The sequence below is a fragment of the Pithys albifrons genome, chromosome 3 (assembly GCF_047495875.1).
Source record: "Pithys albifrons albifrons isolate INPA30051 chromosome 3, PitAlb_v1, whole genome shotgun sequence".
NCBI classification, from domain to species: domain Eukaryota; kingdom Metazoa; phylum Chordata; class Aves; order Passeriformes; family Thamnophilidae; genus Pithys; species Pithys albifrons.
Window position 1 is genome coordinate 91,139,137 of NC_092460.1, and position 72,089 is coordinate 91,211,225.

Sequence of the window (72,089 nt, forward strand, 5' to 3'; positions counted from 1 at the left end):
ATAATTGATTTTACAAACTTTATTCAAGAAAAGAAAATCTTCTGTCAGAATTCTCCTCTGGTACATATAGGATTATTTGGGGTTTTTTTTGGGGGGGTAGGAAGGGGGTGGGGTGGGTAAGATTTAAACAGATGAACACTCTAATCCAAGGCAAAACTGTTTAGCTTTCATAGTGAAGATTATATTCAAAATGTAGTTTATAATACCATCATTAGACATAATGTATTATTCAAATGAACACTATAACATTATCCAAATCACGATGAAAATTAAAAATTAATAACTTTGAAACAATTGATTTTCTGTATTCTGCATAGATGTGAGAAAAGTGAACTAGTCTACTCAAAAAAAAAAAAAAGTAGCAGACCGTTATCACTACACACTTTAAGGACACTGAACATGTAAACAAACAATAAAATGAAAAACATTACCAGGGCAACTCCTACGAATTTATATAAAAGCAAAACAAATGCCAAAACAAACAAAGGGGCACTGAAATAACCAGCCCTGTGCTGGGTTTACTTGTTCCTGTTTGGAAGATGAAGGAAGTAACATTAGAAACCACTATTTCCTGTAATAAGGCTCGTATCTGTTTTGCTCTGAATAATTATTAAATCAGCAAAGTACAACCAGTTTTGCCACTGCATTAGAAAATATCCTGCACATTTATCCAGGTCTTTGTGATGACATGTTCTGCTTTTTTTTAGGTCATTTAGGGAGAATTAAATGAGAAAATTACTCATTCCACAGAAACACAAATTTTGAATGGAAATAAACTTAGATGTTACTAATTCAAGGTCTAAACTATGATTGTATCTTTCTTTCCAAATCATTTAGGATCAGGCTTCAGACAAAAAAAGTACAACAACTTTCTTCATTTACCCAGTAAAAACCATGGTTTTGCAACACAGTAAGTGTCAGCATAATCTGTTTAACTACAAAACAGTTTTGAAAGATGCTGAGCAGCTTGGCTGTAGATCAGGAATGCACTTAAACACATGTAACTTGAAGCACTTGAGTAGTTCTAAGAGAGAAATTCTGACTGTACTTATGTATAATAATTCTAGAGTAATAATAATAGTCACATTTCCATTGACTCCAGTGGATGCAGGATTTGAACCACGAACTTCATTGCTTTTTTTTTGTAATAAAATGCTTAAAACTATGGTTTGTTGGTTTTAGATTAACTAGTGTAGCTAAGGAAAGAAAGGCAAGCTTTAGGGCACACATGCCCTTCTTCAGAAGCTGCAGAATTCAAAGCTAATTTACAAGCTGAGTAAAAGCAAGGATAGATATAAGTGTAACTCTGGATTGAAACTGGAACCTGGTATGACTGAGAATGAACAAGAACATTTTGAAGATCCTGCAAACATGTAAACATAAAACCACAGCAAAGGCCTTCTTTCAGACCTACTCCATGTTGCTGCTCTGTAGCAATCACTAAAAGGAGGCAGGCAGTTTTATATGACTTTGTTTCTTCTCTATCTTTTGTAATCAGGAGAATCTTTTATAGTACTAGAATTCTAAGGTCTAGCATTAGAGTCTATGCCATCATGCTTAAGCAAGAGAAGGAAAACACACTTTGATAAATATTTCATGGGAATGGCCCTGTGCAGGGCCAGGTGTTGGACTCGATGATCCCTATCCTTGTGGGTCCCTTTAAACTTGGCATATTCTGTGATTCAGTTATTTTAGTTGGTATCTATTGATCAGTAATCAGTTGTTGAGCATTCTAAAATGGAAAGACTACTGCCATGACCCATTTGAAAGAAAACAAATAATGTTTATTGGGTAACATGGTCATAATCTACTCCATTCAATCAAGTGCCTTCACCTGCAATTTATTTTAAAACTCCAATTATTGAAAAAGTCTCTGAATCTCTGTAAGTAATCAATCCTATTCTTTGGTTTGTTCATATGCTTTATCAGCAAAATTATTACTGGGAAATAATTTCAATTTACCCCATATGTACAAAGAAACAAAACATAATGTAACTGCTTGGACCACATCGCAAAGAGACATGCATTTCATAATATTACAGGTTTGCCTGATTTTTTTTGTGCTTTATTTTATGTACAATCCATTTCTGCTATGGGTATACTAAAGACATTATGTCCTAGAGTTCTACAGAATTTTTTGCTGGCCTCTTAGCAGTATGGAAACAAATGTGTATCTGTGTGGTCTCTCTTTCTCTTATAAATTAATATAATCTTTATTAATGAAGTGCTTAATTTTTCAATGAGTTTTTATTTTGTTTATTTATCCTATGAAGTCTGTATCATAACTAGGTCATTTGCATCTCAAGGTTAGAATAAACAGTAGATTATGTAGTTTCCTCTTCCATGACTATTCAGAATTAAATCTAAAAAGGTAGTATTTCAAAAACATGCAAATTGTTCTAAAAGGAATCTGCTCTGCCGAACATTTGCTCCTGGCTCTATTGTATTCTAGGAGATGACTTATCTACAGTGTTTTGAATACTGAAATCATCAACTTAGATACTCACACAACTCATTGGAAACCTGGTCTTTTGGAAAGGTTAACATAACATGAATGAAATGTCAAATTCTCTTCTGCCCCATTGTTGAGCCTCCTTCTCGCAAAATACATTCAGTCCACCTCCAAAGACCTCTGGATTACACTGTGTGCATACACAAAGCTGATTTTCCACCCACATTAGTGTAATTAGCACTGCCTTCATTAAAATTAACAGAATTCTCATTGTGGATTTCAGGGCAACAGTGAGTAGTAGGATGTGCAAAGCACTCACTGGCATAGGTGGCACACATCTCCCCTCGCAACAGCACCATCCTCACACAACATACACCTTGGAATCCCCCAAGGTGCTGACATTACTTGCATCCATATTAGCAAGCACTATTGGTGTTAGTATGCTACCAAGCTACAGCTTCATCAACTCAGCATTGCTCAGCTACAGTGCTGGGAAATTTTAAAGCTGAACTTGGTTGTGGTTCCAAGAAAAATTTGGTTTTAAATTAACCATACAAAATCTCTTAGTCAGAAAGGCCTTTCACAGAGGTGTTGCATGAGTTCTACCCTGTCATTAGTGACATTGCTGAAAACATTACCATAGATAATTAGCATCTAAAGTATCCACTATTCATTAATTAATCACAGTAATGTGAGAGGAGAATCAGCTTTGTGTATGCACACAGTGTAATCCAGAGGTTCTTGGAGGGGGAGTGTAAGTATTTTGCAATGGAGCAGAGGGGCACTTGCCATTTAATTCATATGGTGGGTCTGTTTCTGCTTTGAGGTCTGTTTTACCATTTTTTCATGTTTAAATTTCAAACATTAAATACATCTTCTTACTGTTGGTAATACTCAGAAAGTATTTTACCTTGCTCTATTGACTTTTCATCTATTCACTTTTGCAAACAGAGAAATCCAAGTTCTTGCCTATGTTCCTCTATTCCTTTAATAACAATTTTACTCAATTCCTCACATATGATATTATGTACTGTGCGTTGTTAAAGATGACAGCAAATAAGCTGATTAAATCAGACAATTTAAATTAAAATCTGAAAACCAGCAAAGTAGAAGGCTGATAGCTGATCATTATCCCCATAAAACACTATGTTTCATACCAAACATAAGAAATTTATCTATGAAGCCCTTACAGTAGCAGCTAGAGATAATCTTACAGAAAAATGAGCACAAGAGCTGGTGATGGGGACTCAAAAGGAGGTCATATCGAACAACAGCTATTTGTTGTTAAACCAAGCAAAACAACAAAATCTCTTGAAGTAATCCCCTCTCAGGAATGAGGCCACGAAACACACATAGATCTCCTAAGCAATCTCCCAACTTGTCAGATGAAAGCAAAAGCTGTACAGTTCTAACTGCAGGGATGGAATCACTTTCTTGTATAACCCTATGACTGTGAAGCAACTCTAGTCAATGAGTTAGAGCACATTCCCGGCAATTAAAAAAAAACCCAGATAGATGGTGTACCACCCAAATATATTTAACTATTTAACTTTAATTTCTTTCACTATCCAGTAGAATATTTTAGACTGTATGAAAATACTTTAAGTCATCATGCACAGATCTGTAATAGCTCTAGATGTAGATTCAGGTCTACACTGCTCTATGATGTCACGTAAGACATTATTGTACAGCACTGCACTGACAAACTTTGTTCTGAGTATTGGCTGTTCCCTGGCCACAAGAGAGTCAGAAAAATTATGCTTTGGCCTTCTTGGGCACTGTAAAAGGAGTTTCCATTATTCCATGATCCTGAGAGCTGCTATGTATGTGAAGTAACTCTAGAATGAAATAATTTATTCCCTAAGTGGAACTAAACAACGGACATAGGTGAACACCAATGAAAAGTACTATCATTTGAAAGGAGACTGCGCAAGGAAATAATATTGGTGAATTCCAAGTAACCTGTACCACGTAGTTCTTCTGCTCCTGGAAAATTAAAAATCAATACAAATTGGCCACGAATATCAACAGAATGCAAGTCAGAGAAAACAAAGGCAAGGAGATCTTTAGGAATAGCCCCAGTTTTTGTAATGTTGTCCAGGTACAAAAAGGTACACTTTATCCACGGGATTGTAATAGGAAAATGGTAGTAGAAAAGTCCTTATTTCTGAAATAAAGTGGGTTTAGGTTGAAAAGAATTAAAAAGAGATTTGGTTCTTCTTGTATTTAAGACTAGTTATACGTGTAAAGAGCAGATATCATACAATTCTGTTTTCCTGCTACAAGGTGATAAAAAGGAAAGGAACTTGGGTCTATTTCACCCTTATTGAGTGTAGTGACAGTGTAAAAAGGGAAAGAGCACAGAGACAGAACCCTAGCAAACACAGAGAGTGAACATTATTAAAATGTGTCCTCTATGCACATGATTAAATGAAACAAAATCCATGCAAAGTTGGGGTGTCCTACTTGCAGTATCTCCATCTTTGTAACATCTGCTGCTTTCACTGTCACGTTATTTCCACCTACTATAATCTCTGTTTACTACTTTCTTATCCCTTAATCTGTACTTTCACTTGCCAATATCCTAACCATGTGTTGTTTATCTCAGAAATCATTCTTTATCCTTTATTTCCAAATCACACAACTATTCCTAATCTTATTCATCTCCCTTAACTCTGTTCTTTCCTGAGCAGCCGTTGTCATTGCTATCTCTACTGCAGAAGATGCCAGCAACCCTAAAAAAAGACTAGCTTCCCATGTGCGAGCTGAACTGCTTTGTGAAACCTTTTATCCCACATGGGACCAGTGTGTAAGTCTGCACAAGAGAACACAAAATGGACTATGTAGCTGAACAGCTCAGGAGGGCAGAGAAGCAAGACACACTTCTCAGGTGCTCTGCCATTCTTTGTAGCAGTAACACAGTGAAGATGGCCAAATAAAATGTCTCAGAGGTCTTATCCAGTCCTAAGAATTATTGTTGTTCAGGATTTCTTTAAGAAAGGACTCTATACTATCCATCGCTAGGACTACCTACAAAACAGAAAATTTTAAAAATATTTGTTATAGTTTGAGCATTATCTACTTCATTTTTATACCATTACTTATGTTTATTCAGTGTCAGCATCCAAAGACCTTTGCAAAAAAGAAAATTCAATAAAAATGAATACACTTTTCCTCTAAGTATTACAGGAAAAAAACCTCTTTAATTAGCAAAGTATAGTGATAGGTAAATCTGACTTAAAATCTTTGTAGTCTAATGCTGTAAGGTGATGGCACTGATAAGGCCTGATGGGTTGAGGGAAATGCCTCAGCCCCCCTGGAGAGATGCTCCAAGCAGAGGACAAAGGGCTTTCAAACTGATAAGATTAACAAAAGATGGAGTGTTAAGACATAGGAGGGTCTTCTTTTGCGATATCTTCAAGGGCCCACCTGACCTCGGGGCATTACCATCACCCTCCCAATAGACTGACTTAGCCACACAAACCACATGGAAGAAAAAAAATGTATAAAAAGTGTTTGGAGTTTAAACTCCAGCTGAGGAGAGGGAAATATGCCAATGTCTCTGTGAGGCAAATGCTGCAGCTCCTCTTCGAACAATGTAGGGGTGAGGAGACCATGTGCTTTCTATTTTTTCTAACTTTACTTTCTTAACTTTATTTTCTTCCTTTCTCACTTTGATTCTTACTTTATAAGCATTTCTTTTATTAAAAGTGTTTTGCTACCTTAATGCTAATAACAGTAACTTGCTTCACACTTTGCTACTTTATATTGGTTATTGCTTTTTGCTATTCTTACTTTATAAGACCAGCTCTGTTTTCCTCTATAGTAATTTGCTTCACTTTCAAGGTATAGTTTCTTTCTTTTTTTTCAACATGTATGTTGATAAGAAGCAGCTCTGCTCTTCCCTTTTGTTTTGTGTTACAGAGAGTGGTGTGCAAGATATTTTATTGTCTTATGTTATTGAGAGAGTGTCTGGATAAATGTTAGGTGGCTGTGTTTTTAGTTAGTAGTTCTTTCTTGCTAGTTTCTGTCTGTTGTGAAAAGGGGATACATTGCTGTATTGTAACTTGAGTTTAGTGTGTTTGTCTCTGTAGAATGTGTTTTGTGCTGGTTTCTTTTGGGGTCTTTTATTATCAATTGAATACAATCTTGAAGCTGAACGTTATCACCGGCAAAGCAGAACTCACAATAACTGTATTAATAAATTAATATTTGTATTAACAAACGTTATTTCGGGAGCTGTTGTGAGAAAAGTTCTTTTTTGGCTTAAGTGTGGCTTCACATTAGAAGTCAGAATCCCTTCCAACCTGTGTGCTGTCAGTTAAAAGGCAGTGTTGGGGAACATAAGGCTCTGATTGTCTAAAAGCGCTTATTGCTAATAATTTTCTCCCTGGCTGAAGTGAAGCTTCACATCAGAGATCAGAACCCCTTCCATCCTGTGTGCTGTCAGTTAAAAGACAGACAGTGTTGGGTACATAAGGATCTGATTGTCTGGAAGCACTTACAGCTAATAACTTTTAATTAATACAGTTAAGACTAGAAATCTTTGCATTTCTGTCTCACTCCTCCCTTTCACGTGACAAATGCTAAAACACCTTCTGTGTTGTAAAATGCTGCTCTTTTTGAGCTTATTCTGGGGGCAGAAATTCTTGAGATCCTGTAGAAACAAAAAGTCCTAAGGACTCACTGGGACAACAAACCTTAATTTAACAAATTAGCCTTGTAGAATTTTGTGTCTTTTGACTGAAGATTTTCCTAAGATTCACACAAAGTCTTATCTCATGTGCACGCTGCTTTATCTGAGAAACTCAGTAAAATCACTGTTGGGCCCTGCTGGCACTCACCAGCTGGGGTGGTGGGTCCCACTCACACACCAGCTCTGCTGACCCTGGGCAGGATCATCCCCCGAGGTCCCTTCAGCCAAATTTGTTCTGTGATCCTATTACTGGCTAACAGGATCTCTCCTTTGTAATACAAACAGTGCAACACGTGCATGGTGGGGAAAGGCTTGTCAACATTTGATAGTGTTTTTAGGGGTTTTGTATCAAAGAGCAAAACAAGTCACAAAACAACCTGTCAGGTCGTGGATATGCAGAGCCCCATGCCTGGGCTCTGAGATGGGACACAGAATCACTAAACTTGTCAGGTTGGAAAGGACCACGGTGGGTCATTTGGTCCAGCCTCTCTGCTCAGGCAGGGTCATCCTTGAGCATATGGAACAGGAATTGCAACCAGATGGTTCATGAGTATCTCCAGTGCGGGACATTCCACAACGTCTCTGGGCAGTCCGATCCAGCGTGGGGGTCACTGCACAGTAAAGTTCTACATGTTTGGCTGGAACTTCCCGAACATCAGGTTCTGCCCAGTGCCCCTTGCCATATTGTTTGGCACCACTGAGCAGATCCTGCCTGCATCCTGTTGGCACCCGCCGTTAGGTACTTATACACATTGATGAAGAAAGATTCCCAGGAAAAGTGAGTGGGCTGCGCACCCCTGAGCCCTGGGGCGGGATGATCCCCTCGCCTTTCTGTTTGGGCCGTAAAATACGTCTGACTGACGAGACCAGAGAGCCCTGCTGTTGCCTCTCCTCAAGGCTCCCCGCCAGCACCCAGCGCCGGTGGGGCTGGACCCTGAGGCTCCTCCAATGGCTCTCGGCAAGCGGGAAACAGCTGGAGGAGGCAGCGGGAAGCAGCGAGACTCGCGCAGAAGGCGGTCGCGGCCGAGGACTTCACTCCCTGCGGGCGGTGGTACAGCCCTGCCCGGCGCTCCCCCCGCCCCGCCGAGCAGTGGAACCTCCCGCGCGCGGCGCCGTTTGAATGGGAGCCCCCAACGGCTCCCGGCAGGTGATCGGGGCGCGCGCACGGTGACGTCACGCTCGGGTCCCGTTGCGTCCCCGTTCCCAGCATCGCTCCCAGTCCGGTCCCCTTGTGCCTCCGCTCCGACACCCTTCACGCTCCGCTCCCATCGCGTCCCCGTTTCCAGCCCCATGCAGGCTCCGATCCCGTCGCGTCTCTGTTCCCAGCCGCATTCACGCTCCAATCCCGTTGCGTTCCCGTTCCCAGGCCCATTCACCCTTTCGTCCTGTTGCGTCCCCATTTCCAGTCCCGTTCCCATTCCCATCCCGTTCCGCTGCCCCCGCCCCGCTGAACGCCTCGCGCCGCCGCCCCGCGCACGCGCAGCCGCGTCCCCCGCCCTTTCCCGCCGTGCACGCGCTTCCCCCCTCCCTTCCGCCCCCCCGCTGCCGGCGTGGGCGGTGCGCGCGCTCTGCGCGCCCCCGGCGGGGCGGGGGCGGTGCCGGTGCCGCGCGCGCAGCAGCCTCAGGGCCGGCGGCGGCAGCGGTGGCCCCGGTGCGAGGCCTCGGTGTGCCCGTCCCCGCTTCTGCTGTCCCCGCTCCACACTCCGCCGGCCGAGCCTCCCCGCGCCCCTCCCGTTCGCTGCCTTCCCGCTCGCCTGCGAGGGGAGTCCGGCGCGCGGTGCCCTCGCCGCCGCCGCGCCCCAGGTGAGAGAGAGAGCGGGGTAAGGAGACCGAGCGGGGAGCAGCCGCTCCCCCTCCTTCCTCAGCGCCGCCCCGCCGAGCCTCGCCGCGTCCCTGCTTCCCTTCGGTCGCCTGAGCCGAGCAGCCCCTTCTCAAGATGGGGTGCACGTTGAGCGCCGAGGACAAGGCGGCGGTGGAGAGGAGCAAGATGATCGACAGGAACCTGCGGGAGGATGGCGAGAAGGCGGCCAGGGAGGTGAAGCTGCTGCTCTTAGGTAAGGGCTGTCGTGAGGGGAGGGTCCCCCTGAGGCCGTTCCCGGCCGCCCCGAGGAGGGGCAGGTGCCGCCGGGCCGGGCGGGGGTCGGTGGAGCCTCCGGACCGCGGAGTTCGTGCTCGGAGCCTCTCAAGAGTTTTGGGGGTGGCGGGAGGCACAACGGCCCCTTGGAGCGAGCGGGCGCCTCGACTGCCCGGGGAGCCGCACGGCTGGTCTGTCCCGGGCCCTGCCTGGCAAGGAGGGGATAACGCCCGAAACTTGTGGCCTGGGTTCTCTGTTCCTCTGCTGAGAGGAAGGAAATGCTACGTTGGACGATATTTACTCTAAAATGTTTCTTGTAGACTCGAACATCTCCTAAACTGTTACTATGAGAATAAAGTGCAGAAAGCGTCAAAAGAACGAGAGGCAAAAACACCATTTAACTTTTTGCATTGCTTTTTTTTTCTTTTCTTTTTTTTTTTTTTCATTTTTGTGGAACTTGCTTGTGTTACTGAGGTCTTACCACCTCGATGGGGGTTCTACATGTATCATGTTAACGTGCCATCGCGTGTTCTTGAGTTTGCTCATGAAGACTTGAAGCTCGTCTGTTTGTGTATTTTAAGTGATACGCTTGTGTGTAAAGATAAGTAAGATAAGATAATACTACTTTTAAAATTACAAGAAAAAAGGAAGTGAGGTTTTACCTATAATACATTTGTGCAGAACTATAAAACAACTGGATGGGTTGGGGACAACTGAATGCTGCAAGATTTCCACTGAATCAATGTTGTAGGGAATTTTACAGTATATTCCTTATAGCTAAACCAGACAGGATCCTTCTAATCGGGAGTTAAAGTAGCTGTTGTGTTGCTGCTTCCCTGAAGTTTCAGGCAAACTTTTTAAATGACTGCGCAATTTCTCACTCCCCTCGACACTGCTTTTGCTAGATTGCTCGCCTACAGTTCACTACAAACATTGCAGTAGACCTCTTAAATAACTTCTTATTGCCAAATTCTAAAATGGCTCTAGAAAGGTACAAGAAACTGATCAATATTTATGTGTTGATGCAAAGATGAAACAAATGTAGTATGGGAAAAACAAACTCCCTAATATGTGTTTATAGATTTAAAATTTTACTGGTAAGAGAAACAATCAAAGCTTTTCTTTCTAGTTTGTTTTCCAGGAAGTGTTAGGTACAGTGCCTATTCTTGAACACCTTTCGGATACTCAGGTTGTTGCATGGAAAGGTTCTCCTCTGTCATCAATAGCAATACTGCAGAAGAGAGTTTTTTGGGGTTCTTTTTTGTTTGTTTGTTTCTTTTAAAAAAGGTGACAAAGTAATGCTTTATGTGTCTTCTGGCAAGCCATTTAAAATGATTTTTCAGTGTTCTGCTTTCTGTATGGAACCTGCAGTACTAGTAGCTGGGTACTCAGTATTTTTCATCATATTCCTTGGATATGGATAAAGTCCATTTAAAGATGCTTTAAACTTAAGAATGGATTTTGTTGCTATTTTCAGTTGTTTAATGCTCTTATGTACAAAGTCCTATGTTATGAGCTTAAATTTTACAAATTCTCTGTTTCTATATTGAAAAGCTTATCTGCTGAAGTCTGATGAAATCTTAGGATATGGAACAAATGGTAAAATATATGTGGGTTCTTGTAGTCTTCTGAGTAGCAGCCTGGTTGGTTTAGTATTTCCCTGTACCTTGTTAAAAGGAGGTATGAAGGCTGGCAGGCTGGCTTCTCTTGAGCCCAGTGTTTGGATGATTATTTAAACGAAGATTGCCTAAATGATTAGTGATCTCTGAATATGGTTTTGTGCATACACTCATGGATGTGTTTGTGTATCTCACATGTTTTGGAATGGAAGTTTTTCTGTTACTGTTCCTTGCAACTCTGTCAGATGTCTTAAATGAGATGTGAATGCTTCATCTGATGGCAAAACTATTTAAAGTTACTTCCACTAGAGTTGCTTTCTTCTCACCACTCACTTTCCCAATTGCTTGTTCAGCCCACATGTCATAGTTTATCATCTACTCGGTTGTACTCCTACATCTATTTATGGGCTCGTTCTGCTGAAAAGATAGTGAAATAAAAAGAAAAATACAAATTGTGGTCTACTGCAAGGAAAATGCAATGTGAGTGGCATCTATAACACCTTGTTTGTGTAGAAAAAGGTCATGTAGCTGTATACCTAAGAACCCAATAAATCAGATTTATTCCAGCATCTATAAAAGCTGTATTTTTAGGTGGTGATTATAGAATCCTACTGAAGCTTGAGCTAAAATGCTCAATTGAAGGAAGAGGTGGTCATAAAATCAGTCTGTTTCTAGGCTTGAAATTTAATTTATTCCATTATAAACTTTTCCAGAGTTGGTTTTTTTTTTTTCTAAAACAAGAAATTATGGATTTAATTAGGAGAGAGATGTGACATTGCTGTACCTGAACCATGACTTTATGGATAGTATCACTGATTCATGTTAGATTTATATTTTGTTGTCCTGTCTCTAGGAAGAAGAGATATATCTAATCTGTGCAAAATACTGTTGAACTGGATTATTTATGTTCTTTTGTCATATCTGCAAATTGGTTCATCACTTTATACAATATTGACCGCATACTAGAATAAAAATACTGGATTGTAAACATTCTCTTTGTATAACTATTTTAACTTTGTAATTCTATGCACTTCAGTGTGCTATCCCAACAGCAGGAGAGCCTTTCCTAGAAGTTTCTGAGAGCCATCTTCAGTCTTAGAAGTAAACTGAATTTGAGCGTATCATTTGTAAGCCATGTGGAAAATACTTGTCTCTACATGGGATCTGATGATTTTGTCTTGCAAAATCATTAAATAAACTAGTTTATTTAATTAATATTAGTTTTAGTCAATGCGTGACAAAAAAATACTGAAGTTTCGTGAAAACTCAACAGAAAATGTAAGCATAATGTATTATATTGGCCAACACTGAAAATTTAACATACAGAAGTCTGTACTTTTCTTTAAGCACTTTAATATTTTTGTCAAGTTGGCAGTTCCTAAACTTCTATGTCCTAATTGAAGTAATATTTTGCTTTATTTTATTTTCTGTTACTGTTTTTTATAGATAAGCTCATACTTAGTGTGAGATTTTTTAAAAGCAGTTTATATTTTGGCTGGCTTCCAAGTAGAGAAAGCAGGAGGCCCAAGCTGGTTTTCTCTTCCGTTGTCCTTCATCTCAACTTTTAGTATTCCACAAATAAAAATTCCAATGATGTTTGCAGAATGAAGGTAATTCTACTCATGTTGGGAGGTGGGGATTCTGTGTGACCAATCTGTGTGCTGCGTGAATACACATGTGATCCAGATCAGGTTTGGATTTGCAAGTACATTTCTATTGAATTAGCTAGAGCACATAGCACTGAATTTATGCCAACTGCAGGAGAACAGGAGGCACCTCATTTAGCAGAATGCCTTCTGGTATGAAGTTAGCTCATCAGGTTTTATGAAGACATTCAAATTGGCAGCATGAGTTTATAGGATTAGCACTTTGTCTTGTGAGTTATCACATTCTTCACCTAATATAGCAAATTTGGTCTTAAAGTTCTTTGTCTCTTGAATGAAAAAGGCAATAAATATGTCTTTACATTCTTTAGAAGTGGATCTTGGATCCAGGAGGTCACAAACCATGTATTTGACAGCTGTAATTATATGTCTTTTTTCTGGATAATCAAAGTTGTAGATTTAAGTTCAATGGATACCTTTTATATTCATGACCAACAGAGTCACTTTTCCATTCCTGAATAGACCCTTGTGATTCATGTTGGAACGTTGGCATGTCATGTTCTTAAAGATAAGTGGCTTTTAACTTAAGACAGAGTTCTGCTTTTAATCTTTTCCATTGCAGTTCTTCCTGTTCCTTAAGACAGTAACTAGAACAATTCTATGTAGTTGTTCTTTTAGACTTTCACATCTCTGGTGTCCTTTTCTGTCTGCTGTTCTTTTGTTACAGACCTGCATCTTTCTGTCTGCTCAGTCAAACTGAGTCCTGCTGCATACTCATCTTTTCAACAGCATGATCCTTGCAGAGCCTGATTGCACATTGGACTGAAAAAATACATTTATGCTATTCATGCCATTACTGCTCTTGCCTTTCCTCCAGAGTATTTTCTTTCTCCATGCTTGCAGACAGGAAAGACTTGAGAAGTCTGAACTTATAGGAGTTCTCAAAAAAAGTCTTGTTCTCACAAAGAAGTATTGCACATTTCAGAGATCCTGACCTCATCTTTGTAAATTATGCCAGCCTTGTCTAAAACGTTTTTAACCAAACATTTCCTGTCATGACTTCAGAGACAGCTATCTGCAGATATTTACAAAGTTTACCTTTTATTTAAAAGCTGGTTTTTGATACCTAAAAAAAGTGTTTGATGTTTGGATTCGATTTTTTTGCTTGTTAGTCTTGTCTGTGTTATCCCCCCGCCCCCATTTCTGCCTGTCTGCTTAGATTTAGCAGGAGTTCTGAACTGGGTGCTGTCTCGCATTTTAATATAGTACAGTTAGACTCTGCCAGTCAGAATTTTGTTTATTTGTAGTTTTATATCTGAGTTTGTAGTTAAGTCAGTGAAATCCTCCAGCCTTTGTACTAAATGTAACAATAATTGCAAAGAACAAAAGTCAAAATTACTGGATTCTCATAGTGTAATAATCCCCCTTGCTTTTGTGAAAGGAGTCTCATGGATGTGCGGAAAGCACAGCCATTCTGTTATGCTTGTATTTGTGTAATTGCAGTTTGGGTTCTTTTATGCTTGTTTCTTTTTATTTGAATGTTGCTGTAGAAGACCATAATATTGGTCTTTAGTGTGTGTATAGACTTCACTACACTACAAATTATCTTTAATGATTTGAGGTCTTCTGTTTTATTATTTTGTTTCTCCTTTTTGGAAGTAATTTTATTGAATCACTGTTTATGATTGTATCAGGATTTTACTTCTTTAAGATAAATTTACTTCAGTACATGTTGCTTTAAAGAGAGTTAAAGAGAAACTGTACATTTTGTGCTATGACCTGATACCAGTAATGGTGGCTTTTTTTTTTCAATCTTGATTGAAAAGTATGCTAATGGATACCTCAAGACCACACATAAATTCTATAATACATTATGATATAATTGCTATCTTCCTACTTTTTTGGTGGCATGATTTATTGTGTCATCACTGTGCTGATATGACAGTTTATTCTGTCCTATAGATTGTATTACTGATGCCTAAGGATTTTAATGTGTATTCTGTAGATTTTGGTAGCATAATATAAGTTAAATGAGTTTTTCTAAGTTTCTCATATTTTAAGTGGTATTTAGAAGTTAATTAACACTTTCTCACACATTCCTGAAATTCTGTTAGACACACATTACCAAGGACACACTGTTTTGAAGAACCACCTGCAGGAACTCCAGCTGAGATTGGTTATAGATATCAAAAATATTAATTACTGAAAGTTATATAAACTGTAACATTTGGATGGCGCATGTGCACATACTTTTAGTGTGCACATGGAAGCTTCTAATATAGGGAGTACTCTATCTATCTATCTATCTATCTATCTATCTATCTATCTATCTATCTATCTAATCTATCTAATCTATCTATCTAATCTATCTATTTCACTAATACTGTTTGGAAACTCCTTTGCAGAATTAGGCATCATTACCAAAATTCAGCTAACCTCCTTTTGTGGAGTTATTTTTAACTCCCATCAGAGCTACAGCTTAGAGTACAGCTCCCTGCATGGTTGTGTTAGCACAACTTGAACTGAGGGTTCTGTGCTATGGTTAGTAGTGATTTATATAATCATACTGTCAAAGTGGATTGTTCTTTTGTTGCCACATTTTACCCTTTAGTTGTTTCTCTGAGAAGAGGATTTTAGTAGTTGGCACATCTTAAAGTCTGGCTGAATAGTTTGAAACCAAGCCATATGTCTAGCTTAGAGGGGATGAAATTCTGAAATCAGTTTGGCCATCCAGCTTGATGGATGTCTGCAGTATTTCCTGTAACATGCTATCTGGTAAATGTGGTGATACAAAACTGAAAGTAGAAAAGAGGTATTTAGGATGTTCTGTTAAGTATGAAGGGGGTTTTGGTAGCTTTTTTTTCCTGTGGAAACGCTGAAATAAGGATCAGAACTGACTTGATAATTAGATATTAAAAGCATTTTTTCCAAGATGTGTATAGAAGAACCTGTGTTGGTGAAAACTTGCTATTCTGTGGTTGAGTCTTAATCATTATCCAGCTTTACCGAGGTCTCCTTTTCTCTTTATTCCTCTTGTTTGCTCAATGTTCTACTGTTACCATTACACAGTTATTTTGTAAATTGAACTAAGTTGGCTTCACTTGAGAGATTTTGTATTCAAAAAATATTGGCGTTGGTAAGGTGTATGTAGACAGCAATTGGAAAAATCAGAACTTTGAACTTATGAGAGTGAGAAGTTTTGAGACTATTAAGGCAAAAATAAACTTGTTTGGCTAACATTTTTGTGTACCAGGAATGTATGCTTCTGCAATAAGAGATTTGAACTCCTTTTTTCTTAATGCTAAACATATTTTGTTGTTCTTGTCCACTAAGTAGGAGCAGACAAGAAAAAATAAGATTTCTTAATCAGGATGCGAAGTGAAGGAGTGATTTTGTAGCCTAATTACTTATGTTTGTGACTACTTACAGCCCTTTCACAGTATAGCTGTAAGAAGTGTTAGATGTTTCCTGCCATCATGGCTTTGCCCTTGGACTTCCCAAAGCTGTGGAGCCAAATTCAGAATCTCTGAAATTATCCATAGCTTAAATAAGTAACAGGAGGTGAAGTGTCATGTACCTCTTTATGCTGTCCCAGCAAAATGACCTAAAAATCACCTGGTGTCACAAATACCCATATGTACAAAATCTTGATTTGCAAGTATGCTATCTGTTCAGTTCAAATTATGACTTTCTGTTTCCTTTTTATTGGATCATTGGCTGTCCCTTTCATTGAAACATATTTCTGTGGGGTTCTTTCAAAAATTTCTTTTGGTATAATTCTTTCAGGATCTCAGCTGATGGGGATAATTGATGCAGAGCATTTAAGAATCAACTCTTTAAATAAGAGGCTTGTTGAATACATAATAGGCAATTGTAAATTTCAATAATATATATACCTATACAAATTGATATTACAGTTTGAAAATTCCACTTGTGAAGTTATTTAAAGAAATCAAGACTACTGTTTCCAGCTTATGAAATTAACTCTATCCATTAATTTTTCATAGATGCTTTTAAGAAATGTAGTGTTGAATTTGAAGTAATATACTTAACTAAGGTATCTGATCAAATCTTTAGTGAAATATAACAGTATCTCAGTATCTAGGCAACCAGAATGGACAGGAAGTCTTTACTATCATTGCTCTAAACAGATTGGTTTTATAGAAGAAAGCAATGTACTGTAATGAAAATTTCTGTTGAAACTGTGAAGTAGGTTTATATTTCTTAATTTTGTCTAGGATTTAATATGGTCTGTTTCTTGAAATGAAAACACTTGGAATCAAATGACTGCCTGTATTCCTGTCTTCCTTTTGCAAAGTTGATAAAGTAATTTTTTTTGCATACAACTCTGTGTTGTGTTTTACATGAATGAAGCTGTTGTAGCTGTTTGGCTTGTAATACGAGTTGTTGTCACAGCCATTATGATGTTCTGAATCTCTGGGTCTTTTTTAATGGTTTCCAGTAAAACTCAAGAAGTTCTTGTCTATTTTCTAAATCTATACTAGAATGCTGGAAATATGCAGTGGATATTGTCTAAGAAGCAGTAGAGCTGTTCTAGAAGCTCTGGGTTGCTAAAAAGGAGAGTACTCTTGTAGCATCCAACTGAATGGTTTTGCCCACTCCCTGTCACTTTTAAATGCTTAATTCGTGTTTTTGCTGGTTCAGTAGTCAAACTGACTGTCCTGTGTGGACTTAGTTCGCTGCTAAAGTGGTCCATTCTGCTGGTATTTATAATGGTCTGATGAGGACCTGATTAAAAGCGTGAGGAGGAGTAGAGATGGCATCTGCAAATACAGTACTGGAAATGTATAGCAGGAGGTGGAGGGCAGAATGGGTGCAGAATGGAATGCTTTCAATTTCTGCTTTTCTGTGTCCAGTTCATTGTAAAATCGGACAAGGAATAATGTGAAATTTTATTCCCCCGCAACATCCAGTTGGTAGACATCCTAACCTCTGTTCAAACCCCACTTTTTTAAAACTTCTTTTCAGCAATTGGAGATAGTGCCAGTCTACCTTAAGGACTGTGCCAATTCGAAGTTAAAGGCAGGAGTTTGTTTTCATTCCCCATCTGGGGAGTTTCAGGCCTATGTTTCCTCATGCTCTTCTATCTTATAGGTTGTAGGGTTGACTAGGAAGAATCCTCTTCTACTTAGCACTTGGTGAAGAATTCAAGATGGTAGCAGGCAAGAAGTGCCTGCTCAGTGTCCAAACAGTAGAGAGGAGAGTGGAGACAACAGTAAAGTTTTACTAATATTATAAATGGAATAGAGAGTAAATGTAGTATTGGAATGCAGTTTTAAAACTTGCTGTGACTGGAGTTAAGGGTCTTGCAATAAAAATGGGGAGTAAACCAGACAGTTGTCTTGAATATTTATAGATTTTATTTAGTTGTCATTTTGCACACTGATTGATTTCAGACCTACCAATGATGTTCTATACAACAGTCTCATTGAAATGCTGTCTATTCTTGATGCATTGACTATTTCTTGAAGCATTTTGAAAGCAGATTTCTCAGCTGTATGCAGATTCAGTTACTGATCCTTAAGAAATCCAGTAAACTCTGAGCAAAACTGTTACATACTTTCTAAAGCATATAATGCTTAAGCATAAAGCTCATAAAGACCTTGTCAGGGATTCTTTCTAATATGCCTTCGTGCCTCAGGGTTTGCTAGCAAAGGCTGTCATCAAATTCCTAGATGAGAGACTATTTAGGTTATTTTCATTATCTGCTGTTGTGGAACAGAAGAGCATTTGGGGTTAGGTTAGATCAGGCTTTGGATACCTACTTGTCTGAGGCCTAACAAACTGTTGTTTCTGTAGGTGTCTGTCTTATTCCTTGCTTCTGGGATTATTGTGTGCAGCTGCCTATTGTGAAGGGTAGAAATTTGTACATACTTCAAAGTTTTCTCAGTTTAATATGAGGTTAAAAACAAATTATTCTTAAACTACAACCAAAAAAAAAGCCAGGGTTGTGATGTTTGTTTGTTTGGGTTTTTTTTTGTTTTTTTTTTGTTTGTTTGTTTTTTAAGTAGTTAACCTCCACTAATATTCTGCTTGAGGATAGTTTTGTGTGCACAATGCATGTGCATTTAACTAAAGAATATGGCTGGCTATACAGATGAATTTTTTTCTTGCTTCAAATACAAATAGGAGTTCTGAAAATGTTTCCATTTGAAAAACGTTATTCTATCTTTTTACATTTTAATCTGTCACTTTAAGTCCATGCATTTTTTTGATTAAGTTGGAGGCATTGCATAGAATTTAGATCAACTATCAATATGCTTATTTTCCTTATTATTGTGGATCTTACTCCTTAAATTACAAGATGAAAAATGCTGTTAAGAGCAGATGACTACTGAAAATTTACATGAAGTTTTGTTCTGCTTCTACAATAATGGGACAACTTCTAGTATAACTGCACTAGAAATGGCCTGGTATAAACTGACAGTACTCATTTATTGCTTTTGGTGTTGTGTGACAAGTAGAGCTTTGAATAAAATCAGTTGAGATTTACATGAGAAATCATTTTCCTGTTTTGATAGAAATCCACACGCTACTTTCTGGTTGTCCCAGCCCTTTGTACAGTCACACAGTAATAAGAGGTCGCAGCGACAGTAGGTTTTGTTTCAACTGTAGATAGTACAACAGTGGTGTTGTTCTGAATTGCAGACAGAGACTGCAATGAAAGTATGCTGTTAATTCCAAGTTCTTTTGTTGTATCTCTCCACCAAAATAACCTGCAGAAAGTATGCCTCTGTTGCAGTGGGGAATTTTTTATAAAGCATTTTTCATTGTGATTAGTGAAGCCTACTTAGTAAGTTCTCTCTAGTATCTCAGTCACTGAACCTGCCATCTTTGCACACTGTAGTTATAGCTTGGTGAACAGTAAAAGGCCATGAAGGCCAACCACACTGTCAAGAACAATGTCAGGGCACTCTGGATTTCTAGAGGTTTATTAGCTGTATATTTGAAGGTCTGGAAGAGTCTCGCTGTTGGCAAAAATCAGCAGTGACTCTCCTGATAAGCATCCTCAGAGTAAAGGAGGTGATTCTTTCTGTTGGAGCACTCAGCATTTATCTCCTGGAGTGAAGTCATACACAACCACTCAAATGCATGTTCTGGAAGGTCTTTAATCATGTTCTTTCATACCATGTTTTCTAATGATACAGTGATTGTTTCTGAGCGTACCACTATGTATGGAAAAAGAGAGCTGCTTTAATTGTTTTAAGTAACAAATGTAACTCTTATGTCAGTTTTGTAGAGGAGATCATTTGGTTGCTATATTGAAGTTCCATTTGAAACGCTAACAAGTTTTTGGACTTGGAATTTTGAGATTCCCAAGGCTTTTAGAGGATAGTAGTGCGGGCGCCGGGCCTTGATACGTTTGCCTAGTCAACTGCTAATCTCACCAAGCTACTGTAAACGCTGACACGTTAGGTAAACCTGGACCCACAGATGTTTAGCTGCCGGTGGTATGACATACAGTTGTCAGGCAGCAACCATGATTACTGAGTGGTTTTCATCTCTAAATGTGCATTAGTATTTAATTTTTGGCATAAGTGAGAGGTTTATTTCCAAACCTTTGAGTCTCAGCTTGTCATGGTCCTGCTGGGTTTGGCACTTCACACCAAGGAAGCTAAGCCTGTATCTTAATTGAAGAAAAAAGTACAACAGCACTGTCCTTGAGGGGGGCAATGATACTGGATTGTAAGAGATCTTTTCTACATTGTGAACAGATACATTTTTAAAAAGTAGCTTCAGTTTCAAGGTACCACACTTCCTTTTGAATGTTTTACAAAGTTTCTGAAGTATGACAGTTGGGATTGTATTGTTACTCTTCTTTCAGTGAGACAATGAATCCACAATATGGTTATGGCATAAGTAACACACATAATTATACAAGCATTGCTACTGTGTAGCAGAAGCAACAGCTAGTAATTTGAAACAGCTGAGGAATATAGGAACAGTTTTGGAGAACTAGATAGTGTTTGTATTCAAAAGCTGTATGCATTTAATTCTGTGTGGTACATAAAATTGCACATATTTCTGCTAAGGTGTCTGCTTCTCACATGGTAAATTCTAAGCAAAAAGAACATTTCATGAAACTTTTGTCTTAAAAAGATATTAAGCACTAATTGAAAATTTTCACTAGCTCAAAACTCAATTCATACTTCTAAAGATTGATGTGAATAGGAGTTACTTAAACATTTGCAAAACAGACTTTCATTTAATCATAGGCTTTATTTTTTAGAATTCATTGCGTTCCAGAGGTTATACTGAATACAAACCCATACTTCTTCCTTGTTGTTTCAATACTAAACTGATCGATACTGTCTTTGTCACTTGCTTATGTGTTTGCTATAGTAACAGCATAGGTGTTTAAGAAATTCAGAGCAGTCTGTTAGATGCCTAGACCTCAATAAACACACAGGATGCTACCATGGGTTAATGCATGATTGCTTCTTGGGTTAACATTTTAACAGTTTTCTTAAATGATGTCTTATATATGATATATTGACTTTTATTGTGTACTATTGATTTCAAACATCTAGTGAGAGCAACACTGAAGACCTAGGAAAGAAATACTTAATTGTAATTAATAATTGATTTGTCAGGGAATTTAAAAAAATGACAGTGTCTTATAGGTGTAAATGGAGCTACTTCTGTAGGACTAAACCAGGATGCAGCTACTGAAACCTTGAGAATTATCTCAGATCTTTTATGTGAGTCAGTCTCATAATTTTTAGAATGTGTCACTTCTCTGGGTTGAACCAGTGATGTAATCTGGGATTCACACTCTTACTGCTACATGGCTAAGTTACTGAAATATTTTCTTCTGGATAGTATTCATACAGATTCTTAACTCGTTCAAAGTTTCCTGGCACATTCAAATTCCAGTAGCTATGGAAATTCCAGGTCTAATACCACCATAGAAGTAATTATCACTATCCACTTTTGGTTGAACATATGAAAACAGCTGGGAAAGGGAAAAGGAACATAAACTGCAGGGGCCAGCAGCTGTCCCAGAAACAGAAGAATACAGGATGGTGGTAGACAGCAAGTGTTATTGCTGAGTGGCTTCAAAAAGGGGGTGTGGGAACACAGGGCACAATAAAAAAAAATCAGGGATATAGAGCAGTGTGGGTGCTGTTTTCAGAGAAAGTTTCATGTAATGTTCAGTATCATGTGTTGTAGCAACAGGTTTGCACTGTGGGTTTCTTGTCTTAGCAGTGATGTGTTTTGGATATAGTAGTGCTGATTAGCAGATTGCATTCTAATTTAGATCTCATGTCTGGTAATGTGCCATGAGATGATAAATTTAAGAGATTATACTTCCAAGTGATCTTCCAAGCTACAAAGCTATGTAGTTTTATAAGAGGTTACTGACCCCATAGCAGAAAGACTAGAAATCACTGGGCTGTTTGTGACCAGTGGCAGCTGAGGAAGGAGCATCATTCAGCTTGTCCCTTCTACTGTGAAACTCTAGTGTATGACAGAATTGGATAGGAGAGTTGCGGGGGGAGAACTTCACAGTAGGTGAATCCAAAAATTTACAACTCGATGTGTTTTATTTTAAACTTCGCATGTGTCTCTGCTTAAGTTAATCTAGTCTAAGTGTCCTGTTCTACAGGCTGAAAAGTTGGCAAGCATCCGTTGGAAGTTTTGTATTAATTACTCCTGTCCATACTTGAACTCTCTTCTGTCAACATACAGGGCTGTTCTACTTGTTTGTGTGTTCTGTTCCTTTGTCTGACTGAGCTGGTAGTTCAAAGCCAGCCTGTTTTTTTTCTCTTTCTTTTTTATCTAACTCTTACTTTTTACTTTTTCTTTAAAAAAAAAAAGTTAGTTTTTTTTTCTGTGTTACTCTTACAAGGAATGTGTTTATACTAATAGAAATCATTATACTTGACAGTTGGTTTCCTCCAAGGAGGGATACTCTGAACTTGAAGTTTCCATTGCATTTTACTTTGGTGTTTGATTAGTTCCTTCAGTAACCAATTAGAAAATGTGTCACATGTTAGAAATGTTGCTATTAAGATCACAGCACTTGCAAGCAGCAGTTTGTGTGGTTGTGTGCATAAAACATTTGTTCCAGAAATTTGTAGTTCTGGAATGCTTGCTATGTAGACAATGTGTGGGATGATACATTGTGAGACACTCTTAGTAGTTTAAAGTAACATTTTTGCTGAGCTGTTAATTTTAATCAAATTATTAAATACTTATTTAAATTATTTTTTAAACAGATTTGTTTTGAAAAGTAAAAGAATAGTCAATCTGTCTAAGATGGTGTTTGGTACAATTTCATAGTAATGAGTCATAAGGTGGTAAAATCATTTACGTTGGAAAAGAACCTTCTGATCATATCTCACCCAGTCTTCTAATTTTTTTTTTTAAGTTTTTTTTTTTTTTTTCCTGTAATTGGCCAAATCACAGCTTGGAGAATCAAATGCTGCTTTAGCTGTTTCTGAAATGTATTTGAGCTTTGGTAGTCTTACTTACTTGATTCCTTCAGAGGGCTATATGTGAGGCTGATCTGTTAAATGGTTTTTTGATTGGTTTTTTTGATCATGAAGATGCTTTGATTTTTCTATTCTCAAAGTTGAAAGTTGGCTTTGAAAGAAAAATTATGATACGAGCTTAGTCCCTCTTATTTAGCTGAGCATATATTTCACTGTGCCATGGATGGTACAGTTGGGTCAGTTACAGGCCTGGGTTTATGTGCTGGCTCTGAATTCACCAAGAGCTGTCAGAACTCGTGCTGGACCCAAGTAGATGCCTGCTTTGAATAGCACTATACTGGCTGTGAAATACTGACATGTGAAGGTAGAGCCTGATTACTGAACTTTGATGCAGAAGACCCTTCAGATTGTAGTAGAATCTATGGGGGAAAACATGAAATTTTGCCGACTAAGTTGGATGTGCTTTGCTTCCATGCTTTGTCAGTCTGCATAATGAAGGATAAGGACCTACCTTCTTTCTGCCAAGTAGGTGTAGCAAGAGTATTAGGTTTAGTTCAAGTTAAATTCTTATAAACTCTGTGAACAAAAGTTTTACAATTTGTTTCTTTAAATTAGATTTTCATAAGATGTGTTGCTTTTTTTTTTTTTTTTGGGAAGCACAGAAAGAACTTAGTGGGCAAAAAAGAGGAAAATACTAATCAGTTATTAGAACTAACATTAATGTGATGACCTAATTACCTAACAGTTAACTTATACTTCCATTTAAAACAAGCAAACAAAAAATGCCCGCTATTCTTTTAAATTCAGAACCGCTACACTGCTTTTGTTCTAGTTTGAGCAGAACTGTCGTGTCTTTTTATTGATATTTTTGTTATACATAAATAGTAACAGAGCCAGTAAGACTGTTCAAATTGGTGACAGTAGTGATGCTGAAATCAAGTATCACGCTTAAGCAGCAAGCAGTAAATAACATCCTTTAGTAGATGATTAAGGAATATATGATCAAGTCAGTCTAAATTTGGGTAGGGGTTGGTTGTGACAGTACAGCTAGCTCTGACATGTTATATGCAGCTGTCACATGCAATATTTAATACTACTTGCTTATGTCTAAAGCTTTCTAAAACAGAGTTAGTTCTCATTTTGCTGTATGGACAATTTGTTTATGCTGAGACAAAGGAGGAAATGTTATAAGTGCATCTGTCAGAAAACCTGGCAGAACTCTGCACGCAGGAGTGCAAAAATAGTGAATTTCCTTTCAGTATGGAACACTAAGTAAGGTGTAATTTTCCTATATACTTTGCAAAGATTATTGTGAAAGCTGCAGGCATTTCAGTGTGCAAGTAAAGGCAAAACCCAAACCAAACACAAGGGTTTCTATTTTCCATTAAATAACATAGGGGAATGCAACTTCCAGGAACTCACTGTTGATATTAGGTACTCTATAAGAAATGACTTAATCATTCTTCTTATGTGTATGAGTGTAGTTATGTTATTGACAGGGCTTTTATGGTATTTCTAGGTGTTTGGTACATGGGAATTCTAACACCGAAGAGAAACACACATATCTGACTCAGAAAAAATGGATTAGAAATGTCTGACAAAAATAATTAAATGTTTATACTGTAACTAGCCCTGACACTGACCTGCTTGGCTAGGCAAATGTAACAAATTTTTAACAGAAAGAGCACTTTACAAGTTTATATAAATTAAATATTGTAGTGTATTTCTAATGTCTCCAAAATTGCCATTGAATTCAGAGGTATATACTGTCTTCAAATTACTTGAATAAAAATATTAATCCAAAGCAAATTATAGTACTTTCATTAATAAAGCTAGTCTTTAAACTTTTGTCCCCTTTTTTGCATAAGTGCATAATTAGCTATTTTGAGATTAAGTTTTAATTTGGTTTATAAATGCTTCAGGTGTCTAAATAACAAATTACTCTTTTATTGGCGTCTCTGATTTCTGTTTATATTATTGTATTTCCATGACAGCTCAGAGTCTGAGAACTATTGCTACTGTGTAAAGGAACTTACAGATTTATAACAAATTAGTTTTTTGCTCTGACCTTAGCTAAAGAAATGGCATTAGGCAGTCTTGGATGGATGTTGACAGACCTACTCTATGCCTTAGCTACTGGACTCAGAGCTCACTAGCTCCTTGATGCCGTCATTCATTCTACAGTGCTGGAGGAAAGGCAGTGTGGCCACATCAGTAGCAAGTGCTGGGTAGGAGGTGGGACAACTTTCGGCAGCCAGCCTTAAACTGGCCTGAGCCTGTCCTGGTTTAACAGGAGGAATATCCCTAAAACATCACTATACAGTAAATAAGTATAGAATATTCTGTTAAATTAACGTGAAATAGTATATGTTGGAAGAAACCTCTAGAAGTTGTCTAGTTAAGCCCTTGGCTCAAAGCCAGCCTAACGTCAAAATAGGTAAGGTTGTCGAGAGCCTTGTCCAGGTGAACCTTCAAGATCACCTGAATTTCTACTTCCTTCATGCGCAGTTGGTTCCAGTACGATCTCTTCCATGGGAACAGGTTCCCTACATGTCCCTCTCTCCCTCCTCACCCTCTTACGTCTCTGTGAAACTTCCTGTGTTGCAGGTTCTTGATTGCCACACATCTTTTTGTTTTGTACGTGTGACAAGTTTACTTCTGCTTTAAGTTGTTTTAAATGGGTTTTATGGGGAAGACAGCAGTTGTACACACATCCAACCTTCTCCCCACCCCCTGCCCCCCAATCTGTCTAGGACTAAAAGGCCCTTTTCCTTGAATGCCATGTATATCAGTCCCTCTAAACAACTAAATGACCTTTTACTGTTTTTTGTCTAGTGTATCAGTATCTCATTTACTGGGTGCCCCGGGGTAGAACTGGATACAGTACTTGCATGCAGCATAATGAATGCTGACTGCTGGGGAAGAACAGCTTCTTTTGACTCCTCTGGAGTTTTGCCAGTGCAGCAGTGGAAGCTGTTGGCCAGGGTCAACCCAAGCACCTACACACATGTGTGATAACTCTCCTCTCCCTTGGGATAAGTTAAAAATAGAAGGCAGACAAGAAGACTCATGGATCAAGATAATGATATTTTAATAGGGAAAGCCTGAGCTTCCACACACTAGCAAAGCAAAAAGAAAAAATTAATTCCCTACTTCCCATTAGGAGGCAGGTGTTGGGCCACTTCCTGGAAAGCAGGGCCTTGGCATTCATAGCAGTGGTGTGAAAAGAATCATAGAATCGTTTACATTGGAAAAGGCCTATAATGTCATTGAGTCCAACTGTTAACACTGCCAAGTTCACCACTAAACCATGTCCCCAAGTGCTACATCTGTACAGTTTTTAAATACCTCCAGAGATGATAACTCCACCACAGCTGTAAGAGAAAGACTAAAGATAGGTTGTTGAGAAAGCAAGAACTTAATTTTTTCCCCCCTGTCTGTAGACAAAGATAGTAATTGTTTTTGTAAGCTTTGTATTTTAACGTAGCATGTGGGGGATTGGGAGTTTTTTTGTTGGTTTATTTGGTTTTTTTGTTGTTGTTGTTTTGTTTGGTTGGTTTTGGTTTTTTGTTGTTTGGTTGGGGGGTTTTGTGTAACTTGTTATGCACTAAAAATGGTATCAGGATGACTGACAAACCTCATGCCATCTGTTCTAACAAGTAGGTTGACTGTATTGGTTTATTCATGCGACAGCCAAAAGAGGGTTATAAAGACTAGTGCCCTGAAGAGTTTTAAGATGTTCATTTGCAACACGAAGACCATTAATACAGTGTGAAGAATTTGTAAAGGAGGACTTTATTTAGGTTTTCATTAAAAAGACAGCTAGAGGAATTGACCTTCAGACTCCTTTGAGGTTGAGTGACTTATCATCTGTTTGCATTAGAATCACCAGCAGACAGTAAAGTTTATGCTCACTTCTGTAAAAAAAAACCCAAAAAACAAAGAAACCTCAAAACTTTTTAGAACTGCATGATTTGTTCTTAAAATGGCTTGACTTTGAAACTTCTACCTCAAGATGCAATTTTATATTAAAAATCAATTTGTAATGTCCTTTTATCTACAGAAGGTTTTTATTTTGATACTTGAAGTGTAAAAACTAAATGTATTTCCAAAGATTAATAAAAGTCTAATGAATTTCCACACATTTATTTTTCAGGAGCTGGTGAATCAGGAAAAAGCACAATTGTCAAGCAAATGAAGTAAGTATGGTGAAATACTGTGATAGGGGAGTATTTTTTTATTTGAATAGAGGATTTAGTTTTTTTTTTTTCTTTTTTTCATAGGATTATCCATGAAGCTGGTTATTCAGAAGAAGAATGTAAACAATACAAAGCTGTTGTCTACAGTAACACCATTCAGTCCATTATTGCTATCATTAGAGCAATGGGGAGGTTGAAGATAGACTTTGGTGATCCAGTCAGGGCTGTGAGTATTGAAGTACACATGCAGACATAGAGCTGAAATATCCATACTATTTCCTGAAAAAATCTTTTGCTACCCAGAAATCTTCCTTGTATGATACAAAGTGTGATTGAAAAATAAATTCTGTTGGCCTTTACATGGCAAGGTGATCTGTGAAGCAATCAGCACTGAGTTGATTCACAACTGTTTAAGATACAGTTTTCCAAATTCTGTCTAAATATGGAGAACTAAACATCTGAGTCTTAGGGAGTTTTTCAAAAACATTAAACTATGCAGTCATGTCTCTGTTTGTATGAACTTGTGGGCTGTTACATTCTGTAGTCATTTCAGTTAGACATCTTCATGTTCCTTAAAAAACAGCTTAAATAGGGACACATGTAGCTACTGTCTGCACTTCTGTATTAGTTCATAGGCACAGCAGCGCCTGAAGGATTTCCAGCCTCTGAACTGGATCCTGTTTCATATGGATTTCCAGAGCTGAGGACTTTATTTTACTCAAAACAGAGACATGGGTATAGATATGATGCTGGTATCCCATTTTCTTCATGATACCAATCTTTGTATTTTTCCCAAGAAGAGAGACCTTTTTCTTGTCTTTTCTGCACCTTTTCTATCCTATGTCATCTTATGTCCCACATGCAAACCTCTGATGGGCTCATTTGCTATTCCACCTGTTTGAAGCTGGTCTGTAGAATTTATATGTCCAGTCCTGCCCCTGTGCTCTTACCTGTAGTGACCCTGATTATGTCCACATTTGATCAGGTGGTGAGATGCTCAGACTATTTCTGTAAAATGCTCAGCTGAAGTGTTTTTGCTTGTCCTCTTGTTACAGGAGTGAATACAGTCTGTGCTGCAGTGCTGAAATTGATCTCCAAAGTTGTTAGTCTGAATAGCAGTTAAACAAGTATGTAAGGTAGTCAGAGAGGTATTTTGACCTAAGTTCTTTCCATTGAGAGGAGGGTCTTTAAAAAACATTATGTAAATTCTTCATTTGTGATAGTCTTGTGTTCAAGATTTTATTGATTGCTTGAAAAGCAAAATATATAAATGTTAGAAAGTATTCCTTCAGTGACCTTGTAAAATGGTCATCATGAGGAAGACAAACATTCATGAGATTACATTGTAATGTCGTGAAGTTGTATCTGAAGTCTAAATCTGATAGGCAGTTAAACAATTACAGCCATTATTTTATGTACATGTGTTAATTCCACCTGACGTCTCTTCAGTTGTAAACATAACTCGTAAAAGCTTAATTTTCATTGCTCATCCCTTTATACATTTGCTCTAATGTTTGCTGTAGTCTGCCCTTAAGACCAAAGCTTTCCAAGGCAGCAACAGTATCTCAGTGCTTGTTACTTCAGTATTTGTGCAGTGAAGTTCTTTCTGGAGTCTGGCAGTTAATGTTGCAAAGAGTCAGATGGTAGACTTATGTTGCTAAATACATAGTAAGAGAAAACGGAGTAGGAGTAAATTAAGGTGTTAGCAGATAAAATGACTAACAAGAAGATTTTTGAGGGCTGTGCTATATATGATGTCAGTTTGAAGTCATCTGAGTTTTTCAGCTTCAGAGAGCTATATAAATGATGAGGCAAACTTCTGTCAGGAATAATCTTAAAATATGCATCCATCCCTTAGCACTTAGTCAAGTCTTGGTGGTCCAAATTCTTTCTTTTCAGAGCAACACAGCTATGAAACATTAGCACTAGTTTCTTGGAATTTGTTAAGCCAGAAATGGAAAAAATAACACAGAGCTTCTGTTGTACATCAGTCTCAAAAAAAAAAAAAAAAGAAGTATATTTATACCTCAGTTATATTCTATTTCATTTCAATTTGTTGTCTTTCAGAGAAAAAATAAAGCTCAAAATTGCAGTTCCTGGGGACAAAGTGTTATATTCAGATTCTTTTTTGTGAATTTCTGAGGATTTTATTCTAAATGGGATAAGTTTATTTGGAAAACATATACTCATTTCTGTCATAAGACTTATGGTAAAGCAGTGAATTGAATGTTTTCTTTTTTCAAGTTATTGAATCAAAGGAGCACAAGTTACACCAGCAGCTTCAGTAATGGTCAGTGTCAAGTCTGGTGTATCTTCGCCTGTGCTACAGGACAGTACTTGAGTAAAAACTGTGTTTTGAGAAACAAAAGAGTTTTGTTTACATTAACTCGTTTATGAAATCTAGTATGTCACCTGTCTTTAAATCCTTTCAAGTTTGCCTTGAGTTGACTGAACTGGAAGCTTTTTATTTTCAACCTGTGAAATTCAATATTACTCAATCCATCTGTAAACAATTCCCCTGTTAGGTCATGTAATCTTTGATTACTTACATTTACAGTGGCCAGTATCTTTAAAACAATCACTACTTTACGTGCTTATCCTGAAATTTATTTTTTTTTCCACAGCTTAGTGTTTGAACAGCAAGGTAATAGGTTTTTCTACAGATTTGCATCTCTGTCTTCAGTGACTGTTTTGTGGGAATAACCTTGTGTTGCTTTATTAAAATCTCTTTCTTGAAATACTTTCAGTTCCAAGCCAGTGTGTCCAAGTCTCTCCTTTCTTCTTTCCAGGTTCATTGTTCTCTTTCTTTTAATTACTGGACAAACAGTACATGCTGTGGGTGGTGGTTACAAGCCTCAAGAGTGCTGCTTTTTCTGGCTGATGTACCTTGGCATTAGATGACATACTGCTAATAACCAAGGTCAAGCAGGTTCCCACAGCAGGACACTAATGTGGATCTTCCTTTTACCCTGCTGCTGTCTTTTTCCCAGTGCCTTACAGGTCTAACAGTAGGTTTCGTTGCTCAATCAAAATTGGGTGAAGGTAGTAAACTGGTCAAATTCTGATAAAGGGGAATGGTGAATTTACATCTTGTACTCCATTAGCCTCACTCTCAGAGCCAGTCATTATCAATAGTTTTAAAATGCAGCATTTGCTCTTAAAAATCTTGATGCTTGTTTGATATTGCTTTACCAGGAAAATTTGGTCTCTGTAGAATAATTAGAAGTAATGGATATTTGTAGCTGATATATCTGGAAAGGTTTTAAGAAGTGTTTTTCTAATTCCTAATGCATGATTTGGGAAGAAGTGATTATTTGTCACTTTCAAAGATTTCTTTGAAGCTTAAATGTTTAGTATGTTCCATTAATCAATATACATCTGCACTTCTGAAGGGTCTGGTCTGCACTGTAGCCATTTTATCCAGTATGTGGTATTTGATAGCAAATACGGTTAACTTTATGCTTGAGCTCAAAATATGTTGCTACTCCTGTTTAGAAAAACTTAGTTCAAGTTATAAGCAGATCAGAAGAAGCTTTATCAGCTAATGATAAATTCAGTTTACTAGTCTTTTTCTGTTGTTGAAAAATGTGGGAATTAGTATCCTATGCAGAACACTAAAACCAGTTGTTTATTTCACATTTTTGTTTGGTAACATTTGCATTTACCAGGTTAAGTAACTCATTTGCTGAATATAGCTCTTAGGTGATAGTATTTCTGTTATTTTTCCTCAATATTTGTGTCTGCACTTTTTGTTTGCCTCCTAAAGGATGATGCTCGTCAGCTCTTTGTGTTGGCTGGAGCAGCAGAAGAAGGATTTATGACTGCAGAGCTTGCTGGAGTTATCAAGAGACTGTGGAAAGACAGTGGAGTTCAGGCTTGTTTCAACAGATCTCGAGAGTACCAGCTTAATGACTCTGCTGCCTAGTAAGTACTGTGTGACAGACAAGATTCTCTTTGCCTTCTAAATAGCGGTTAAAGCAGTATAAGGTGATGTGTGTTATCTTCTGACAAATTCTGCTCCCATGTAGATGGAAACCACAAAGGTTTCTAGACAAAGATATCGTCTCCTTGGGTCAAACTGCTGCAACTAGTCTTCAAGGTTGGAAAGGAAGAGGTGTGGTATAATTATGAAATTTTTATGTTCTGACCAGGTGTTTCACCCTCTTAAAGAAGAAAAAAATTGCTTTAGGGTGCTTTAATAGAATTTTCATTAGAAAAAATTGACTCAAATACATTTCCAGAATTGGAACATGTCCGGAAAACTTGATTACATGACCTTGAATCTGTATTACCAAGGATACAACTTTAATGTTTATAATACAGTTTCTCCTATGGTTCAACATTGCTGTGTTTTCTTTGTTAATTAATGATCTCTATGAGAAATGTGTTGAGCAAAGGTAACAATCAGGATGTATCTTTCATGCTGGGCAGTAAAAAAATAAAACATTAAGGAACTAAGGGTGGCAGAAATAAGATTGCATGGGGCAGCAAGGAGTGGTAAGTTAGTCAATGAAAGAGTCCACCAAGAAAGAGGTAAGATGGTAAAGAATGGATGGCAGTGACACTGTCTTATAGTACATTTGTTTTTTTTAATAAAGCTTTATAATTCTGAAGTAATTTGTAGTGTTTGAAGTTACTTCTTACTTGTGTAAACTTTCTTCATTATGAAGCACTTAATTTGGAGATTTAGTTACTCTCTTGTGTTCCATTTTTTGTCCTCGATACCTCTGTCTGCAATTTCATAAGAAAACTGTTCTAGCCACACAATTGTATCCTTAAAATTTCTTGTTACACAGACAGTAGAATGTAATGCCTTCCCTATTTACTGTGGGAAAAGCACAAGTAAGCCCAAGTAAGGTTTGTATGGTTTTCAGAAGCACTGGTCTTGGCCTACCTTGCAAGAATTTTGGCAGTGAAAGCATACTATAGTAAAAACTGTGTGTAATTAGAAATTCTCAATAGAAAGTTAATTGTTATGTATTAGGCATTTTCTTAAACACATTAATTCTGGACAAAACACTGAGTTGTTTTTTTCATACCTTTATCAAATCCAGAGTAATTGTGGGATTTGTTTACAGTTCAAAGTAACTTGTAGTGCAGTAGGTTACAAAGATGAAGGTGTTTTAATTAGTGCGAACAACATTGATGTGCATGAAATCATATTTGCATTTTGGGATTTCTACTTTGTAGTGGAATAAATTGCATAAGTTTTCTTTCATCTAGTATTAAATATTGTGTCTCTAAAGCTTATTTAAAAAAATACTTGGAAATTTGAGTGAATAATGTGTCTAGTTTGTTTATAAAATTCAGGCACAATATAAATAATGGACCTACAACTTCTATAGCTCTTTCTAATTATTTTGTTACTATTATGTTATTTTATGAATAACTGAAAGCAGTATTTATTTTTACCTTTAGTTACTTGAATGACTTGGACAGGATAGCACAAACCAGCTACATTCCAACTCAACAGGACGTTCTCAGGACTAGAGTGAAAACCACAGGAATAGTGGAAACTCACTTTACTTTCAAAGATCTTCATTTTAAGTATGTAAATCATGCTGTGTGATCATCTGTCTGTTAAAGTTCCTGTAAAGTTCTAGAATATGGCTTTCAATGTAATTTAACAAATTTTTCTAACCACAAGTTGGATTATTTTCTCCCCTGCTTTTTATTAAAAAAGGTGCTTTGTAGTTGACTTAATTTTCTGAAGGGATGTGATTGTTGTTGGAGCTGCAGTAAATGTTTTGGGTTTATTGGAAGCATTTTGTAAAGATACTTTTTATGTAAATTAAATCTTAAAACAAAATATTCCATTTTCTGCCATGTAAACTAGTAGTTCTATCAGATTCTTCCTTTTAAATTCAGTTGGAGAGCTGGACACTTAGGAGTTTGCTACTGTTGTAGGAAAGAGTATAAACCCATTTTCCTGAAGAACTTAATTCAAGTATGTGTCATATTTTAAAGTAGTATTTTAGCAGTGAAAGAATGTGATTTACTTTTTCTGTGGTGTGGGGTTTGTAAAATAATGTTAATATCATAGAATGGCCTGGGTTGGAAGGGGCCTTGAATGTTAATCTAGTTCCAACCCCTGTGCCCATGGTCAGGGACACCTTCCACTAGAGCTCCATTCAACCTGGCCTTGAACACTTCCATGGATGGAGCATCCTCAACTTCTCTGGGAAATGTTTTTCAGTGTGTCACCACCCTCAGAGTAAAGAATTTCTTTCTAACAGCTAATTTAAACATATTCTCTTTCAGTTTGAAGTCATTCCCTTTTGTCATCTCACTGCATGCTCTTGTAAAAAGTACTTCTCCATCTTTTCTGTAGGCTCCCATCAGGTACTGAAATGCCACAATTAGGTCACCCTGAAGCCTTCTCTTCTCCAGGCTGAACAGTCCCAATTCTCTCAGCCTCTTCTCATAGGAGAGTTGTTCCATCCTGCTAATTAACTTGGTGGCCCTTTTCTGGATTTACTCAAATAGGGCCATGTCCTTCCTGTGTTGAGGACACCCAGGTGGATGCAGCACTCTTGGTGGGGTCTCATGAGTGCAGAGCAACGGGGCAGAATTCTCTCTTTTGATCTGCTGCCCCACACTGTTTTAGATGCAGCCTAGGACATATTCAGCTTTTTGGGCTGTGAGTGCACATTGCTGGGTCATGTCCAGCCTCTCATCCCCAGCTACCCCCAAGTCCTTCTCAGCAGGGCTGCTCTGAATCCCTTCATCCCCCAGCATGGATTGGCTCCAGGGGTTTCCCCAACTCAGGTCCAGCATTCATGGTGAAAGCATAGGATAGTGTTAAGCATAAGAATAGTCTGCCTCCTACTGATGAGGAAGAATGAGAAGAAAACTCAATAAAACACATTAAATTACATTAAATTGCATTTAGACTATGCAGAAATTGTTGTTAGCATTTCTATATATCTGTTTAGTGTCTTCATGGAAAATATTTTTTTCATCAAAATATGTAGCAAGTACTCTAATATGGCTGCTTCAGGACCATCAGTACTATAGAATTATATTTTGTTGCCTTGTTTTAGGGTTCAAGTAAACAAATTTTGTATTAATTCATAAAAAGTAAGCTGATAAATGGGAATGTATCTCTTGGAAACCTAAGGACAGTAGTCTCAGCCAAGCCTGAAGAGAAGTCTTCAGTATTCTGAGGAGCTCTCCATCTTCTCACTCACTTTCTATTGTTTCTCGTTCAGTTCCCTATTGTGGATGAGTCCAGTCTGTACTGATTATTAGGACTCCTACAAGGACCATTGGATTATTCTTCTGTAAAATGTGTAACTGTGAGACAGGCCCATGGAAGTGTTTAGTTGTAATGTTGTACTTTTAAACACCTGTACCTGTGCTTTAGGAGACAGGCTTAATGAGTTACTGTAAGGGCTTGAAGTATACTCTGACATAACATAGAAAAGAACTTCTTAGATGAACCAAAGGCATGAAAGCCTTGATTGTTGTAAGACAAGGGTACATAAACATGACTAGCTGTGCAATATCAATTTCTTTCATTTTCTTTTCTTTCCTCTTCTGTGTGTATTTAGATTCTTTGAGGTTGAGCCTCAATTCTGCCATCTCTATGATAGCTTTGCATAGCTTTGATTATTGATTCAATCCAAAATGCAAATAGCTAGTCCTCTTCATCCTGTTTCTATAGACTGTTCCAGAAGTTGAGTGTGATGATTTACTGCTTTTGTCTGCGAAGAACACCTTTTTTTTTTTGGTAGAAATGTTAGTTCTTATGTAAACGCAGGTCTTTAATATAAAGTTATAAAGCATAGCATTAGAATTGACAGAAGTAACAAGTAAAATTTAAGGTATTAATTATTAAGGTATACAGATAGAAAATATCTTCCTATGGGTACAGCCATCATGAATTACTGAGAACTAAGTAGGACTAGGTGGCTGACTTGCATTTATATAGGGTGATAACCAAAGACTTCCCCTCAAGGTTGTCTCTGAAGGTAAGAAACACTTCTAAGGAATCTTTTTTTCAGTTTTAAATTTTAATAGGAATAATTTTTCAGGCATTTTTAATGTGGCATTATCACAATGAAGAACATTAAATGGCAATGAGCACTGTCCCACATAGTATACCTGAGCAGAAGACCTTATTAGTGGTTATGATGTTTCTGACAATTTTCAATGACAAAGGAAAGGGTCTTTGTTTTTCTTCTAGTTTGTTTCCTTCTCTACTTATTTTTTACTGTGTTTTTTCAAATTAAAATCTGACAACCTGGAACACTGGAAGATTTCTAAAAATAACTGTAATTAAAACCCTTCAAGTGTAATTTATGTAGTTGTGTAGTACGCTAACATTAAATGGGTAGGATTTTATCTGCCTCACCCTTGCAATCTTACAGCTCAGGGAAAACAGAAAAGGGGGATAATAAAAAATAGAAGTCAGTTCTATGTGTATTGTATATGAGACTTAGTTACATTACCAAAAAATGCATTTATTAGAGGGAAAAAGAGAGTTGTTTTTACTACATAATGCTTATTTTGTCTTTTAAGATAATTTTGAAAATAATTACATCATCTCTTAAAATCCCATTTAAACATGGCTAGTTGAAGAATGGATTGAAGTTATAATTTGATTTAGAAGAAAGAGGTGCTGATCCTCACACTGAGTCCAGATCTGATTTTTATTTTTTTCAAATTTAAATTTTTATTTTACTATTCAGAATATGAAAGCATCCATAATAAAGTCAGTGTTGCTTGTACTCAGCTTCTATAGTTCTGCATTACTTCCAAGTATTGAAAAAGACACCACTCTTCTCCTAAGATTCTTACATTGTTGATCAGTATCTTGAATTTAGACTTTTTAGTAAAGCTAACTCTGTATATTTTTATTTTTTATAGAGTATGATTAACTTTGTTAATGATATGCAGTATTGTAAATAATTTGTCTTGTTTACCTTTCATCTCATACTTCCTCATGTTCTTTAAAATGTATAGGAAGGGTTTTAAGGCTTTATTAGAATTGGGGTTTTCACTGAGAAAAGTAGTGATAAATGTTGCAGATTATTATGTCTTTTTTTAAATGTTGCGCTCAGACTTACACATCTCATTTTTACTTTGAGATTTTATTGGTTAATATTCAGAAACCCAGAAATTCCAGAGTTCATTCCCTGCTTTGCGCTTCTGTTTTGCAGAATGTTTGATGTTGGAGGCCAAAGATCAGAGCGGAAGAAGTGGATTCATTGTTTTGAGGGTGTTACAGCAATTATTTTTTGTGTGGCACTAAGTGATTATGACTTGGTCTTGGCTGAAGATGAGGAAATGGCAAGTACTGTAATGTTGAAGAAGGGAATAGTTGTTGGATAGAAGCTAAATAAGTTTGGAAGAAAAGCTATAAAGTCTTTTGGCTGCTTTTTAAGATGTATGAGGCTTGTGCAGAAGGTCTCAGAAATGGTGATAGAATTCATGCCTTCAGGTTTCAAAGTATTTCCTCATATTCTCAGAAGGAATACTAAGAGACAAGTATTCTTTTCAGCTGCACTGTCATGTTTTTAAGGATGCATAAATTAATGTGGATACATTGTCAGTAATACTTATTTTAGTCTCATGAATCACATTTCTTGACTTAATCTGTGTCTACTATGTTTTGTTTTTTTTTCTCCATCTTCAGTTTTTGTTTAGTTCTAGATGCATTTCTCTGATCTCTTTTCTTAGTTGCAGAAATTCTTTTCATCCTTCTCCCTTCCAACCCCCTCTGCTCCTTTCTCCTCTTTCAAGCATTTGCTCATTCCATGTCACTGTGCACAGGGTGCATTTTACTGTCTGAGTGAAGTGATGCTTGTCTGTTGTGTGTGAATCATTAACAGACTTTTGTGCTCTTCCTTGTGTTCTGCAACTTCCTATAAAATATAATGTGGGGAGGAAAGAGAAGTAAGAAAACCTTTCAAGTCAAATGTAGTCAAAGAAGGTCATAGCTAGCATCCTGCTACATAAGTGACTGGAACTTGGCCAAAGTACTTACATGTTGGATAATTTTTCTACAGAGTTTAAGAATTATGGTAAGAGATAAAAAACCTGCTTAGTTGGTTCTCTAGTTTTGTACAGCTTGTTTCCTTTTTCTGAAATATCAGCTAGGTGCAGAATTTATTTTCAATTTCCAGAAGATCTAATCAGTATTAAGACAAATTCAGGTAATTCAGCAATTTTTGTGGAATATCTGTACTGCAAAATGTCAAAACAGTAAAAATTTCTAAAATACTGAAAACTGAAACCTGGAAATGAGAAAAAGACAATGTAGTTGCTTAAACCCTGCTTGTGGAAGTGATCTTTGTGGTGGTCTTGGCATCTCTGTTTCCCTATGGTAAAATGTAATTTTGTTTGCTAAAATCTTAGTATTGTAACTTACATTGTTCCTTTGTAACTAATCAAAAATACGTATCCTGAATTGACTATTGAAGCCTGACAAAATACAAAGATGTTTTTTTCTAATTACAGAATCGGATGCATGAAAGCATGAAATTGTTTGACAGTATCTGCAACAATAAATGGTTCACAGACACCTCTATTATTCTATTCCTGAACAAGAAAGATCTTTTTGAAGAAAAAATCAAAAGAAGTCCTCTCACTATTTGCTACCCTGAATATGCAGGTATTGGAGAGTGGTGCAGGTGTCAAGGTTTTTCTTTTAAGTTAGCCAATTTTTATGCATGAATCATGAGGAGATGAATAACTTCAGGCATCTAAAATATTTACCTGAAATAAAGTTTAAGATGGGGGCTTATTTTTATGGGTCACAAAATGATGTTAGGTCTTTTTAACTGTGTGAAATAATGCTGATCCATTGATAGCATTTACCTGTAACTGCTGCAGCTCCTCAGGCTAATTTATTTACCCCATTCTTATTTCTGATGTTCTGTTTCTGTGCTTACATCTAAGCAGGAATCCCTGAGGACACATGAGAGTTTTCTTTGAACAGGGAGTGTACATATTTTGAAGCAAGTGGCTTACTCAGGAAATACAAAGCAAAAGAGGATGAATTCATTTTAACAAGCCTTAGCCTTTTTATGTATTGTTTTCATTGCAACTTCAGGCTCTTGTACAGAAAATAACGTGTTGGGGTAGAAATCTTAGAAGAAATATGTATGCTAAATGTCTTTAATTGTCTTTGGAAAAACCCCAAACCTTTTAAAAACATAAAAATTGAAAGCAAGTAAAACAAAATATCCTAATGTAGGGAACAGTGATGGGTCATTAATTACATGTTCCTCTGCCACTGAAGTAAATGGAAAGACTCTTCCTGCAGCTGGAATTGAATTAAGTACTGAGTTTTTATTCTTAAAAATGCATCCAGAAGGTTTTCCTCAAGTTTTTTTTTAATGGTATCTTAAAGCAATGGCTGTGGAATTATTCTGCTTCAGGTTTAGGTTAACTGTTTGCAAAGAACCATTTCCTTCAAAGATACAATGTGCATTTTGCTCTTTTTCAGTTTGAAACCTGCTTACTGAGCAATTTTCTTCTTCTAGGGTCAAACACTTACGAAGAGGCAGCTGCTTACATTCAGTGTCAGTTTGAGGATCTGAACAAGAGAAAAGACACAAAGGAAATCTACACTCACTTCACGTGTGCCACAGACACAAAAAACGTGCAGTTTGTTTTTGATGCTGTAACTGATGTCATTATTAAAAATAACCTTAAAGACTGTGGCCTCTTCTGAGAACAGACAAAAGGTTGTTAAATGGTAAATTACATGCCTGAAAACAGGACTTAAGCATTTGGAATATGCCCATGCTGTATGAAACCTGCATAGATAAACTTAATTCTCTTTTATTTTATTTTTAGGTTTGGAGATTGACTTCGCACAATTCTAATCTGATTCTTTTCAAGGTGAAAGAAATACAAAATATGTTGTGCTGAATGATAGATCAGTACTGTAATTGCCTGTTTTAACAGCTTTATTTATGTTTGTCTTGTAAATTTAAGTAATTAGTTAACACTGAGATGTCAGTTGATTGTACGTAACCTTACAGTTGTGGTAATGTATTTGTATAAGCGTTGAATGGAATATTTTAGTAACTTGATGTCCTCTAAAGCATTCCTCTAAAATTTCCATGTTTTCTGAAGATACTCTTAGAGGAGACAGACACTTTTTGCCTTTGGATTATTTAAACATCTTGTAAAATTAAATTTTCTTTTCATCTTAAGGGTGCATGCTGCCTTATTCTTTCCTTTTGTTGATAATACTGTATATGGTGTTAGCTTTTTGATATTTAAACAGCCTCATACACCTGCTCAGACTTAAAGAAACATAACCAATAAAACTTGTTTTTTGCCTTAAGTTTTGAAAAAAAATCTTTTTATAAATTGAGGATAAATGCAAAGATTATTTTAAAACTTAAATGAAATCCACATTTTATGAAATCTAGGCTTGCAGTCTTTACAGTGGAAATGTGGCAACACTAGGTAATTGAAGTTTAAGGTTCAGCTATCACGAAGCTGATAGAAATGCAGAAAGGAAGTTGTTAAAACTATTCATATCAATAAAAAAATTTTTGAAGCTGTGGTCTTTACTCAGTGAAGTTAATGGAAAAATTACCTTTTGTGTTTTTTACATAGGCGGTTAGCAAAGAATGAATTTCAGAGTAACGTTTTTTTCTACTTATTTAAGAAGTAAATTCATGTTCTCCTTAAACTTTTGCTGTTTTCTGATAATAAAAGTAGTTTGATAGTTTAACAAAACGGAATTATCAGATTCTCCCACAAGACATGGCACAATGGCTTCACAGATTTAAGCAATTTCCTGTTGCATATAATAAGAATCTCAGTATTTTGGATAGGATGTTGTAGTAACTTAGAAGTGCTGATCATTTACTTTAATTATAAGTCTCACAGTTTCGTATAAGTTTAAGAATATAATTTTCTTTTTGCTTATACTTTCATTATGTATTTTGCTATCTTAGGTTTGTGTCATCCATTGCCTTATGGATAGTGCCAAAACTGATTTTTTTTTAATACAGATTTTAAAAGGAATAAGCTTCTACTTGTAAATAAGTTGATGGTTGTCTTAAATGTATGTCATCTAGAAAACACGAACGTACCAGACTTGGAAATACAATTTTCTATAATTGTTCAAATATTTCAGGCAGCCACAGTACACCTTAAGTTCTTTGAGAAGTAAATAAGTCTTGGAACCTGTGGCTATTTTTCTATATTATCTTAGCATTTATGTTCTTAGAAATGTTCAAAATATTTAAGTTATTGTTCTGTTGTTTTAATTTCTGATTGCGTATGTGTTTCAGTTAGGCCTCAGCTTGAGTAAAACTTGACTGCACTTCTCATTCTTTAATATTTCCATTGTTAGGTACAGAATTCCTAAATGTGTTTCAGGTGAAAGACTAGAAAGGAGGTAACTTAATGCTGGAGGTTGTTAAATATATTGATACATTATGTGCTCTTTCAGCAGTTATGGTAAGCAATCTGTATATCCTGGGCTGCTTTTAATTGTGCTTTACAGTTCTGGATATAATTTTAAATCTCATTGAACTACTTTGTGGAATTGTATTTACACCTGCATTCAAGTTGGTTTTTGTACTTAATGTAAAACAAAATTGGGATTAATCAAATTAAATAAATCTAAATTTTGTGCCTTGCTTGAAAGAAATGTTTTTCATTAAATGTGCTGCTAGAAATCTTATTGTATCCATCCTGTGGAGGTAGCTAGGTAGTAAAAATGAAAAGGTAGAAAGTCAAAAGTAAATTCAAAAACTCTGTACTAAAAACCATAACATGAAAATGAGCATAAATGAAGTTATTAATTACTAAATATTTTTCCTTTAATACCTTCAGTTGAAGAGTTTTTGGAATTTCTTATCTAATGCTTTATGAAGTATTTGCATCTTAACACAAAACAAAATTATGAAATAATTTTGCTTGCTAGTTCCGGCAGACAGTCTTCTTTTTTCTGACCTGGTGGGTGGCCAGCAGGTATGTTGTAGATGCATTGCCCTAGTTTGTCAGTCTTTATCCAGACATGAAAGTTATCAGCCATGACCTCTGCTCTAGGAAAAGCTACAAGGGGATTTGCATGCAGTGGTGGTGGGAGCCACACACTGAGTTTTCACTGCAGCTGTAATAAGGCTCCACTCCATCTCTCTTCCATCAGGAGCATCTGTCAGCATTGCAGAAAATGGAGGAAGTGCTAGAGGTGCACCACTGTCTGAGAAGAGTCTTGTCCCTCAGCAACCTGAGCCTCCATTCTCTTCCAGTTCCCCATTCCTTTCATTTCTTCATACAGAGTGTTCAGGCAAACTGCTTTTCCTAGCCTTACACAAGAAAGCTCCCTCTACTAGCTTAGGTATTCCTTCAGGTTATCATAAATGTTGTAACTTAAGTATATGTGAAAAATCAGAGCATTATTTAGACTTCTCCAGCCCCTGTGGTCTTGAGTGTGTCTGTGGTTGAAGTCTCAGTAAAATGCAGCTGTCATAAAGAAGTGGCTATTTTTAAAGAGCTTAACATTGTGGAAGGGTTTGAAAAATTTTAAAAATTTGCTATCTGGCTTCATGATGCTACCTATGGAATTGGATGTTAAATGTAGTAACCTCTTAGTAACTAAAACAGTCCAGGATCACATCATGGGAATAATGTGACTGCAGTTTCTGTTTCCATGTATACAACTAGCAGCTTTGTGATTTAGATTCTACGTAAAACCTTAGGGAGCAAAAGAGATCCATCTGCAGCCTGAACAGCATGGTGGCTATGCGCATTTAGAATTGGGGAAAATTAAAGGATAAGTGTCTGTTCCAAATCAAGCAAAAAGGAAACCCTGCAGATGCTGGCTGTCCTACTGCGTGGATGTCTCTTGAAGTTGTTATACTTCATATTAATAACTGAGATCCTGTGGTCAAAGAGTAATGTCAGGGTTGTAAATGTCAAATCCTTGACTATTTCATTCAAAGAAAGGTATGGAAGATGCAACAAGAGGCAGAAAGTAGCTCATCTTGAATAATTCATAGCCTGTGAGAGTGCACTCACAGGCTATGAATGAGGAAGATGAGACTGGTGAAAGAGAAACTTAGTTATCAGTCATTGGTTTTACCAATGATTGTAGTTTTTTCAAAACTAAGGTTTTCTGATGAACAGGAATATTAAACTTTCTGTTGCATAGATGCAAGAAAATCCTTTCTAGTTCTATGTCTGGAGTTCTTGCAAAGAAGCTGGCTTGACACAGAGGAAACCAGGAGCAGAATTTCACTCAGTTATGCTTCCAAGTCATTAAAATATGCTTTATTTTAAAATGGTTGAGTTAAAATGCATTTACCAAGCTTTTTATCCATAGTGTATGTAGAAGCAGTGCTTTTCAAAGTTGGTCATGGTTCCAGACAAGGTGTTTCTGGCTGATTTGCTCTGCATGTGGTTTCTTTTTTGTGATAGTGGGAAGAGTTTGACTGTTACCTGACACAGCAGAGATCATGGTTATTGGGCAGTTTTATTGTAGGAATAATTTACTTGAACTAAGGCATAATTAGACTTATTTTAAAAGTGCACTTGATTTTAATTACAATGGAACAAAAGACATTTAAGACCAAATATGTTGTCACTGGAAGTCACTGCAGCTTCACAACTAGCTGTTCCCAGCTACCTTAGTCTTTAGTCTCCCTCCTTTTCTGTCCTTCCACTAACAAAGAAGTTTGGAAAGAGACCCTGTCACTGTGCTTTCCCTCACAGGTTGTGCTGTTGTGCAGACATCTAAGGAATGGGTACCTTGAATCCTGCAGAATATGCTAATATTACTTTATTTTGTGGATAAAGAACATGCAGATGTCTGATGTAAGATTGTGATTAATATCGTCATGTAAGAATATGCAGATTGGTTAGAGAACAAGTATACTTAAAACTGCATCTGTTTATATTGAAAAGCATGGAAACCAGGAATTTGAGCAGGTGAAACTTTTCAGTTCTGTAGCTTACAGTTCCATAGTCATCCACAGTGTCATCAGTAGTCCTTACAGTGTGACACCAAGCGCATCTCAAATATCTCATACAAACAAGTGTCCTCACATCTACAAAATCAGAATGTGCTGAGAGACAATGCAGTACTGTGACTGAGTGGAAGACACATTTCAAATAGAAAGATATTTCCCAGAAGGGTTTGTCTGTTTGTCCAAGTAGCAGTTATTGGAATTAAACCAAACGAATAAACCATCAGTTTTGTAAGTAATTTGTCTCAGGAACTATAGCATCTTATTCTGAAAAAAAAATACGCTGAGGTATTATCACAAATTCTCTCTTCCTCTCTTCCAACATAGTGCTTTTCTTGAAATATGATTTAAAAAGTGACCACAAAATCTATTTAAAAATCCTGTGCAACTGTCATCCTGAGAATGTTACATAGTTTTGATTAAGGCTAATACTTTTCCTATATGCCAGGATTATTTTTGTTTGGTTTTGGTTGATTAAAACAAAGATGCAACTATTCCTGTTTTGATTCCACAAATCACAAACTTACAATACCATGTCTAACTTTCATCAAGAGCTTTGTTATTAAAATACAGAATTTTCCTATGAGAATAGTATTAACTTTCTCTCGGATGCCAATTGCCAAATCTCATATTTCTATTATTAATAAGACTTAATGCTGAAGTTATTAAAAAAATTAAAATATGAAGTTATCAACTGCATAATTTAGAATATAAAACTGAACTCCAACAACCAGAAAAAAATCAAATTGCATTCAGTGACTTCATTGTAGTAAAGATTGGAACATGCATTCATGATGGGAATTTGGCCTGTGCATTTTCTTAAGGTACCTGTGAGTCAACAAGGTTAGTTCATTACATGCAGTTTCTAATGAAGATCTTTTTACTATTTTTGATCTCTAACAAAAATACGGGTTTAATCCTTCAAAATTCTAGAAATATTGTTGAAAAAAAGTGAAACTTGTTAGGGACCGCAAGTGGAGATAAGTACATTTCATCAGATTCTGAAGTTGTTGTGTAGGGATTCCGCCAGTATCTCATCTTTTAAGGCCAGTTGTATTAGTTTGGCTGAAATTACTTTAGTTTGCCCTGTTTTTCTACTTACAATTTAATTCTTTGTAAAGTTCTTAGTCTTTGGCTTTCTGACTGTTTAAGGAGCAAAAGAAAGTCATAAACTGTATCGTCTACTGAGGCAAAAAAAAACATTTTCAAGATGTTTGTCATTGGGCATATACAATTAATGTTCTGGGAAAGCTTTTAAAAAATATTCAGTGATGAACTTTACAGCTCTGTCCAACATATGAAGGAAACAGCTCTGGGAAAATGTTGTGGCATAAAGTTGTTTTTTGGTATGTTCTTGCACATTTTTGTTGTCTGGAGCTCTAATGCTGAGGAGGTAACAGAGGTATGTGCATTTTTGAGTTGCTTACACTTTTCTCAGGTAAAACTGTTCAATGTGTGTGTTAAAGGACCAACCAGCCTAATCTTGCATAGAGTGAGGAAAAGGATTGTGAGCTACTCAGCAAAAAGAAACAGGAGAGGAGAAAGGGAGCACTCTCCCCCTGGACTGGATAGAGGGAGATGAGGAGACAGCTGCTGTTCTGATGTATGTTGTTTGGTTTTGAATGCTGTCAGGGTTTAATACAATTTTACAAGCAGACATGATGTATTTGGGTGCTGCTAGGAAAAAGTTGTTGCTATGTTGTACACTTAATCTTGAAGTTTGCTTTCCTATCCACATTCTCAGTCCTTCAAGATCTGTCTTCTCTAGTTAAAAGACATTCTAGAAAGAAGAAAATGCTAATACAGCTGCAAAGTAATAGTTTGCTAGTCTTGAATGAGTTTTATTTTCAACATGAGAAATTTTAGTCTTCTAGCATTTCAAAGATGATCTGAAAGATAAACTGTGAGGCTGTCAAATGAGGTTTTTGGTATTTTAAAGTGCAGAGATAGGAACAAGCTGTTTCATTTAAATTCATTTTTACCCAGTAAATCTGTGAAATTAAGATGAATCGTGCACTTCAAGTGCTCTGTATGAGCCTTCCCTAGACCAGTGCTGAAATGCAGTGCTTCCTTGGGCTGTAAGAGAAGCAGAATGAAGCATTTTTGTCTCCTGTGGAATTGCAGCAGAGAACTGACAGCACTTCCTCATAGCACTGGTGTTTTAATCCAGTATGTTGACAGTTGACATCCTTGGCGGAGAGGAAAGAAATGCTGGGATGGTATCAATGATACAGGACCCTGAACTGCTGGAGTACAGGTGTTCAGGTCCTTTGAGGCCAAACTGTGGTAGCTGCTGTAGAAGGGTTGTTTACACAAACTGACTTTCAGAGAAAGCTTTGAAAGGAGTTGGCTGTTCCATCACTTTCAAAGTACTTTAGAAAGCAATGAGCAGTTCTGCTAGAAATGCGTAATTTGCTTCACTTTAATGATCAGCATCTTAAGTGAGTTGAAAGAGTTTGTCAAATGATCAGCTATCAGTTGGCATGTGGTAATATGTTTTCTTAGCCTTTGACAAATGCATTTAAAGCAACGAAACATATCTAATAAGTCATGAAGGCGTGATTAAAAACTTAAAATTGTATATTACATAAGCAAAGGTTGCATTCTTCCAATAACACTTCCATACATCACCATGTTATGCCAGCATTTCAGAAACTCATTTATGAAGATCTATGCCAGGAAGCACTTTTAATTGCCCTACCATACACAGAAGTGAGGGGCTGATGATAGTAACAGTATTTTCTATAGTTCAGTTGCAAGATGTTCAGCTGGCAATTGGCACACTAAGGTTCAAACACAGTCTGATTTTTGAAATACTGAAATCTTAGAAAATTTCTCTGACAAATGCACTAGTAAATACTTAAAAATTGCTATTTTTCTCTTGTCACTTTTATGTAATATTGGCATGTCTTTTCTGCAGGGGCTAAAATATGTATCGCATTTACCAATCCTAATCAAGCATTCTTTTGCAGCAAATGTCTGTATCTTGTACTAAATAAAAAAAGTTCAGTAGAAGGTTTCAGAGCAGGACCCTTACTTGGCTCCTTGCTGTGCACTGAAGCAGATGCTGAACTCGTTTGTATCCTGAACGACTTGAGCCAGTGGGACTGTTGTGTGAGAATACAGCTGTCCCTCCTCTTCACCTTAGGATGGTAACAAAATCATCCTTTCAGATCTTTTTTTCCCCAGATACTATCTTATTTATAATAGTTTGCCATGTCTATTTCAATTTTAAATTAATTTATTGATTATTGTTTGAACTACTAGCAAACAGAAAAAACTTACAGAGCTCACTTAGGACTGATTGTCCTTTAGCTGTTTCTTTTATGAGCTGGCCTGAGGAGACTTTTTGTACAATGCATATGTTTTTAGTCCATTCATATTTGCAGATTTTTCTTGCATAAGTTTCCATGTCTCACTGCTTATCATGAATTGCAGAACTATTTTTAAGTGAAAAGGGCTTAAAAGTGGAAAGCTTTTTTTTTTTAATTTTCTTTTTGGTAGGATGGATGGGGATGGAATACAAAATGTGTGTTTTACTGAAAAATACTGGTTTTAATCATCTGAACAAGCTTCAAAATTTTTTCATTCCCAAAACTTAATATTTCTTTAGAGGTTTGTAGGTTACTAAACAATTTATTACACTATTTTGTTTTTTAATTTAAAAATAGCAGATAGAAATACACATTATTATAGGCTCAAATATCAAAACCCCTTTCTGCCTCTGTGTTGTTTCTAGTCAGACTGGAATGATTAATTGATGATTTCCATTATCTCATGATGTTATTAGACTGTGGGGAGACAGACAAAAATCAGAATACTGTGTTTATTCTGGAAGAATTCAGGTAGCACACTGAGGAAAGGCTGAATGATGAAACAGTACTGCAGGAGTTTAAGTGCATAGTGGAACACTTTTAAATTCATGACTGAAGGTATGCAGCTTCCTTGCAAGGTATTTGTCCCTTGCCTGAATTGATTTTAACTAGAGACTGCTGGGAAAGCATTTCTTTGCCTCATTTCCAACCAATATTCTGCTTTAAAGCCATTAACCTTTGCAGTATTCAGAAAGAGATTCTTAGGAAGTCAGTTTTCGGTGGCCCAGGAGGTATAAGCTCGACTTCTAAGGCAGATCTTTAAGAGCTTTATTCTGGAAGGCAAAATAGTGGAGTTAATGTGTCTATGCAGGATCCTGTACTCTAAACACAGCAAACTGGTGTTTATAGCATTTCATTATACCAAAATACGGTACTTTGTTAGCCATTGTACCAGCACATCTCTTCATGCTATTCTTAGTTAGGTGCCAGTGATGCTGAATTCTGCCTCTGTGATGATGGAGAGATGACATGAGAAGTATGGTGAGAAGGTACAATCACTTATCTTCCCATGTCTAATAATCTTTAAAATCTGGTTTTATTTTTTGTTATTGCTGTCAAACAACATGGAGGGGATGCCACAGAGCATGATAATCGTGAAACAGAATAATCATGATGTATTTTGAGTCACAAGGATGAATTTCCTTCTGATGCCAAAGATTGTTAGGTATTGGGGGAGTAAGAGCCAAGTGGCAGAACTCAGTACTTCTGTAGACTGTTTGAAAAATTTTGCTCAATGGGTCTTTGCTTTAGATTTGAGCTGATTGCTGTTCATTGGAGGCTCTTCATTTTGAGAGGCAAGTGGGCAGTTTTGTGGCCATGGTAGTTTGTAATGCTTTTAAAAAAATCATACTGTCTTTGTTGCAAAGTGTTCCATCATAACTCCCTCTCAACTACAGTCTTATGCAATATGTGAAAAATGCCTTAAATAACTATCCTACAGCTTTCTTGTTGTTCTGTTATAGTTTTAAATATTTCCTAAGTCTAATTCAGAGGTCTTTTTTCTTTCTGTGTTTTTTTTATTCTTTTCTGTTGTTTCACTCTTTTCCATGTTCTATAGCACTGTAGCTGTGCTAAGGATGCTGATAAAAAAACCCACAAGTATTTACAGAGTTGCTGATATGACAATTCTTATGGACCACATAATTGTTTCCTCTACAGTTTGGAAATGTCATACACGTTTTTCTCTTTTAGGACTGTACTTGAAGCCTTGAGTTCTTTTCAACATTTTTCATGTAGACTGCTAGAAATCTCTCTGTAGCCTAACTTGGGCCATTAGCTCATGAAACACACTCAAGTAAAAGCTGGATAGTTCCATGAAGCTGTGACATATGCACCTTTCTACTTACTTACAGGGGGTTTTCCTCCCCCTCTCATTTATCTAGAGCTACAATAAATACACTTGCCAAGTAATGCATTGTTTTAGAGGGATTTTTATTAGCAGAGGGAGGTAACAGGAACTGCAGTGAGGGGATCTTGGGGAAGAGGAAGCACCTGGGTATGCCAGTGGCTGTAGGATTTGTTATAGCTGAAAAATAAGATTTTAATATTTCTGTTGTGAATGCTATTTTAATGTTCTGGAGACGATGCAGATGGGAATAGTCTATCAGATCTGCACACCATGGAAGATAAAGAATAAGCATTTTAAAGCAATATATAATCTATATGGGTAGGTCTCTCTTCTGTAACAGTCTCCATATGATGATCATACAGACATGTGCACAGCCTCTGGCTGTTTTCCATGCAGCTTCTGAACTCCTCGTCATATCTGTGATCAAAGGAAGTTTTGACATCTGTTTCTAAGCACTTGCTGTGTTGTGTTTTTAAGTGCTTTATGCCTAAATAGAAACTGTAATAGTGTCCTTAGTGGGATTGGTACTTTTAAAAGCGATATGTTCTGTCACGCTTCCCCTGCTGATGGAAAGAACTCCTGGCTGGCTGCTGTTCTAATGGTTATAGACACAGCTTGTCAGTCTGACCCAAGACACTGGAGCACCAAGTGGGAAACCATGCTGAATCAGGGATGAAGCAGTGATGGTCCAAAAGGATTTAGAGGACTGCCAAAACCAGACTTTCTAAATATTTCCCATTTAAAATTAAAAAACCCATCCTGAATTGGTAGTTGCCTCATTTCCTAGACTAATACCTACTCTGACCATGAATGCAAGATGTTTTTGGCTTTGTTTCCAGAGATGACCATTTGAGGTGAATTATCTGGAAGAGCATTTAATATGAATAAGACATGGATAATATTCGATTCCCCACAGGTATTCGGGACACACAGAAGTCATCCCACAAAGTGAATCACAGCTGAAGGACTCTGCAGCCTGTGCAGCAGAGCATCCTGATTTATTGGTTGGGTAGAATTGTACTGCAGCAAAGAAGCTTGAGAGGTTAGCCTGGTCTCGAGAAGGATATGAATTCTCTTCGGGAAAAAAACCTCACAAACCAGCATCAGAGGTAGGGAATTTTTCTCAAGGCACTAGCAAAAGACACTAGTACTAGAATCATCATCATCATGGCTAGGCTTCATGAATGAAGATTTGGGAAGGGCACTACCCATGCTTGCTGCAAGTGTGCTGGTGGCTAAAAAGGCCAATGCGGGATGAGCAAGTCTGGCCACAAAAGGCACAGTGGAACGTCTCCTTTGGCGATATTGGCAAGGAACCATTCTTTCTGCATTGTCTTTTCTCCTCAAGACTGATTCTGTGTGTGTTCTCGAAGCATTGTGAATGATGTGTCTCCATGAATCCTGACTGGAGGCCAGAGTGGACCCTTGATGGCAGTCAATATGGCCAAGGCTGAGATATTGTTCAAGCAGTCCTTGTATCTCCTCTTCGGGGCTCCTCTCTTGTGGCAGCTGGTGGTGAGTTCACCATAGAGCACAATCTTTGGAAGGCGGTGATCCTCCATCCTGGAGACATGCCCTGCCCAGCACAGCTGCGTTCTCATCAGCATGGCCTCAATACTGCTGACCCCTGCCTGTTCAAGAACAGACACATTGGTCACGTAATCAGTCCAGTGGATGTTTAGGATTGAACAGAGGCAGCGCTGATGGAAGTGTTCGAGAAGCCACAGGTGGTGGTGATAGATGACCCATGATTCAGACCCATATAAAAGAGTAGACACTACAGTGGCTCTGTAGACGCTGATCTTTGTACTTTTCTTCCAGTGTTTATTGCACCAGACTCTTTTATGGAGTTTCTGAAGGCTTTGTATGTCTTTGCTAACTTATTGTCTATCTCTTTGTCAATGTTATCGTCTGAGGAAAAGATGCTTCCCAGATAGGTGAACTGCTGGACTGACTTAAGCTCTGATTCACCTATGGTGATGTGGGGATGATGGAAGACTTCCTGAGGTGCAGGTTGGTAGAGAACTTCAGTCTTCTTCAAGCTGACTTCCAGCCTAAAAAGCTCAGCAGCCTCTGCAAAGCAGAATGTTAAGTGCTGCAGAGCTGTTTCTGTGTGAGCAACGAGAGTGACATCGTCAGCAAAAAGCAGCTCACGGACAAGGTGATTCAGGGTCTTGGTGTGGGCCTTCAGTCGCCTTAGGTTGAAGAGGCTTCCATAGGTACGATATCGGATGTAGATGCCGTTTTCTTCATCGAGGTCTGCCGTGGCTCTTTGGAGCTGAAGAAGATTTTGAATAGAGTTGGTGCAAGAATGCAACCTTGTTTCACACCACTGGTTGTTGGAAAGGGCTCAGAGAGTGCATCACCATATCTGACTTGTCCACGCTGATCCTCATGTAGCAGGATGATCGTTTTGAGGAACCTGGGGGGACATCCTTAATGTTCCAAGATCTGTCACAGGCCTTTTCTGCTCACAGTGTCAAAAGCTTTGGTGAGGTCAACTAAAGTTACATAGAGACCTTTTTTCTGTTCCCTACACTTCTCTTGCAGTTGTCTGAGAACAAATACCATGTCTGTGGTACTCCTATTGGCTCTGAAACCACAGTGGATTTCAGGCAGTTCTGGGATAGCGGGGGCTAGAATACAACAGTGAAATGTATATGATAGTGCTGCTTGTTCCTTGCCTGCCAGCATGGATGAGAGTTTTGTGTTCGACTTGTCCCACAGAACTGGATCCTGCTTCCGCTAAGGTTAGAGGATGTCCAGCCAATGTAATTCTGACTTACCTGTGATGATGACAGAGCACTGTGGAGGTTGGTAAATCAAGTGAGCAACCAACTTTTAACATGGCAGACCTAATGGATGTTGGCTGATGTATAATGGTTTAGTAGCAGAACTTTTTAGCTTGGCATTTGGAATATACAGGCATTTAAGATGGTCTGTTTAGTCTGATGCAATTAGATCAATATGCTGTCATAAACAACAACACCATGTAACACTAGCAAAAAGATGATTCTACTATATTTTTTAGAATCCTTTTATTCTGAAATAAGTCTTTTTATTTATTATGTATGAGTGTATAAACAATACTATGTAAAGTACAGGTGAGAATGGTTCCTCTACCTGTAAAACACACCCTTTGCTTGTTGTAATGTACTGTCTTGTGTTTAAGGTATTTTCTAGAAGAACAAAGTGGAACATCTTTTCCACTGATGGAAATGGCATGGAGTATTACCCTGTTACTGAAAATGGGGGCCAAAACTGGCTTCAGTAGAATCTCTCAAAGACCATTTCCTGACATGCCTCATTCATTATAATAATTTTCATACTCAAAGTTGCACATGAACCTTGGGAAAAACAATTGAATATGAGATAATCATATTCAGCCTTACTCTTTAGGATATCTCTAAAACTACACTATTAGCCCTCGCCCCTTTCTGAGATCTTGTTCTCTGGGCTGCAGTGATACAATACAGACCATTTATTTAGTACTTAATTATCCTTGTGGCCTGGAAAAGTACTGAGCCCTTCTTTAAAGGCATAGTTAAAAAAACAGTCTAAAATTTCTAAAGAGACAGAGTAAACCACTACTTTAGAAACTAGATCTATAACCTTTTTCTTGGAAAATGTTTGTCCTTTTACAAAGCATGTTTATCTGAACCCTATTTTGAATTAGTCTGTTTTATCATGTTTTCTCTGCAATGAAAAATAGCTGACCGTAGAGTGGTATTAACTTCTCCATAGAAAATATATTTCATAGCTTCCCTTTAGATAGTGTGCTTCTCAAATCCGGGTGTAAGGTTGTAAATGTTATGTACTAGCACTTTACGATATGATCTGTCAGCAATCCTGTTGAAGTAAAACTGAAACTCTTCAAGTATTCATAAAAACTGATAATAAAACTAGCTTGTAGCTGAATCTGAAATTGCAGAACTGTTCCAGCCTGACACACTTTTTATGTCCATTAGAGAAAAAAAGAACCCTTACGACATACCTTGTCTATAGAAAGGATCTGGGGAAAGTTGTGTCTATGCTAATTTTAATAGACATTATCAGAGAGTGCATTCAAATCCTTTTCCAAGTGTTGCAGACTGGTTTGTCACCACTTGTTCTTGCTTGAGATTTACAGTGGCTTGCCTAGGCTGTACCTTGGTTCAGCTGCAACACGAACTTCTGCTTTTTCTGGAGTGGTCTCTAGTCCTACGTATGCTCATGGATCACTTGTCCCACATTCATGTTGGCTATACCTGTTAGCAAGCAGTACAGACCATGAGAAGCAGATTTGTGCAAGTTAAATGCCTGTTGCTAAGGGTGCAGTGCCCAAGGTCTCCATGTCTCACAGGATGTGAGTACCCCTTGACAGCTGTACATCCACTCCTGGTTCAGATTTGCAGAACTTATCCATCCTGGGAACCAGTGATGATGCATTTCCTTTGGAAGCACATTCCTGATGAAAACTAAATCAAGTGCAGACACAGCTTATTTTATTCACTCTATGAAGAGTCTGTGCACAGATGCTCATCCCCTGTGTATCACTGGTACAGAAGCAGGCAGCAACCAGTCTACAGTTACCGTGCCCAGTGCTCTTATTTCTGCTGAAGGGGTAGTCTCCTGGGAACATATTCCTCTGGAAGAGAGCCTTACCACTCCCTTGTGAATTCTGAATCCTTCTTCACTTGCACTGGTCAATGAGGAATCAAAATAAGATGACTATCTGTGGGTGGCCTAATCTTATGTGCCATATTTCACTTTCAGTATAGTTTGGTCTATAAACCAAGGTTACTCAGTACTGGTGGTGTTATCATGGATCTCTCAACTGAAAAGGAGTACACATTCCTGTATGCAGTTTTCATAATAAAACTATGATTGTGTTAAATATTAATTATTATTCTGTAATTTTACAAGCCCAGTGAGCCATTGTGAAAGATCAGTGGTTTTTCTGAGTCTGCAACAACAGCTTACATCACAAATTGGCTTTTGTACCTCAGCCTTTTTCCACTGAAGATGCATTTCTTTTACTCAAAGAAAATTCCATTCTCCAGGGTAGCAGTATATCAATCCATGATCTTTATTATTATTCAGCTCTACCAGGAGACCAAGAGGCTCATTCACTTGCTTTGAGAGGCTCCTAACTCTTCAGTGTTGACATGAGGGTATTTTCTGTCATCTCACTAAGGAGAAGTATCCTGTGGGACAGCCTTTCTGCCAGCGGTGTGAAGTGCTTAAAACGTCTGTGCAGGGGAACTGTGAGCTGTGTCAAACCATGCCAGTGAATTGTTCAGAAAGCTCAGCCTCGTCCCAGGCTATCTTTCTCCAAACATTCCTGCCCCTCTTCTTGCACAAGTAGATATTGCGCTCATCTGTATTGTTTCTGTTTCCCTGCCTGCAGCACTGATATTTTCTCCACAATGAAAGCTTGTTGCATGAACAAAATGTCCCATAACATGTAAGGGCACTTGTATAATATAAGGCATAAGCAACATGCTACTTTTATTGACCATTTAATCTCTGTCAAAGTCATCCTTGATCTACAAGGCTAGGAAAATTTTTGTAAAAGCTCTTAGATGTATATGCTGGAAGGTTGCTCTTAGCTATGACCAAACCTCTACAGGCTCTGTGTGTTCCTCCTTACGGCTGGCAGCCTTTTACCTAAGGAGACGAAGTGTTCCTACATCATATCTCTCCTGTCCAGCAGCCTGAATTTCTGTATCAACCTATGTGGGCTGCGTTTTTGGCAAAACCTTTCTATTTGGGAGAGGTGTAGGACCAGAACAGACTCCCAACAAAACATTGAAACAATTTAAGATTTATTTTTGCAATTTCAGTATGGATCCAGCCAGCCTTTGTGAGGAGGAGATTGGAAAGAGTTTGCCAGGTGTCTTGATGGCAGCCTGCTTGGCCTCTGCCTGGACACCTGCTACCCTTATGGATCCAGAGAAGTGTCCTGTCGTGGGGTCTTCTGGGGCTGGAGACTCAAAAAACACAACTGAGGAACTGCACTTTTCTTGGTATGCATGACTTTCCTTCAAATGCAGCCCAGCAGACAGTCTCTTTTTCTATTGCTCCTTCTTTGCTTCACTTGCTATTGGATGACCCACACTGAATTCTTATGCCTGGGGACAGGTGAGGCTGAATTTCCAGATGTTTTTGTGGTGAGGAACTGGTTTAGTCTGAAGATGCCCATTGTTGCCTGTATCTGTGCTTAATTACTCAGATCTCAAAACCAGAGGTTTTAGTAAGACTCTTAAGTTTAATGATAACATCAAAAAAAGACTTCTTAGAGAAGGGCCTTTACTAAGAATACTTACTAACTCTGCTAAACATCCTAGAATGTGGAGAGAGAGAGGCTGGGAGTGCCCGGTGTTCAGTCTGAACATCTGAACAGTCTCCCTGTTTTCTTAGTAACCTATAGATTAGAACCCAGGGTAAGCTTTTCTGTAACAGTGGGAAACGGCAGCTGAGATGGGAGTGTTGGTCAAGGTCTGCTGTGGAAAGGGTTTGATACTACTGATCTATCCCTATTTATTCTCGTTGCCTGCTCTGAAGGGATTGAATTGTTTCCTTTGCACTGAAGTATGGATTTGCTCCTTCATAATTACAATAGCCACATCATCCTTTGGGGAGATGTCCTGCTGGGAGCTGCTCTTCTCAGCCATATCTGGGACTGTGTGATCTGCTGCTCTTCCTGGTGATGGTGAAATATCTGAGGTGTGCACTGCAGGAAAATCTGCAGATGTCCCCTCTGCTGAGGAGGTCAGCATTTGGGATCCATAACATAGCCAGTCTGTCCTGTTAGATGACAAGCAGTCTTAAGAGCTTGGAGTGGTCTTGTGGGGAGAAGACAGAGGCCAGGGAAGATGCAAGTCTGTAGTACTCAGGATTTCTTACCTGCTGGGTGAACGGAGTTTTGTGATGTCCTTCTAGATGTCAAAAACTATGTGCTTTCATCCCATACAATGTGTCCCCAGGGGGCAGACTGTGTTGGCACTTCCTTCTGCCCACACAAACACAATCAAAGCAAACCAGCACAGCAGGGCTGGTTCTGCCCTTTGCCTTTCCATAACAGGTTTAGGGGTGAGCTGTCAGCACCCCCAAAGGCAATGAGTCCATGCACTTACAGAATATGCAATACTTAAGATTTACCAAACCAGAGGAAAGCTGCTGCAAAGATGTGAATTCTGGGATGGCAAACAGCAAAACTGAGCATCTGCAACTCCTGTCCTTGCCTCAATTCAGGAAATGCTGGTTTTGAACTGACAAGGGTGAGGAAAACTCTTGTGAAATAATGCAAAAATCCTGTCAGAAATCTTAATGACAGATAATATGGCAGAACAGATGCTGTTGACTTGGGAAGAAAAGGGCAAATCTGCTGCTGGACTTTTCTGAAGTCAAATCTTTGAAGCTGGTCTATATCTCTACCACAGGATTCAATACTGTGGTCTGAATTTTGTAATGTTTGCATAACTGTAGAGGTGAATCATTCTGTTTGGAAAAAAAGCTGTGACCTCAATTTGATTTTACTTCTTTTTTTTTTTAATTAAAAAGCTGATTAAAAAAAAAGAACATAAAATGATTATAGTTCTTTGCAGACTTTGGTGCTTGATTGTATTATATAAATCCACCATTGTATTCTATTTAACTTTCTTCAGTAACAAAAAAACAGAGCAATGAGATTTAGCAATTGTCCTGTTTGCTTATATATCTGTGCATGGTAGAAACCTTCAAGGACGTTACTGAAAATAAGCATCCTCTTCCTGAAAGGCTGTGAACTTGGACTGTGAAATGCATCTTTCAGGGAGGTACATGAAGTAAGAGGAAATCAACTCAGTCTTATTTCAGTTTATTGATGCTTGGCAATGATGTCACCCTTCTAGAGTAAGGCTTAGGCCCTGAGAACAGGAGTAGTAATTCTGTTCCACAATCCTGCATTTCAAAGAAATGATCTCAGGTTAGCTGTGAGGCAGTGAAGAATAGGAAGGCAGGATTGTTTTAGCTCTCTTCAGGGATATCTGTTGTAATCTTGAAAGAAAACCCCAAAGCTATATCTATCCATATCTGCTTTCTCCTTAAGTGATAAAGATGGTAATAAACCATATATATTTAATGTTGTGTTCCTTATGTCAGCACAGTTGATAATTTTTCTTTCAAGTCCTTATTCTCTTCAGTTCTCCAGTTAATGAAATCATCTGATGTGAGTGACAAATCAGCACTTAATTTTGGGCTTTCAGAATCCCTATTTGTTGATAAAAAATGGCAAAACCAAACAAATAACAACAAAAAGAAGAAAAATTACTCTATTGTCCCAATATAGGAAGTGAGGATCTCTTTATTTTTGTACTCTCCTATTTTGTAGGAAATAATAATAATAATTTAAATTTTAATAGAGGAATAAAAATTTAAGCGCCTTGACTCAAGCTAAAGGTATTTGTCTCAAATGAAACTTGCCATAAACCCATCTAAGGAGGTTACTGTAACAGCAATGGTAATTTTGTGTTTAGAGAATTAATTATTAATTGTAACCTATATTCCAAATTTCACTGAGCTTTCTTACTTTTGCTAATTTGTTGTTTTGGGTTTTTTTTCTTTCCCCCCCCCCCCGAGCAGGTTGGTCAGTTCTTCTTAAATGTGTAATGGTTGTGCACTAAATTCCAAAGAGAAGTCTAATCTCAGAAATTATTAAATTTAAGTTCTGAAGATTCCAGCTATTTTCTTACTTCCTTTTTTCCAAGTGGTGGAAATTTTTGTTAGTGTGTATTGGTTTAGCCTGACTCCCTTGCCAAGGCCAAGCTGCCCCCCTCCCTCTCTCACTCTCTCTTTTAAGCAAGGGGGAAAAAAAAAACCTGAAAAAACCACCCTGAAAGCCTGAATGAAACTGAATTATATTAGAATATATATATATATTTCAGATATTTACAAGTATATGTACAATTTGTTCATACCATAGGGAGCTCCTGAGGGAAAAAAGGAAAAAAGGAGGGAGAAACAGGGACAATGGAGGGACGAAAAACCCCAGAACATTCAAGTACAATCAAAAAAACCCCAAACTGGCACAACACATAACTAGCAAAATACAATTTCACCATCTTCCCTCAAGAGAAAGGCCAGCACTCTCTGCTCTCCCACGTGGCAGATCATGGCAGTCATTGCAACAGGCTTCAGACTCTGATAAGTGAGACCAACACAGAGACCAAGTGGTACCAAACCTCGCTGAAAGAAGAAGAAAAACTTCCTGTCTCTCTCTTATTCATACTCCTTTGTTATGTAAAAAACCTCAGTGTGGAATACCTGGGAAATGGGCATTTCCTTAGTTACAACTGGTTACTGAGGAAGGCCTGGATCAAAACTATCACATAGTGTTTGAGGAGTTTGATGTTCATATGTACTTTGGCTGTAAGAGGAGGGACAGTCCTCATGGCATGAATAATTTTCAGTTACCTTTTGCATTGTGATTTTTTACACTATTGTGAAGTGTTTTACTTCACTGCAAATATTTAAGCAAGATTCCCCTGAATCTTATGAATCCTTATTTCTTCATAAATAAATGTTACTATTCTTATGTAACAGAAATTATTGATTGTGCAGTGTTACAAAGCTTATTCGTGCTACAGAATTTATTCATATGAATATATAAATATTCATTCAAAGGACTCTGTTAAAAGAAGTCTAGAGTTATTCCCTTCCTGTGAGTGGAAAACTAGAAAAGAGAGTGAATGTAGTCCCTGGAGCAACACATTAGCTGTTACACACACACCCTTAAAATCAGAAAGACTTTCCTGTTTTCAGAATTCAGTGTCAATGCACCCGTATCATCCACATAGGTGGTATATGCACCTACCACATAAAGTGAATCCAGCATCAGTAGACAAAATCAATAAATTCAGAAATTACGAGTCGTTGCTGTTCTACTCAAAAGACAAAAATCCTGTAGATTGTGGCAAGTTTGCAGAGCAAAGAGCAAAGCCCTTAAGTTCCTATGTGTGTATGACTCCTTTTTAAGGAGCCTTTACATCTGTATTTCATATTTTGGATACTTGTGCTATTCATGTGAAGTGTCTGTGCCCTGTCACATTGAATACAGTCAGGTGTCATTACATGTAGTAGTATTTCCTTTCTGGCTTGAAAATTATTGGGTGGTGAAACTCTGACTTAGTTCTTCCTAACACCAGGATTCTCAGTGTGTCTGCATGTCTGATGCCAGCTCTATTCATCTTGTTTGATAAGCTACATTGACTCGGAGTGTCAAAAGCAAATGAACATTTACTCTTTTAGAAACTGCAATAATTAAAGAGATGGTGGATTTCCTGGGGTTTCAGTATTCAAGTCTTAAACAGTGGAATGACAAGTATCCAGTGAATGTCCCTTTCTGCTGATAGATCTGAGTTGCACATGCTATTAACACAGGATGCTTTTAAGGTGCTTTGAGACTGCTTCAACATTTGGCATTTGGGATCCAGTAATCCCAAAGTGAAGAATATACTGTCTGTTGGAAACTTTTTTCACTCTTTACAGCCTAATACTTTCAGCTACATTCAAGGGGGATGCAAATCATGTGCACTTCCCTGCCAGGCATCATTACTAGTTTGAGGTAAGTTTGCTTATAATTCAGTCCTTAAAATATTGTATTGCTGTGTTGAGATGAGTCTAAGGGGGAATATTGCATAATTAAATCATGTAATTAAATAGTCATCACATCTAAAGTCGAGCAGGAAGGGTTCCCAACAATATATTTCTGTTGCTTGAACCGTGTAAGCTGATGGTCTTCTGACTGTCTCTTTCCTGCAGACAACATTATCTTGAAATCAGTGTGAAACCACTTACCTATTGGGAGAGGAAAAAGTGATAATTGTTTTCATCTCAAGAGTAATTAAAAACCCCTGAAACTTTTTAAAATATTACAAGACTTTCAGTAAAGGAGAACTCTAGCTAAACAACCTGTGAATTGCTAAATATGACTGAGATCTATGGGGTGTCATATGATTTTTGAAGATTAATCTATTAAATCACAGACAGAATTTTGAGAACTTTTCATCTTCTATTTCCTGAGAAAATGGAGATGATTTAGCAGGGAGAGAGAGAAAACCGGTAGACAGCTCTTGATCTGGCTGAGCCAGAACACAGACAGTTCCATTAACAGCTCTGGCAAAGTGCTACAAGTTACAAAGAGAACAGCTGAATAACATACAGATCTTGTGTGTACTACCCAAAATTGCTGTGTATAGATTTGACAGTGTCTTTGGGCTGCAGTGTGTAACAGTAATAGAAGTGAGGAGCAAATGAGGAAATGGCCTTCCAAGATCTGTCTGAAATGTCTCTGGAGTTGAAAGTACAACAAATAACGTTCAAATCATTAACTAATTCATACTGAACAAGTTTAATGGCTTTCAGTCTAAAAATCTAGGCAGACAGGGACACCTTTGTTCTCCAAAGAACAACTTTAGGGCCTGATGTTAGGCTCACTAATGTTATTCAGAAGACTTGAATTGACTTTTGTATGCTTTGGATGTAACACTTTATAAACAGAGTAATTCAGAGGTGATGAATCCCTTTTCTTTTAGGAAAATAAATACAGAAGTCTGTTATGAAACGTTCACATATGTGGCCAGGGACTTAAATATTCCTCATGATTTGATTTCCTTCCGGAAGTAGAGAGAAATAGGCACTGAACAGACAAAGCCATTGCAGGAATCATTCCCCTGATATTTAGGCTCGATCATCAACGGATTTGGAAGTGTGGTATAAATAACCTTTAAAAAAAAAGGAACTACAATCATATGTATTTTTTAAGATGTATTTCAATGTTATAGGAAAGATGGAATTCATGTCAGTAGCCAAGAGACACATCTTCCATTTAAAGCTTATCATTTTAAGAAGGTAAATTATCTATTACCAGTGAAGAAAGTTTTTTATTTCTACACTGACTAGTATAATCTTGCCAGTTTATTTCATTCTGTCCATACAAGGAAAGCTTAATCACAATTTTTTTCAGCAGACTTTATAGCTGCTTTTCCTCTTTGGGTAATATAAAGCAAGTATAGTATGATAATGAATTTGGACCTATACTTTAAAAAAATAAAAGTGAATACTCCAAGCAAATATTCACCATGCCTTCTAATCAGCAATAAGAGATAAAAAACAACTTCTGAAGTTGATATGTTTTTTCTTTTTGTAATGGTGCTCTGTTTTTTCAAACCTAGATTTGCAGCTGCTGTGCCTATGGGAGAGGGAGAGGAAAAAGCAAAGATCAAATGCTCTTTGGAGTATTCTAGATCAGACATTCTTTAAAATTGGCATAGTTACTAATTTTGACATTTCAGGCTTTTGTGAGTAGCTTGTTTTTGCTTTCTCTGGTCAATATTCTATTTCACAGCAGCAAGCAGATTGCTGAAGCAAAATAGGACAACTGTACCAATGAAGGAATATATCTTTTTTTTTCCTTTTTTTCTTTTCTTTCCCCCTCCCCGATCAGCTTTAATTATTCACAGCAGCTGTCCTTTCTGCTTTGGCTACTCCACACACCTGTAGAACAAAATCTATTTTAAAAATTCTTCAAACCAGCTGTGTGTAACATGGAGCTTGACACAGCTGCTTGCTTTGCTGCTGGTTAGATAAATGGCACTGAAGATGAGTGGGAGACTTGCAAGCAACAAAGGTTGTCCTGTAGATCTAACCATACTGTTCCTCTCAATGCTCCTGTGACAGCCTATGCTCTTATAATAAGACAAGCTATCTCTATGATGTGGGTGATACTACAGAAGAAATATTTTCTGCCCTCATCCTCTGTTTTGCGTAAGGGAGAGTCTGGCGGAGTGGGAGGAATCCAACACTCTCTGACCTTCTGGTCTATTATGTAGAGTCTCCAAGAAGCAGGGCTGCTGCACACAAGCGACAGTCTGCCTTTGGCTCTGCCATGTGGCCCTACGTGGGCATGTCAGAGCTTTGGAAAGCTGAGGGAGGATCTTGCCTGGAACGTGGTAGGGTGCTTTGAAAGCACCCCAGGGCCATGAGTCTGCACTTCCCCCTCCTTTTGGGCTTCTCCAATCTGGAATTAACATAATGGGGAGTTTTTTCTACTTCCACTCTGTCAGCAGTTCTCACAGATGATTATCCACAGAAAATACCATTATTGTTATGACTTAATATGAACTGTAGAAGCCTAGCGTGGCTGCTCTAGTTGAACAACAGCATGGCCAGCATTTGCACATTTGGTTGGCATTGTAATATCTGTTACAGTTGCAGGGTGCACAAAGAAAGTTTGGAATGCAAAGTTTGGAGTTTCCCACCTAGGAAGGCTGAAATGAATAACTCATTCCACAATGCTAACGCACAAGTGGTGGACAGTGAAGGCTAGTGATTGTTATATTTTTCTTTGGTTTAAACCAATTTGATCTCAGAAATACTATTTAAATGTGGTCATGATGCTGACAGCTTTTTTCCTGGAGAGGTATACACAACTGTGCAGAATTACTGGTGTATGTTGTAATAAGGGATTAAAAGTTGCAAGTTTAAATTTTATGCTCACTACTATGAGTCTTTTAAACACATGGAGAACTGAGTTGCTCAACCGTGTAATTTGGTCTGGTTACATTAGATAATTGCTCATTTACTGGGTACAGTAAGCTGAGAATTTGATTGAAAATCTGTTATTGAATTGAGTCTTGCAGTACACTATTGTCTGTGTGTTGTTATTTCAAATAACATGTAGTGGAAGAAAGGCAATGCAAAGGGTATTGTTGCTAAATCATGAATAAATGTTCAAAACTAATACATTCTATAGTGAGCTTAATGGTTCTTGGTTTCTTGCCTGGTTTGTGCCATTTCTTGGCATATGGTGTTCTTGGGTTTTCAGTATCTCCCAGGGCCAGCTCTGGAGCAGTTTAAATGTAGCACAATGAACTGTGGTTTACAGGATCATTTCTAATATTGCCTTATGGCCCTGCTTCGGGAGGAGCAACATTAAACCTCCTCTTCACTTTGTGAAATGATGCTGTAAAATACAGTACGTGGATAATTGAAAATTTCTTCTGGATTTCAGTCCTCTTTTCCTGTGAAAAATGCAGCCTGCTCTGAAGGCACTAAGGAATTGACATGTTAAAGCATACAAAGAGACTATGATTTAGTGAATTAGTCAGAAAGAGAAGTACTGGCTATTTTTGCAAAGTAATAGTGGGTCAAGATGTTGTCTGAGACAAAATAGAAACTGGCCCTTCACATATGCACATGCAGCCCATGGAGCTGTGTAGCTGACAAAAATTACCACTGTCAGATGAGCTATGGGATTAATGATGTATGTGCTCACCATCAAGGGTAAACACAAAGTCAGCTTCCAGGGTGTTCTCAGTGAATATGCTTTACAGTAGCATTGGAGCAGCACCGAGCCTTCTTGCCTGGCTCTGCAGACAAGTGGTGACACACTAATGTCCCTTTGTTACAGTGTTTGCTTGTGTAGTGTGTCTCACAAGTTCCTTAAAATCCTACTTGGAATTTCTCACTTTCATCTGAAAATTTATGTTAAAAAATTGAATTGGAGATGTGAACATCTACTCAGACCTCTTTGTATTAGGAAAATATGTTTGAAGTTGTATTCAATGTTTTTCTTCTTTTTTCTTCAAATGTCTAAACGTTAATGTATGCAAAGTTTCAGTTAGCTTTAAATGTCTTTGGGGAGCCCTCTCTCTTCTAGGGTTTTTCTGATTCAGAGTGCAATTTTATCCAAAAGTGTTCTTGAAAGAGTTTGAAAGCTTCCTTGTGAATTATTTCTGGCCTTCTGGTATTTTATAAAGCATCATATTTTGCAACTGAAATATTTTTAGCATGATTTTATCACATCTGATTTTCTGAAATCATAGAGGGCCTCTCTTGACACAGATGGAAAAGTGATAGACATCTGAAGGGCAGATGGGAAATAAAATGGACAAGATACAAGTGATATTCTGTGCTCGATCCCCTTCTACTAAATTCATCTCTTTTGGTCTCAGACACTGTGCAGAAAACTTGGAGTCTTTTTTGTGTTTTCCATTTTTTTAGGGAGAGGCGATGGGGACTGAAGAAGGGAAGGAACATTCTTTGGGACTTATTAGGCATTTATCTTCAGCAGTGGAAGACAGAAAGAAAAATGTCTTCTGACTTGGTTATTTCATAATTTATCATTATTATAAGTTTCTTCCAACCTCCTCTAAAATATTAAATACTTTTGCCATAGTCCTGGCAGCATGGTTATGTGTATAACTATTTTTGGTTTATTTCCTACTTACAGTTGCTTTCAAATGTGTTTAATGACAGTAATTTGCTGCAACAGACTCACTAAATTTGTCTAGGAGAAAAAAATATCATTCTACATTTCTTTCCCTGTGCCCCCCAAGCATAAATCCAGCAGTAAATCTGAGTCCTCTCTCCCCAGCCAATGATGAACTCGTACATTAGGTTGTCATTGTGGGGGTTTTTTTGCGCCTCCCTGAAAGGAAGGAATTCTGACCGCTTTACATGTTCGCTTCCTCAACACCTGTGTTGTGGGGACACAATGTGGATGTCTCAGAGCTTCCTGTGCTCTGGGCAGCAGGGCTGTGCACAACATGGCAGAGTCCTGGAACATCCCCTGGGCTGGGTACCAGGTGCTGCCCATCCAATGGGCAGTGCTGGAAAGACATGGGGAATTTGTGCTTCCATCTTCCCAAAAGATGCATCCAGATTAAAATTCCAGCCCTGTAATTTCTCTCTCATGGTGTTTTTCCTCCCACTGAAGTAAATGAAAACAGGATCTGTCCAAGCAACAATAATTATTTCCCAATGATGGAAATGGGCGCAGTGGGAAAGTACTCTTGCAACAAAGATTGTAATGCATGAAGGAGTCAGTGGTTTTGGTTGCTGAGGGACTGCTTTAGTCCTTGGACCCCCAAAGGCTGGGGCTATCTATCATGCTCTGTCTCTGCAGACAGCTGGTGCACAGCAGGCACCAACTGTGTTGCTGTAGGCTTTTGTGTTGCTTTAGGATTTTTATAATTTAATATGAAGCAGCAGTTAAGTATAATACAAACTCGACAGGATGTTTTCTCAGTAAATCAGCATAACTCCATTGGCTTAGTTTACAATAGTTAGCCCACTGATGTGCTGGGATCCTGGCTAGTTGTGCTGACCAGCATTGTTTCACTGCTTTTTCACACCAGTGTGTGTGTAATCTCTTGATTCTTGCTTTGTGCTGAGGCTACAGAACTTATTCAAGGTTATGATACATCTTGTTTTGTGTTTTCAAAGTAGTGTTCTTCATGGTGTTTTATGGTGTTATGATAATCCAAATAATAACAGTAAAGGTTCCAGGGTAAATTTTAACTTGGAGAGACATGATGCAGTGATTGAAGCCTAGTGTTTGTCAGGCTTCCAGGAGTGGAGTTTGGGCTCAGCTGGGGAGCTGTGGGTTAGGGGGTTGCTGTGATCTCAGTCCTTCAGGTGGGTCTGTAGCCTGATTTGCCCCACAGAGATATAAAAATATGAAAATGTTTTCCTTATATGATCCTATCAGTTTGAGCAGCTTTGGCTGAAATTTGCACTTAAAGTATATTCTGCTTGTTCTCCTCTGCTTTAGAAGTCATTTCATTTTAGTAAATGTGCATATGTATATACAAAAACATTATAAAAAATACTCTAATATTTAATACAGTGGTTGCCTCAATGATTCCTGCCAGTATAGTCACAGAAGTTAGTGTCATTAAAAAAATCATGGTGTCACTGGAACTGGGCTTTGCATAAGTCCGATGTTTGACTGTTTGTAGTATTTTCCAAAGAAAGCTGTTATACAACCCCTCTAGATTATTTTAGCATAAACACATATACAATATTTCAACTAAATATAGGACAAAATATGTGAGATGTAGTTTACCTGATTTTTTTATATATATATACACATACATATATATACATATATACACATACATATATATATATATATATATATATATATATATATATATATATAAAATCATTGACAAGGAGGGTTGCAGGAAGAAGCATTTGGTGTGTTCTACATTTCTGTTAGTTATGTTGGTTATATACTTTTTTTATCTGAAAGTGTAAGACTGTTGTCTATCTTTATCCCTAGCCCATATTTCATCAGCCATGCTATGGTGCTATTCTTACTGTGGCAAAACATACAGAAATTTGAGCAATACAGCAAGTATCTCTCTCCAAGGCTCCCCCTCTCTCCTTAGCATCTCTTACCCCACATTGCATCAGTCAGCCACTGTCAGAAAGACAGTGTTATGTTTACTAAGTTATGTTGAAGAATTTGTGTCACTGGGACAATTGCACATCTGCTATAAGCATGATGATAGTAAGACTTAATCACAAGGCAGTGTTTGTATATTTCCCTGGCTGGGGTCACATAGTTGGACAGAGCCTCTCATAGAGTTTTAACTTTGTTCACAAGACAGGTACATGATAGAGACAACACTGCAATCGGGGAAAACAGCAAAAATGCTGGTGACTTTCCATGAGTAGCTGTGTTCATGACTGAGATCAAGGTCCTGGCTTTCCAATACATGAACACTTTGGTCAAGACTAGCCACTTTTCTTCTTGCTGGCACCCAGCCACATGCCTCCTCCTCTGCCTGGAAATGGCTCTGGAGGCAGAGCCTGCCCTGCCATCAGAGTTGTGCTCCCACCACGTGCTTGGACTGTAAGAGAGACAAACTAATGCAGGGTTATTCTGCCAATGTGTTTTGATGGATGTCTTACACTGCAATGCATTGATGTCCACTGTGTCCATTGCAAGTTCAGAATATGCTGTGTTTATGCTGGAGTGCCAGTGAGAAGATCCATAAGTGAATGCAATTAGGACATGGTGAAGAGAGATAGTAGAGAAAAGTCTAAAGCCAGTCTCTCAGTGAAGGGATTTGGACTTCTGGACTTGATTTTAGTGGATCAAGGAGTCCTCTAGTTTGTTTCTTTTTCTTCTCTATCTGCAGCTTTTTATGAAAATAAACAGGGACATTTAAATGCTTTTAAGGTATTTTTTATTAGATGAGAACTTTCATCCACTGCAGAGAGTCCGATATCCCTCTGACACCATCCAGTGCGTCCTTCCTCAGTAACAGCACAATAAAAGTTAAGTAGCTGCTACTATGAACCTCCACCCCGGTTTGTTTTTTTTTTTGTGGGTAGGACACATCCCACTTTGTTTTTACTATTTCTTGTTTCAACTCTTCATTTTCTTTTTAATAAGCCTGATGTACTGGATGTTTTCACTTCATGTTGAAATGAGTGGAGAAATGGGCATTTGAATCACAGCCTGGTTTCAATTTGGAAGGAAATGTAATGAGACTATAAAAAGCAGAGAACTGCAGTGTATGCAATCCACATGAGGCATTTTGCTAGAAGTGAGGCATTGTTGCTAAAGCCTGCTTATGTCATTTTGATTTTTCTGAATACATTATGAAAAGGATAACATTGTCATGACACAGTGTCTGGTGGCCTTTATATTACTTTCCTGAGCAATTACTTTATGGCTGCTATTCAGGCTCCTAGATTATGTAATTTCCCATATTATTTTCAATGTGATTCAGATTATTTGTTCACTGAAAACACTGTGCTAACTCTATAGAAATGTAAATAATGCATCCTGCCTCAGCTCCTGGTTAAGCAAGGTGGCTGGTGGATATAGTCATGAGTGATTTTGACATGTTAAACATTTCAATTATTATAAAACTTTGGTCAGCTACTTTGAGCAGACTTCTTTTTCTTTTTTCTTGCCTTGAATGACTTGCTGCCCATAAACACTGTTCATGTAAATTTAGAACATACATTTGTTTTTCACTACAGAGAAAGAACCAGACAGCTATGGCTACACTTAGGTCAGATACAAATTAGAAACTAACTTATCATAGCCTTTAGAAGAAAGGGTTGTTGAAGAAATGTTTGAATGCTTATAAAAAGAGGAGATAGATTTTAGATTACAGCAGCCTTCCTGCAAGCTGTAGATGTGTTTTTCTCCTTCAGATGTTCCATAATTGCAAAGGTGTATAATTTCAGAGGATGGCATGGTTGTCATGGTGATTGCATTAATATTGCATGGCCAGAAAGTGTGCAATAACATCATATCAGTTCCTCCTGCCCTTAGGCTACCACAAGTTACTCATTTTTTCCTTCAAAATTGTGGTTATTTTCTCCCATGAACATTTTTATTACAAATATCAGCTAAAATAGCTCTTTAATTGTTCACTCTAAATTTACATAGATAAATTGGCACTCTATTCACAGTCTGTGACAGTGAGAGCAGCCATGAGGAGAAAGACTTGGGGATGTTGGTTGGTGAGAAGATCAATGTGACCCGATAACATGCACTTGCAGCCCAGAAAGCCAACTGTGTCCTGGGTAGTGTGGCCAGCAGGCCAAGGGAAGTGATTCTTCCTCTCTAGTGTGCTCTTGTGAGACCCCAGCTCTGGAACCTCAGTATGAGAAGGACATGAACGTGCTGGGGCAAGTCCAGAGGAGGACACAAAGATGATCAGAGGGGTGAAGCCACCTCTCCTATGAAGACAAGCTGAGAGAGCTGTTCAGCCTGGACAAGAAAAAACTAGAGAGACACTTTAGAGCGGTGTTCCCAGTAACTAAAGGATCTACAAGAAAGCTGAAAAGGGATGTTTTTTACAAGGGCATATAGTGATAGGACATGGGGTAATAGCTTCAAACTGAAAGAGGGTAGATTTAGATTAGATATTAAGAAAAAAATTCTTTAAGGGTGGTGAAGCGCTGCAACACATTGCCCACAGAAATGGTGGATGTCCCATCACTGGAAATGTTTAAGGTCAGGTTGGATAGGGCTCTGAGAAATCTGGTCCAGTGGAATCTGGTCTGCCTATAGCAGAGGGGTTTGATGAGCTGCTGACCAAATCACGACCTTTAAGCATGCTCCACACACAGTGGTAGAGAGGCACAAAAAAAACCTTTATTGAAGGAGAACAGGGATTCTTATAGGGTAATTGGATCAATAGGGTTGTAGGGAAGACTCTAGAACTGGAATGTGATAGGCTTGGATAGGGAGGGGCAGAGTGTAACATATCAATGAAACAGCCAATCAGAAGCAACTCATCAATGGACCAATAGGGACTCAGGGTTTGGGCCTAAGGCAGAAAACCACGTGGGAAGGAGACAACATGGAGGATGACTCTACCAGAAACAACAAGGGGAACAACCATCATGGAAAAAAACATAGGGAGGGTAAAACTGGGGATGACAGCAACCTTAAGTTTAAAACCCATACAATTGTAAACTGCAATATAGTAAACATCAGATCTCCAGAGCCAATGTCCTCTGATCCCCAGTCTCTACACTGCCCTCTGCTCCATTGTCCTCATAAGTCTATCGGTAGAAGTTCTTTTTCCAGATGTCATATATTTCATGTTCTCCTGCAAAGGGGTTTGAATTAGGTCAGATTTAAGGTCCCTTCTAACCCAGGTCATTCTATGATTCTATAATTTGCTGTAAGGAAGGGACTTCTGTAAATTTAAATGCATGACTTAGTCACATTGCTTAACTAACACTGGGAGGAAGGAATAGTGGAACTACAACTTAAAGCTACAACTTAAAGTTAGGACATATTATTCTCTCTTTTATTGGCTACATTTATGTCCTTTCCACTCATATTTTGATCATTTTGCTGTCTCAAGTTGGAGCTTGTCCCTTTTTGAATGAATGCAGTTTTGGCCACTGGTAATCAGGCAAACCTCCATATTATCTTTCAGGATAAAAAAATTAATAACCACAAAACCACAGAAAATCCCATTGGTTCAGTTTGTGTTGCTATTGTTTGTGTTTTGCTAGCTCTGTTCTTCAATGAAAGGTGAAGTTTGTGGGATAGGAAAGGTCATGGAGGTACCTTACTCAGCCTTTCTCTTCAGTTGTTTCCAGTGGGAATTGCTAAAACTCCTAATGATGCAACAGGTGTTATTGCTTTTGCTTCTTCCACATAGTGGGTCACATTGCAAGTGGAAACTGCTAATCCCAAAGGTATGTTCCCTACCTGTGTACACCTGCGCTACATGCACAGGGGGGAATCCGATTTTGCCATGTTTTTTTAAAACCATTTTTAAAGGGTAACTGCTGCAGCACTGAGCTCCCTGCTTGTCAAGTACTGTTGTCTGAGTCAACAACTTCTGCTTCGCCGCCAGTACTGGCTGTTTTTGATTTGGATGTTCAGTTTAGGACTTCAAAGCCCTAAATAAAGCCTGTCTGTCCAAGCATATGTTCTTTGAGTGGCTCTGGAAGATTGATTTCTCTCCTGTTCCTGTATAATAAGCACTCCAGCACCTCCAGGGGCTGTAACAGTGTCCATAGAGCAAATGGGAGAGGCAATCTTTTACAATACATTTACATTTTATACAGGAACAGTGCATTCTCTGCTCTCTTTCACGTAAAAATTGTGCCACAGCCAAGCTGATACACATAGAATCCCAGAGAGGTTTGTTAGATGTGTCTCTTCAATATTCATTGGCTATTTTTCAGCATGTAACATGCAATGTCCCCCCAGAATATATTGTGTAAACTCATTTTCACCTTTTCCTTATGCCCTACTGCTTTCTGCACAGCTCAGCCCTGCTGGTAGGGAAGTGAGTGTGCCTGGCTTGCCATAGCCTTTCCAAGTCTGCACCCTTGAACTTGTCTCCTCCCTCCTCTGCCCAAGCTGGGTTTTGCTGTCCTGGTTTGCTCTGTTTGTCCTCAGCTCATGGAGAAGTTAGCAGCTGTCTGCTCCTGGTAGTTTTATAGGCCATTACATTCTGAATTTTTGGTACAGATAGATCTTGCCTGGAGTTTGGCATAGACAACTCACTGTAGGATAGAGTCATAAATACTTCAGTCAGGGCTGCAGGTGTAATGTCTTAGATAATGAATAATGGGAGACTGTAATCAATTAACTTTTAAGAGCCTTATAATTAACACTTATAGAGGAAAACATTTTTCTTCAAACTGTTTGGAGCATTAAATCCAAACCTCAGCATTAGAGACCTAGGAGGGCTCATCAGTGAAGTCTCACATGCATTAAACCCAGAGCAGAAAGCCTTTGCACAGCAAGCACCACGGTATTTAGGAAGATGCACTAGCTGTGCTCCAGATCACTTACTCAGGATTAAAATTCAGCTTTTCAGCCTTCTTTTTCAGCACCTGAAATATTTCAGCTGCCTTCATTTTCTGTTCTCTTTCTATTTAAAGTAAATCAGGTCTATTTTTTCAGCACTAGCTTATGATTCACAGTTAATGGGAAGGTGGAGCAGAGCCAATAATGCATTTGATTGAGAAGATCTGTTCTGCTGGTGGTTTTGTGAGGAAAGAAAAACCATAAACTTCAATAATTTTGCTTATTAAATAAAGCATTAAAGTTTTTGGTGTAAAGTAAGATTCTTCATGATTTTTTTTCCTGAGTCAGTGAAGTCTTTTATTTGTAGAAGTATAAAAGACACTCACTACATGTAGCCAAGGGCTTTTAACTGGTAGTACTATAAAACAAAAGGAACACATGGTCTGCCTGCAGAGGTCAACTTCACTGAATTCAGTGACATTACCACAGATATGCCCTTATTCTTTGCAAGAGCTGTGAGGTTTTAAATATCTCTGTACAACCAGGAAAAAAAAACAACAAACCTTTAGTTAGGTGTCCCGAGAAAAGACAACATTCTGCTATGCAGAATTATACCTTGCTGACTTCTTTCATAGGAAATGACTGCACCAAAATGAAGTATAAAGAGGTATTGCTGTCACTCTGTCACGGACTAGTAGAGCTTTTGTGAAGCATATGCGCAATATATTGAGAGCTTCACTGCAAATGCTGCTCCCAAGCACATTTCCTGGAATGTCTAAGGGCAACCAGAACCCTCTTCATTACTAGTTCCTCTAGATATTTCTTACTGCTGAACAATGGATACAAACTGCATCATGAACTGTAGCCTGAAGGCTGTGAAAATCCAACCTTGCCATCCTGTAACAGTCCTTTTGTGCACCACATGGACAGAAGCTGCATAAATCTCTGTTAAAAACATGATAATGCTGCTGGTTTTAAAGTATGGCTTATTTCCATCCAACTTAGTTTTTGCTACTACTTTCTACATGTTTAATTAAAAACAAACAATCCAACCACAAAAAACCAAAACACATTTTTGAAAATACTGTCAGATATTTCTCATTCTGAGAGAGAGATAACCTTCAAGGTTAACTAACCTCAGTGGCACTCTTGGTGTGTTTTATTCCTGACGTCACTTCTGTATGCACTGCTGGTGTGTATGTACAATAACGATTTTATCAAATCAAGCATATTAAGCACAGACAACCCAATAGTTTGAAAAATGAGGCTGTTTCAATACTGTCATGGCAATATGCATGATGGGCAGCTCACGGAGGTACCTGTCCCTTGTCACTCTTGTCATTGATGTGTCTCCAAGGTTCTGTTGCATTTTCTTGTAGTCAGTAGTAAATACCCTAATTGCTGTGAACAGATTTAAAAACTTGATTGTAATTAAATTTCCCTGTCCTGTAGATAAAGCCAATCTGTCCTAGTCTAAACACTTACAGATCTTTTTGTGTATTCCTTACTTGGCACTTTATCTATCTACAGAACTCTGCCTCAAAATGCTTCTCTTTTGTTATCTGAGCAGCAAAGGAATAACACTGCTTTCATTCATCTCCACAAAACTAGAATTTTCATTTCAGGGATTAGTGTGCTGTGCTGTGTCAGTCTAGGGAGGGCTGAAGTAGCAGGGTCATGGTAACATCATTCTGGGTGAAGTTTAAAATGTAAATAGATCTAGAAACTCATTAAAATATCTTTGCTTTCTATGCT

The 72,089-nt window shown here is 37.9% G+C and overlaps 1 protein-coding gene across 3 annotated transcripts; it reads left to right on the forward strand.

The window, feature by feature from the left end:
- Positions 1-8,708: 8,708 nt before the first annotated feature.
- GNAI1 (G protein subunit alpha i1) lies at positions 8,709-39,279 on the forward strand. 3 transcript variants are annotated; one of them, XM_071552716.1, is made up of 9 exons: positions 8,709-9,202; positions 27,062-27,104; positions 27,189-27,330; positions 30,871-31,028; positions 32,523-32,651; positions 36,269-36,398; positions 37,569-37,722; positions 38,597-38,811; positions 38,913-39,279. In XM_071552716.1, the coding sequence occupies exons 1-8, from the start codon at positions 9,085-9,087 to the stop codon at positions 38,785-38,787; spliced, it is 1,065 nt and encodes a 354-aa protein (XP_071408817.1). In that variant the 5' UTR covers positions 8,709-9,084; the 3' UTR covers positions 38,788-38,811; positions 38,913-39,279. The 3 variants fall into 3 exon arrangements, with proteins under 3 accessions (XP_071408817.1, XP_071408818.1, XP_071408816.1); XM_071552717.1 differs by having other exon boundaries at positions 38,597-38,800; XM_071552715.1 differs by having other exon boundaries at positions 38,597-39,279.
- Positions 39,280-72,089: the final 32,810 nt, after the last annotated feature.

Excerpts from the sequence above, each read along its gene's own strand:
- GNAI1 (XM_071552715.1), top strand. The coding sequence starts at position 9,085 with ATGGGGTGCACGTTGAGCGCCGAGGACAAGGCGGCGGTGGAGAGGAGC. Across the intron at positions 32,652-36,268 it reads TTCAAAGATCTTCATTTTAA|AATGTTTGATGTTGGAGGCC; the intron begins GTATGTAAATCA and ends TCTGTTTTGCAG. Across the intron at positions 37,723-38,596 it reads TTGCTACCCTGAATATGCAG|GGTCAAACACTTACGAAGAG; the intron begins GTATTGGAGAGT and ends TTCTTCTTCTAG.